Source organism: Hydra vulgaris, chromosome 15 (genome assembly GCF_038396675.1).
Source record: "Hydra vulgaris chromosome 15, alternate assembly HydraT2T_AEP".
In the NCBI taxonomy this organism is placed as follows: Eukaryota; Metazoa; Cnidaria; class Hydrozoa; order Anthoathecata; family Hydridae; genus Hydra; species Hydra vulgaris.
This window is the reverse complement of record NC_088934.1, coordinates 55,174,181-55,246,269: the sequence shown is the minus strand read 5'-3', so window position 1 is coordinate 55,246,269 and position 72,089 is coordinate 55,174,181. Positions and strand designations below refer to the sequence as shown.

The 72,089-nt window shown below is 26.9% G+C and overlaps 5 protein-coding genes and 1 long non-coding RNA gene across 6 annotated transcripts; 3 read left to right on the top strand and 3 right to left on the bottom strand.

Moving 5' to 3' along the window:
* Positions 1–14,588: 14,588 nt before the first annotated feature.
* On the bottom strand, positions 14,589–15,077 carry LOC136092087 (zinc finger MYM-type protein 5-like). Its single transcript, XM_065819807.1, has one exon. It carries the CDS (start codon positions 15,075–15,077, stop codon positions 14,589–14,591), a length of 489 nt encoding a protein of 162 aa, XP_065675879.1.
* A 1,301-nt stretch (positions 15,078–16,378) lies between these two features.
* On the top strand, positions 16,379–24,675 carry LOC124813997 (uncharacterized). Its single transcript, XR_010644385.1, has 2 exons — positions 16,379–16,495; positions 24,426–24,675. It is a non-coding gene; the product is annotated as an uncharacterized LOC124813997 (long non-coding RNA).
* Positions 24,676–25,016: 341 nt separating this feature from the next.
* On the top strand, positions 25,017–26,075 carry LOC136092086 (general transcription factor II-I repeat domain-containing protein 2A-like). The gene has a single exon (XM_065819806.1). The coding sequence runs from the start codon at positions 25,017–25,019 to the stop codon at positions 26,073–26,075; it is 1,059 nt and encodes a 352-aa protein (XP_065675878.1).
* Positions 26,076–26,146: 71 nt separating this feature from the next.
* Positions 26,147–26,788, top strand: LOC136092085 (general transcription factor II-I repeat domain-containing protein 2-like). Its single transcript, XM_065819805.1, has one exon. It carries the CDS (start codon positions 26,147–26,149, stop codon positions 26,786–26,788), a length of 642 nt encoding a protein of 213 aa, XP_065675877.1.
* Positions 26,789–30,346: 3,558 nt separating this feature from the next.
* On the bottom strand, positions 30,347–60,364 carry LOC101234667 (cytoplasmic dynein 1 light intermediate chain 1). Its single transcript, XM_065820476.1, has 12 exons — positions 60,211–60,364; positions 55,012–55,085; positions 44,191–44,313; positions 36,394–36,624; positions 33,897–34,048; positions 33,200–33,287; positions 32,235–32,370; positions 31,933–32,044; positions 31,343–31,405; positions 30,976–31,041; positions 30,793–30,879; positions 30,347–30,716 (listed from the first exon to the last, which is right to left on the bottom strand). The coding sequence occupies exons 1-12, from the start codon at positions 60,261–60,263 to the stop codon at positions 30,513–30,515; spliced, it is 1,389 nt and encodes a 462-aa protein (XP_065676548.1). The 5' UTR covers positions 60,264–60,364; the 3' UTR covers positions 30,347–30,512.
* Positions 60,365–69,881: 9,517 nt separating this feature from the next.
* LOC136092084 (zinc finger MYM-type protein 1-like) lies at positions 69,882–71,102 on the bottom strand. Its single transcript, XM_065819804.1, has one exon. It carries the CDS (start codon positions 71,100–71,102, stop codon positions 69,882–69,884), a length of 1,221 nt encoding a protein of 406 aa, XP_065675876.1.
* Positions 71,103–72,089: the final 987 nt, after the last annotated feature.

The window sequence follows — 72,089 nt, the reverse complement described above, 5'->3', positions numbered from 1 at the left end:
TTCTATAGAGAACAAACAAACAAACACACACACAAATACACATTGCCCTTTATATATATTATTAAGAAGATTGAAATAAGATAAGAGGATAAGATAGCTGAAGTTACCCGGCGTTGCCCAGGCCAATATTTAAACTGCTTACCTGATATCTGTACACAAAAATGGGCCCAAAAATGGGCCCAAAAAATGGTCCCCCCTGACCCCGGGGTCAGGGGGGCCCATTTTTGGGCCCCCTTGACCCCGGGGGTCGGGGTACGGGGTCAAAACCCAGCTAAGAACCTTCTGCCCCTCGAGGACTACCCCCATGCCAAATTTCATCGAGATCGGTCCGGCGGTTCGGATTTCTATAGAGAACAAACAAACAAACACACACACATTGCCCTTTATATATATTAAGATATGGTGATTCTTAATAATACTAAGATTAAATTTGATCATTTATTTTAATAATTTGCTTATTTTAGATTTTATGCATTTTTTATAAATTGTTGTTTTAGTAAAAAATTATTTTCCCTTTAATTCCTAAGGGAGTTACATTACTTAAATACATTTATAAATAAAATATACTTAAATACAAATAAAATATACTTAAATACATTTCATTAAAGTTGATAAAAGTCATCAAAAAACAAGTTGATAACAAATTATTAAAGTTATATGTTAGATTGTTAACAAAACAATTTTGTGCAAGTTTTAGAGCGTGTTTTAAAAAACAATAGCTTTTTAGTTTTCGAATTTCAATTTCGGACTTTTTTGTTATGTCGTAGTTACTTAGTAAGATAATTTTATATAATTGCGTATCGTTTTTATGAAAAATCGTAAACTTTGTATTTTTGCATCATGAATCCGCCATGCATTAAAATTTTTTTTTTGTGTGTAGTAAATATTAAACCACTTAAAGACATTTTGATTTTGAGGTCAAGTATATAAATACAGCTATGTTGTAATTATTTGATTATAAATAAAGTATATAAATACAGCAATGTTGTATTTAGACACATCTATCTAAATATAATACCCTATCTAATTAAACATGTTTTATTTTGAAAAAGAACGTGTTACTAATCAACATAAAGTAACATTTTGAAAGTTTGTAGCTTTAAGTTAAAATCATAATAACTATATTAGGTACTAACATTTATTGCTTATGTAGTTGCAGGCCCCAGACCATTTGAACTTAGTGACCCAAATAAAAAAATAAAAAATATATTACTAGCTAAGCGCAAAATGACGCATCAAGAAAAAAAAAAGACTCTAAAGGGTTTGCTGGGAGGAGCCTCGGGCTCCCTTGCTTCACCAAAGACAAAAACTTGTGGTTGAAAAAAAATTTGAAACAAAAAATTATTAGTTTAATTGTGATTCTTATCACATTTTATGGGTCCGAGTTTTCGGGTGTCCGAGATTTCGCGGAAATCGAATTTTTTACACGGGCAAATTTAACGTTCACGCAAATTTCGCAAAAAGTTCAACAAAAATCAACTTTTCGTTATTTAATGGCAGTAAAGTTTTGAATTAATTATTAGTTATGCTAAGACTAGACTAAATCTTGTTTGATAGATATGATTGCAAGACTGTTTAAGCGTTCTTGTGTCATCGTTGTTCTTAATTTTAACTTGAAAAAACTTCTTTTACCCGATGCAACAGTGACAGGAATCGTTAAAGCAAAGCAACAGTGATCAGATTCGATAAATCTATTCCAGTGAAAAAAAAATTATTTTAACCCATGGGTTCCATGTGGGTTTCGTGTGCGATACATGGGAGTCCACATGGAACCAAAGGGTATCAAGATTTTTTTTTTACTGAAATATAAAAGCTAGAGCTTTTTAAACAAAAGTATTCATTAAAACAATGGAATAATTTTATAAATTTTGAACATTAGTTTTGAAAAACAGCATCAACGAACAGGTTAATTGCCTCATTTTGAATAGTTTTTTCCAAGTTATTATCATGAGTTTCTTTTTTTTTATACCCCTTAAATGATCTTCTAGGCATGAACTGTACTTCTCTAACAATTCAAGAAATCCTAAAAAATTTCCATTGTTTGGGTAAAGCAATTGATCCACAGTGTCATGAAGTGCTAAAAACAATTGACCCACAGTGTCATGAAGTGCTAAATTTTTAAGTTCTGCAAGAAACAGAACCATTAAAGTAATTTTTTTAAAAATATTGTTCCAGTGCTGAGTCTCTTTTTAGACTAATTTTGATGTTTCCTTGTCAAATGTATCTTTTTCCTTCAACCAATTTTTCAGCTCAAACCAATCGTTGGCAGCACGAGTGTGCTTATAGACAATTCATGACAAGCTAGAACACTAGACATGTTTTTCCGATTGCTATTCTTTCAATTATTAGCTTGATTTTTAGATCCGAGAACAATCGACAGCAAAAACAAAATACAGTATTTTTTTATTATTATTCTTGAGTAGACCAGCCAACGCCGACCTTAGCATTCATCAAAACTTCCTAAAAACTTCCCACAGAAAAATGCCGCTTTCTATAATTCTTTTTGGACTTGGAATAACCAAATTTGCAGTGATGGAAAGCGGCATTTCTCTGTAGGAAGTTTTTGCGAAGTTTTGAATTGATGATTGCTAAGGTCGGCGTTGGCTGGTCTACTCAAGAATAATAATAAAAAAATACTGCATTTTGTTTTTGCTCATAATTGAAATCAGGCTCATAATTGAATTATTCAGCATGCGAATACTTTGTTCCTAAATCATGTAACGGTTTTTTTTCGACCAAGTAAACATGTTCTTTATTGCTAAATGAAGAAAATTGAAGGAAATTGCGTTAAAAAATTTTATTTTGTAAGCAAACTTCAGAAAATCTTTAAAACTTCTTAACACACTTGCGTATCTGATAGGCCAGTACCAATCTAGACCCCAAGCCTATGCGGCTGCCTAGTTTGCCTAGGCCTAAGGCTGGCCCTGTAAGATTACACACCAGTTAATATCAACTATTACAAGTTTACTAATAAAAAAGATGTCGATAAAAAGTTTTGAGCATACTTTCTAACCAATCGCTATAGTGATAATTTAACATTTAGTTGACAAATATATTCATTTTATTATTTTCAGTTCAATTCAAATTTGTTTTAATTTAATTCGAGAGCAGCGCGCTGCACTTGTAAAGGTTAAGGGATTGTCCATAAATTACGTCACGCCCTAGGAGAGGAGGGGAGAGAGGTTTGTGTTTTGTGATGACTCATACGGAACTTGTTACTAAAGTTGTGACGAGGAGAGGGGATGGGGGTGAAAAACTGTCAAAAATTGCGTGACGTTATTTATGGACGACGCCTAAAGATAATAATTATGCTTCGTTTTTTAAATCTAATTCAAAAACAGTTAAAGCAAAAAATGTTAAATCAATATGCAAAGTTCAAGCTTAAAACAAAATTCTAAATATTTTCAAATTAAAAAGTTCTAGACATTTACAACTTCAAAAGTATTTAACTTTTATTATAACTTTATGATATTTGTAAAATTTAATTAAAACAAAACATTTTTGCGTTAATTATCTTTCAACAGCTTCATGTTATTATTATACAGCATGTGTAATTAAATAGATAATTAACATAAAAGTGTTTTACCGTATAGCCTAAATACGCTTCCGTTAAAAAAAGATTTATAAAAAATAATGTCAACTTTATATTCATTAAATATATTTTCAATACTATATACATTTTTATATATAAATTTATATATATAAATAACATCAATATTATATTCATATATAAATATTGTAAAACAGTGTAATCAAATAATCCTTAATAGTTCTTAAACTTTATTTTTTTTTACAAATCAAATGAAATATATTCTGGCAAAGTTGTTACATCAAGGATGATTACAAATAGTAATAAGTAACTAACATGAAGTAAACACCTGTAATGTTTAATAATGATAAAAACAGTGATAGTATTAACTATTAATAATTAACACAATTAGGAATAAATGTAGTATAACTAAAAAAACATTTGTAATACTATTGTTTATACTATTTATACTACTGTAATGATAATATTAAAAATATAACAAAAATGATAATATAACAATAACCGTAATATAACAACAACAATAATAAAACAATAAGAATAATATTGTTTATTATTATAAAAACAACTGCATATATCTATTTATAATAAAAATAATAATAAAAATAATTAAATATAAATTTTCGTGAAAAAAAAAGGGTTAAGAAGTATTAAGGGTCATTTGATTATAATGTAAGAAATTTGATAAAGTAGGTCATGTGGTTAAGGAAAACTTAAGGAAGAGTTAACAAAAATTTTTAACAAAATAGAAATAAGCGTTTTTCTAAATCTATTTTTCTATATTGATTAATGCAGAAAGTAAGTAACAAACTTAATTAATTTGTAAATATATAAATAGTGTAACTGTTAATTTTTATTATTTATTGTTAATTTTTATCATTTGTTTTATCATTTTTATTATTTGTGTGTGGGAGCGTGAATGTTAATTTTTTTTTTTTTTGTATAAATAAAATCTTTTTATTAGATTGTTGAGTTATAAGATTAAGTTAATTTTTATCTTGTAAAGTTTGATAATACAAATTTAATAACATAATAATAATAATAATATTTTAAATAACTTATCTTGCAAACTAGAGAATTTCAATACAATTGTTTAAATTGAAAAAAAGATTTTTGAAATTTGTCTTAAAGAATTTGTAATGTCCGTAAAAGTACCGAAGGTGTATTTTAAAAAAACTTCAAAATACACCTTTGATACTACTCAATAAAAGTAAAAAACCGCAAAAGTTTTTTTTCCGTTAAGTTATGAATCTATATTAGTTTGAAAAAAGCTTGTTGTAAACTCATCTAATTTTGTACTTATAAGTACAAAATTATACCTATAGGTATAATCAATATTTTAGCGTAAGCTACGGTGATCTGTACTGCAGGCCTTAGCGTAAACGGCGTATTTGACTAAGGAGCCTTATTTATAAACAGCGAAAACTATAAAACTTGGCTTCTTAGTGGGCCATTGTTGGCATCCGCTATAAGTGACCAGCCGATAACTTTCCAACATTTGATATAGTGGCAAATCATAGGCTGATAATATAACTACAGTGGACCGCTCATATTGCTTTTAAAGATTTATTGAAAATTTACTCCGCTTTTAGGCCCCTTGTAATTAATTAAAGATTTTGTTTTTAGAGTTTCCTCCCCTTCTTCCCCCCCTGTCCCCCTATTTTCTCATCCTTTCTTAATCTAGCACTGCATAAATATAACATGTATACATACAATATTTATCAATATAAATACAATATAAACATAATATAAATAAAATATAAACTAACACAAAAAGTTATAATTAAAAACTTGCAATAAGAATACAATTACATTGTTAAAAAAAATTTTAATTATACTAAAACGATTTTATTAAAACCGTTTAAAAAGAACTTTATTCTAAAACAAATAAGATAAAATCTGCGGCAAAAATAAATAAATAATAGTAACAATAATAAAATTAAAATAAATTAAGTAAGGTCAAACCTTTCAATAAACAGACATTCCTATACTCATAAAAAATTAACTAAAGAGTATTTAATATTTGAATTAAAAATTCTTTAAATTAAAAATTACTCATTTCAGAAGCTAAACTTTATAGTATATATTATTTAACAATAAAGTAAAACAATTAATTCAAAGGTCACATTGAAATATTCAAATCTAAACCTTAATTTTCCTGATGTCATTTTTCCGTAGTTCCTGCTTTTTAAAAGCAACTCTCCTTAACGCATTTGATTTTAAATTTGTTGACTTGATTTCTATAAATGATTTCTACTTTTCCACTTGAAATGCAAAGTTGTCTGCATTGTATCGCACGTATGGTATCTTTATAGGTATGAATCAAGGATGTCTTTATGGGTATCTTCAAGGGTGTGAATATGTTCATTTAAACTAGTAATCTTCTTTTCACTAACTCTTTGATTCGAAAAGCATTTGTATATTAAACTAAAAAAGAATCCAAATTATTACTTTCTTTTTTGAATCCAAAACCTTTCTCCTCGTATAAACGTATGTTTGCACATTGTAAATAAAACTGCTGACTAAACCAACTTTATGACGCAAAAGAAAGGCACAAGTGGAGGTATTTATAACTGGTATTTTGGTCAGGTCCACATTGACCACGTTGCTTCCTTTTGGTAAATTTTTCAATAAGCCATTATTGTCGTTAATAAAGAATATACAAGATAAATGAACTTTTTTTTCCTACAAGAAAATTGTTTTGCAATTGGACTATCACTAAACATAGTGAAAAATTCAGATTTGTTTGATTATTAATATTTTGTGATTTGTTTGATTATTAATAAATTGTGATTTTCTGACAAATATAACAAAATTTTTTGTGTATACAGTGCCGCCTCAGGCATAACCGGTGGTTTTCAAACTGTTTTTATTGCATATTTATTAAAGGAAGGTTTACATTGTTCATGTTTGCTACCATTTACATGTTTTTTAGATTGTCAAATATCTCAGCGGCGAGCTGAAAAATAAGAATTTGGACATGAATGGGTTGTATCAAGATTTATCTCAACAGCTGGGTCATCAACTCATAGCAACAGTTTAGCTCTGAAAATATTCAACTTTTTAATCACTGTTGTACTGTTATAAAATGCGCACTTCCTGAACTTTGGTGCAATTTGCTAAATTCTTTTTCCAATGGATTAGTAGAAAACTTACTAAGAATGACATACTGATGTGATCTATCCAAAATTAATCTACATAATTCAACAACATTAATTTATGCGTTATAAATTGACTGTCACAAGCAGAGTATGTGAGCTGAGCGGGAAGAATTTGTGCTTAACGTTCCAAGCAACATTTTTACAAGCATAATAACTTTGCTCAATCTCCGCTCTGTGTGGAAAATTCTTCACTTCCTCCCTATTCTGTCTATAAAATGGCTAGCTCCGGTTTTTTTTTTTTTTTGATTAGCATATAGTGTAAAAGGAGTACACAGTACTAAGAGAGGAACATATACTTTATTGGAATTTTGAACTCTTAACAGTTGCAAACAAATAGCTTTTTTTTTCCCTAAAACGTGATTTTTAAGATTCCACAAATAATTTTTGACGTTGTAATCGCCTCTCCTCTATGATATATATATATATATATATATATATATATATATATATATATATATATATATATATATATATATATATATATATATATATATATATATATATATATATATATATATACTTTTTATGTATTTGTAGTTAAATAAACAATTATTTACTTACAAGAATGAAGTTTTAAACTTTTGATTTTTTTTTAGCTATATTATTAATAGACTTTTTTAATTATATTATAAAAAAACTTTTAATAAAATTAAAAATATATTTTTATAGGGAATGAGAGTGATTTAGGTGCTTCCTTTGTATGTTTTATGCTTAATAACACTATTCATGTGCAATTACATATATATATATATATACATATATATATATATATATATATATATATATATATATATATATATATATATATATATATATATATATATATATATATATAATATATGTAAATTATGTTAGTATATTTTACAAATAGAGTGCTCAATGTTCTTAAAGAACAGAGCAATAATAAATTAGTAAAAAACACTTATCTAACTTTTTTCTTCTACTTTAAGTTTCACCATGCTGGATCATCAGGAAGAATTCCGCAGTAGTACTCTTCCTGATGATCCAGCAATGGTGAAACTTAAAGTAGAAGAAAAAAGTTAGATAAGTGTTTTTTACTAATTTGTATATATATATATATATATATATATATATATATATATATATATATATATATATATATATATATATATATATATATATATATATATATATATATATATATATATATATATATATATATATTCACATCACAAGTCACTCACGTTCAATTCAAAATTATGGCATGCACATAAAAAAAAAAAAAGCGTTCAAGAAAAGCTTTAAGATTTTGTACCTGTAAATTTGCATAGACACCAGAAATTTACCAATATTTACCACGATTTAGCACGATTATAACATTCTAGTCCTCTAGTTTTAGCTATGAATAATCCAGCATTTAAGTTCATCCAAATAAGCTTTAAATAGTCCACGACCGGTAGTGTTATCAACTTTGAGAAATGTGATAAATGATTCTTGAACCATTATCTGTTCTGAATAACTAATAAAAAAACAATTTACGTTCTGACGTAAATTATTCCTCGACTTTGTTTTTTAATATGCCTCTCTAATAAAATGATTTTAAAATCAGGGAGATACTCATTAACAACAACAATAAAACAGAAAAAATCTACAAAGTTTCTTGGCATTCAAAAAAAAACGCCACTGAATTCCTTTTTAGACAACGAAATCTTTTTAGATTTCGTTATCGAAACCAAAAAATAAAAGACTTAAATGGAATGTCATCGTTTTAACGACAAGCAAAATTGCAAATTCTTAGTTTGTAAAAAGTAATTGCAATAAATAAAAAAATAAAAAATTAACAACATTAAAAAAAAAAAAATATTGCAAAAAAAAAAGAATATATTTAAAAAAAAAACACACATTAATAACAGTAGAATTTTTTTTATTTTTTTTATTTACATGTTTATTTTACAACTGCAAAGTGTTTAGAAGTAACCAATCACAGATTGGACGTATAGACAAAAATAAATATCATAAACATAAAGTTCAAATATACTTAGTAAATAAAAATATAGTTACATATATACATATACGTGGTATATATGCATGTGTTACATAGGGTAAACTAAGGTAATATGACCACCTTGGTAATATGAGCATACCTAAAGATTTCTTAGATCTAAGCAGTGAAGTTAAAGTTGCTTTGTAATTTTTAAATCGACCTTATGTGGTGATAAAGGGAATTAGTAAAATTAGCGTAAATTTATATGCAGTAATTAGCGGCTATCATCTTGTTAAAACGCTGTCAAATTTTTTGCGTTGTTAAATAATATCATCACGCTTGAATAAATCTGTGGCGCAAAATTTTGTGCTAAAATAATAAAATTAATTTTTTCATAAAGAAAAAATTAATTTTTGTTATTTTTATATTTAAATTTTTTATAAGAATTTAAAAAAGTTCCTTTAGTTGCTTAATTCGATTATTGTAGGTTTTAGCTTTATTTTCAGAGAGTATTCGCTGTTTAAATTTTTTAGTGATTTGTTTCTGGAAATTATTTTGTTAAATAAATAGGGACCACGAAATGTAATGGAGAATTTAGAGAGTCTTGTTGTTTCAAATGGTATCTTCCTGTAGCCTGTTGCTCTTGTATTGTATTTATTTACGTTGTTTTTAAAAAAGTGTGCTGTAAAATGTTCTGGAACCTTTTATATATAAACATGAAAAAAATAACTAGATAAATATTTATTTGAAATATATTTAGTGCGTTCATTTGTTCCAGTAAAGGTTGAGTATGAGTAAATTTGTTTTTGTTGTATACTAGTCTTGAAGCGTGTTTTTGACGTAAGTAAAGTGGTTCTAATTTAGATTTGTGGGTCCTGCCACATGCTATATTGGCATACATAAAGCATTAGCATTATTAAATTAACTGTTTACATAGACATTGATATATGTCAATTGGTACTATTTAGGAAATTTAACCCAATCTTACATCAACAGTTTAAATCCCAAAAAAAGTTATTTAAACATTAATATACTCTTACTGCTCAATAAACTGTGTCAGTTGTGTCATGTGTCAGTTGTGTCATGTGTCAGTTGTGTCGTGTGTCAGTAGATGTTTTTGTGAACGCAGTCATGTGTCAGTAGATGTTTTCGTGAACGTAATCTTATTTTCCAAATACTTAGTTTATCACTTATACAAGTATTGTATAGATTAACATAAATTTAGACTTCACTCATTAAACAGCTACAGTTTAATCTCAATCTTTCCTGTATTCTCTAAATTTCTTTAAAAATTTTTTTGGAAATATGTCTACTTCAGAGATGTAAATATTTAAAATACTTATACTTTCATAAATGAAAGTCAACATGAAATCCAAAAAGCTCAATAGATCATGTAAAATTTAACACAGATAAAGGGTTATTCTTCATACAGATAAAAAAATATGTAAATTATTAATCTCAGAAATTAGAATAACCCTGTTTTAATTAAATGGATGATAAAGTTACAAGAAAGTTTACAAGTGCAACTTTCTAAAATGAATTTCTGCAGATAATTGGTTTTACCATACCCCGAAGCATCAAACCAAATACGGTGTTCCACTCACCACAGTGAATTGTTATAGATAGAAGCAACAACTCAAATTATTAAAAAAAAGATTTAATGAACCCTTAGATTCTGCTCTTGCTTCCCTTTTGTTTCTACCAAAGATTTTTTTAATTTCCCATGCAGTCTTAAAGCTTCAGCCCTCGGAATTAGAAAAAATGAGGTCGGAATTTATTGCCAATCTTAAAATACTTTTAGTTGGCATTGGTTCAGCACAAAACTTTTAACTCAAAGCTTTTATCATAACAACATAGAAAAGAGGTAAACAAAAAATTTCCGACCTCAGACACTTTCAGGTCAATAGTTATGCTGACGCAAATTTTAAGGCTTGCAGGTGATACAAAAGTATATTTCTCCTTAAAGAGAATCAAAGACCACTACAAAAAACAAATATTAAAATAACTCGAAAAATAAATAAATAAATAATATATTTTAAAACTATCACTATATATAAAAAGAACTGAAAAATTTCAGTCAAAAGAAAAATATAATACAACTAGCTCCATCAATAATTAATATAATTGACATGATTAATTTAATTGACATAATTAATGTAATTGACATAATTAATATAGTTGAAATAATTAATATAATTGACATAATTACTATTACTGACATAATAAATATAATTATCATAATTATAACAACATTTAAACTGATGAAAACATTTCTTGGAAACTCTACATTGACTATATAATCAAAAATATATAAAAGAATATAGGTCTATTCAACAATGCATGATCGTTATGGTCACAAAATATTTTAAAACTTCTGCTAAATTATGCTAATCTATGCTATCTGTATGCTAGTTTATGCTATTTATCTATAAAAAAAATCAAAATAATCTTAACACAGCCAATGTGTAATAAGCATGCTTTTTGGCTTATATATCCCTATATAGCATGTGTTGTACACCTTGCATAAGCAAGGGTTTCTCAAACGGGATCCCGGGATCCCGATTTCTCGGGATCCAGGGAATAAAAGTGGAAATGGGATTTCCCGGGATATCACTCTTATATCCCGGAGCATCTTAAACTATCTAACTCAAGGAATGCATTGCAATTTGCAACGCGATGTTTTCTTTTTTCTCGTTATTATAAAATACGATTAAAAAATAAAAAAAGATTTCTTGCGACGAAAACAGTAAGTTTGATTTTTAAACTGTATTGAACTATTGAAATATTTAATAATTTTTGTATTTAAAAAACGGCAAACAAAGACATGTAAAGTTGTACGTAAGATAACATACATAAGTAAAAAATATTTGTAGCTTTATCTTGAGTTGTTTTACGATTGAATTTAGTTGTACCATGTCAATTGTAAATGGATCGAAAGCATGGCAGTATTTTTGTAAAAATAAATCTGGTGAATCTGTAATTTGCAAAAAGTGCAATGCAAAGATAATGTGCAGTGGATTTTCGACTAGTGGGCTCCTTTGTCATTTAAAAAACGCACATAAAGATTTGGATTTAAATATGAAGCGTCTACATGAAGATACTAGTTCGGAAATTAAAACTGTGCAAAAGAAAATCATATTGTTTATTAAACAGCAGACCATCGAGGAAATTGTGTCAAAGCTAGCAACGGTGGATGGCTTCTCAATAAATGCCATAAAAAAAAGTGAATTCATTAGAAAATCATTGTCTGAAAAAGGCATGTTATTACCAAAAAATCCATCCCATGTTATGGATATGATAAAAAAACAATATGATTTAGCTAAATAAACTTTAGTTTTAGAGATAACAAAAGAAATATCTAGCGGGTCGCGATTTTCTTTATCGTTAGACGAATATACTTCTTTAAAAAATCGACGTTATTTAAATGTAAGTTTACACTTATTAATAAAGTTTTGGAACCTGGGATTGACTCTGATAGCTGAATCACTTCCTGCAGAAAAAATTATTGATCTGGTTGAAAATAAACTGTCAGATTTTAATTTCTTAATTAAAAAGCATATCATAGCTAGTGTCACTGACGGAGCATCCATAATATATATATATATATATATATATATATATATATATATATATATATATATATATATATATATATATATATATATATATATATATATATATATACGGAAAAACAGGGCTAAAAGGCGAATGGGACAAAATAGTTTTTCATATAACAACTCAATCAAAGTTTCAAAAATTGATAGAAACGAAACTGAAATATCTTGTATCTTAAAACTTGGTTTTATAACTATTGTTAACGTAATTTAATACGCTTAAAGAAGTAATTTAATTAATACGTAATATATATATATATATATATATATATATATATATATATATATATATATATATATATATATATATATATATATATATATATATATATACACAGGGCCGTACCGAGCCAATTTTGCGCTTCGGGCAAGAAAAGAAAATTGCGTCCCCTCTTCCCCTCCCTTCCCCCACCCCCACCATAAAAAAAAAAAAGAATAAAAATAAAAGAAAAAAAATATTTATTGATCACAAAATTTATCACATCAAGTTATAAGTAAAATTTGTCATTAAGGTTGCACAAACTTTAGTTCAATGCCACTTTTCTGGCTTTTCTTGAGGCAAATTCACTAATGACATCATCAAAATCAATGTTGTTTGCCACTTCATTTTCAATTGAAATTATAGTCAAACTAGACAAACGTTCTTGGCCAATTGTTGACCTCATATAGTGTTTTATGAGCTTAAGTTTACTGAAACTTCTCTCACACGTAGCAACTGTGACTGGTATGGTGAGGAAGATGCGAATAGCAATTGTTGTGTTGGGATAAGCATCGGTCAAAGAATATTTATGAATGAGCTGCAAAATGTCGATCGGGATAGATTTTTCAAAGTTGTCCATCATTGCGGCAGCTTGATTGATTAAAGCTTGCCATTTCTGACTGGAAATCGGAAGAATCTAAATCTGCCTTGTCAATTTGAGATAAATTTGCAGCTTTTTTCTTGAGTTCATCCACTGAACTTTTAGAGAGTGAATGCCCACTGAGGTAGCCAAAATCAGAGGATACAGCAGACATCAGCCTCAAACCGCCACTCTATTTGTGTAATAATGCTGTCAAACACAAGGTTGCACTGAGATCCGAATTCTGTTTCTGCTGTGAGAAGGTGAGAGTCATCTTCAGCTTCATAAAGTGCTATTCGCTTCACTTTGCGCTTCCTCTTAATTGGAAAGCCACCATCAATTCCGCTCTGGTTAGCTTTTTCTGTGGCATCTTTGATAATATTGTCCACCCCAACATCTTAAAAATTCTGAATGAAAGCCTTCAACCATTTCATTTTTTTTACGCCAATGTCAATTGAAATGGTTTTTGACTGAAGCAGTTTGTTTTCCCGGTCAAATAGAGAAGGAATTTGACACCAGAAATCCAACAAACACAAAAAACTGAAATCAATATGAATGAGAAGTTCTTTTGCACTGCTAACTGTGACAGCATTTGTCATGGGATTGTGGATAATGGATTCCAAAACTTGAAGAACATTTTTGATTTGTCTGTGCAATGGTGTAATTGCTTCTTTTTTGGTAGACCATCTTGTGTCACTATTTCCCTTTAATGAGATGGTCAACGTTTTCATCAGTTTTTCCCATCTTGACGTAAAGCTTGAAAAAAAGTTAAAGATGGCTTGAACCTTTCCAAAAAACGTAATCATGAGTGGGGAAACCTCAGCAGCATGAACACCGACAAGATTTAAAGTGTGAGCTGCGCATGGAACAAATCTTGCTGACTCATTAAGAGAATGGATGTGAGCTTTGACGCCATTGTTTTTTTCAGACATATTGGCTCCATTGTCATAGCCTTGGCCCCAGCAATCGGAAATGCTTAGACCATCCTTCTCCAATTTTTCACTTATCTCTGTTGCAAGACCTTTTCCGGTTTTTTGGTGAGATTCAATGAAGTCCACAAAGCTTTCCTTAATTGTGCAGGTTTCATCACTGATGCGGACATACCTGATGATCTGAGTCATCTGCTCTTTGTGGGAGGTATCTGGAGTGCAGTCAAACAGAACAGAGTAGTATTTAGCTTCTTTGATGTTTGACAAAATTTCTGACTTTCTGCCCAAGTAACTCAATCAGCTCATTTTGAATTCAAGGAGAAAAGTAGGATGTTGTGGTTTTTTTTGCTTTAAAGGACGCTATGTGTTTAGCCACTAAAGGATAATAATGGCTAATCAACTCAATTAAGCTCAGAAAAATGCCACTGTTTTGTTGACCGATGTCTTCTGTTGTTCCCCGAAGGGCAAGATTGTTCTAGGCACAGAAAAAAATTGCATCAACAATTACTTTTAAGATATCTCTCCGCTTTTTCATCTCTCCACTAATAACTCTTTACAGATCAGAATTCAGGGTCTTTCCTTCCTTGAGGTTTTTTTCAAGAGTTTTCCGATCAGAATAGCATCTTTGGTGTTCATTGTTGTTTTCATGCTCAGGAATTCTTGGGTTTAGTTTTTTCCAGTCACAAAACCCTTTAGATATTTCTGAGAAATTGTTGGTTTTTGATGTTAAAAACAACAAACAGCAAAAACAAAATAAAGAATCTTTTTTACTGCTGTACTGCAGCCAAGTGCGAACAAATTTTTTACCATTGGGATGAATTTTTTCATACCATTTTGAGCTGAAGTGTCGCATTCTGTTGTCAAAATCACACAGCGTGTTTGGGAAAAATTCTCTTCTGTCTTGCTCTGGCCTATGCTCAATCAGAAAGCATCTTGTTTTGTCCGTTATTTTAGGCCATGTTGCTGGATCCCTATGTTGAAAATTTTCTTCCGAGGCCACTGGAATTTCTGAGATTTCTGAATGAAGTTCATCCTCGTCCATTTCAGCTGGGCCTGAAAGCTAGGCATTTTCATCTTCCCTGGTTGGTTCTGAATCAGTTGTGCAAAATTCTTCTTGACTTTGGCTAATGAAAATCTCCTCTTCAATTAATTCCAAATGATGATCTGAACTCAATTAAAGTCAATTATAGGATCTGTTGAATTGTCATTAATTTCAATACAAATATCCTCTGAAACAATTTGTTTCTCCACTGAGTTTGTTACCAACCACTTTTTGAAACAGTTTTGTAGTTTCTCGTACTTTCTTGGCGCTGTTTTCTTTTCTTCTTAAATTCAGCACTAGATAACTTTTGGGTTTGACTCATAATAGAATTATAATGCTCAAAAGTTATCAAAGGTATATTAGTGTTATAGGGCGCTTTTTTATTCTGTATATGAGCTTTAATATTTAAGAGTTTGTGTCAAGAGGCGGAATTTTAATTAATTTTCTTACCAACAGCAGCGACGCCGTAAAAATTAGTTTCATAAACTGATTATTGTTTTTTTAATTTATTAAAGTTTGCGCCCTCCCAATTTTGGCGCCTCAGGCCCGGGCGGCCCCGCCCTTGGTACGGCTCTGTATATACGTATACATAATTATATATTATTTTAAAGTTATGAGATACGTTTATGGATATTTATTAAACGGTAGTTGTTGAGGAGATACGATTTTGTGTTACCTATAGAATAGGCAATGGTGAGTATTTCTGCATACCTAACTAAAAAACGAACTTTTTGTAGTTACGTTTTTGTGTTACTATATAAATATATATATATATATATATATATTTATATATATATATCTTTTATTTTTAAGATATAAATATATATATATTTTTTATATTTATATCTTTTATTACAAAGTTGTAAGGCTCCTTTATAAAAAAAAACTCTTGTTTTTGTAATGAATTTCTAAATTTTTCCTTTCTAGCTTTTAGATTTTATTATTTTGTGACAAAAAAAAAAAAAAAAAAAAAAATTAATGACAAAGCCTCTTTGCATTTATTGAAACAGCTTTCATTAAAAAAACAGGTGAGTTTGTTATGTATCTTCATATTATCATTTATGTATCTTTTCATTAAATTGTGAAAAAAAGATTAATTCGATTTTATAAAAGTTCATTACTTGTTTGTTATTTATTTATGTTCGTTACTTGTGTTTTAGTTGTTCTTTATTTATTCACATTCATTACTTATTTTTCATTTACTTGATTTTGTTAGTTTTATTGCAAGTTTTTTACTTATTTTTATATTTGTTTATGTTATGTTTATATTTATATGTTTATGTTACTTACAAATTTTATATAAACGTTTAGCATTTAAAAAAATGAAAGTAATTGTGGTTTTTTTGATTTTTTCATTGGTTTGTAACGCACAAGGGTTAGCCAGTGCACTTTGGCCAATTACAGCAACTAAAAAAAAGGTAACTGTTAGATTTCTATGTGTTTAAATTGCTTAACTTAACTCAACTATTTCTGATGAAATTTTTTTATTTTTTTATTTTTTAAATTGCATTTTATTTCTTTTAAAAAGATATGTTGATTTCATCTTGATTTTCTTTATAAAGAAAACCTAAAATCTCTATCGATTTTATCGTTTTAAACTTTACGCAAAAAACCTATAATCTCTCTCGCTTATTTCGTACCAGCAGGGCCGACGACATTGAGGGGAAGGGGGAGGGGGAGGGGGCGGACGTCCTCCCCTCCCCCACTTTTTTTCTAAAGAACCCTTTTTTTTTTTAGAAAATTCTAGATATAGAAGACTTTTTTTAAGAATTACAATATATATTTTTTACAAAATTTTTTCTAAGAGGATAAAGTATAAACTATGAAATAAGATAGATGTTTACAAAAATATTAGCATTAAAATATGATGGTCTTAATTAATAAGCAATACCATATATAAATTAGATGAAACAAAAAACAAACATATAAACAAACAAAACAAAAATGCGATTAATGATAATGATTAATGTCAGTAATTATTTAATGTAATTTTTGAACTTACAGGGCAGTGCTGACACGCGGGTTTTGAAGGAAAGGGGGGGGGGGCGCAATCGTTAATTTTTAAAAAAAGTTAGGGGTAAACAGGTTCTATTTGTTTACCAGACTTGCACCTCTACTTCATCTATTAGGCTGACAAAGATGTATTTTTAACTCAATAGGGTTTATTAATTGTAATGAGGCAATTGCTTGGGTTATTAAACAACTTCTTCAATAAATTTAAAAATGAATAAATTACCAAAAACTATAAAACACAAAAAACCATCATCATCACCAAGTTCTCTAAACCTATCATTCACTGATATTTGTGGTCTTCGAAGTAACTTTTCTTCTGTTGAGTTTTATTTCTTGCAAAGTTCACTAGACCTACTTGCTCTTTGTGAGACTAATTTGAGTTCAGCTGTCTCATCTTGCGAACTTAGTGTTGATGGTTATCTTCCTTTAATAAAGACTCCAATAGTTACATGCTTGGCCGGTGGCATTTACATTCGTAAGAGTTCACCAATTTGTCTTGAAACTAGGTTTGAATCCATAAACTATTCTTTCATGTGTTTTCGTTTAGCACCACTTCACTTTATCGCTTTCCTCTTTGTTCTATATCGCTGTCCTTCATCTCAAGACTGCACTCTTCTTGATGTTATTTCTGATTATATTGACCAAGCACTCTCTCTTTATCCATCCACCTATATAGTTGTTGTCGGTGACTTCAATGCGCATCACACTGAATGGCTTGGCTCTAGTGTCAGTGATTCTGCAGGCATTAAAACCCACAACTTTTGTCTTTCTCAATCCCTAACTCAAGTTAACTTTCCAACTCGCTTTCCAGACAACGCGAATCATTTACCTTCTCTACTCGACTAATGTCGTGTTTCTGATCCTAATCAGTGCTCAGCTTCTCCACATTCAGCCTTAGGTGCTTCTGATCTCTCTAAAACTAATATCTCATTCTTCTTCATCACCTGAGTCCCCTCAATCTCTTACAACTACCTTAAAGCTGACTGGGATTCTTTCCGTAATTTTCTTCGTGATGGCCCTTAGGTAGAAATCTTTTGTCTTCCTGTCGACAAATGCGCATCTTACATAATTTCGTGGATTCAGGCTGGCATGGAATCTTTTGCTCCCTCTTGACGATTCTAGGTCAAGTCTCACTCTCATCCATGGTTTTCCTCACACTGTGCTGCTGCGATTGCCAATCGAAACCATTACTTCCATATCTATGAGTAAAACAATTCTCCAGAAAACAGACGTCTTTTTATCACTGTTAGAAACCATTGTAAAAAGGTTTTGTCAAAAGCCAAAGCCCACTATTCTCAGGTCATGAAATCTCGTATCTCATCTCAAAAATTAGGCTCTCGTGACTTTTGGAGAATCTTTAATAATAAGGGCAAATCTTTAATTCCACCTCTCTTGTATGGTTCAGACTTTGTCACCTCAGCTAAAGACAAAGCCGAATTGTTTGCTAAAAACTTTTCATCAATATCATCTCTTGATTCCACTAGTTGTGTTCTACCTGATATTGCCAACAAACAGGTTGATCCATTGCTTGACATTACTCCAGCTTCTGTATCTAAAGTGATTTCCTGCTTAGACTCTTCTGCAGCTTGTGGCCCGGACAACATATCTGTTATTGTCTTGCAGAAGTGTTCTCCGGAGCTGTCATCTATACTCTCAAAACTATTTAACAAGTGCTTATCAGAGTGCTTATCCGTTGTCCCTATCTTCAAAAATTCTGGAGAGCGATCTGATTCGCCTAACTACCGTCTAATTTGTCTTCTTTCTATCATAAGCAAGGTTTTTGAATCTTTAATTAACTAACACTTAACTTCTCATCTTGAATCTAAAAACTTACTTTCTGACCATCAATATGGATTTCGATCTTCTTGTTCTACAGCTGATTTGCTAACAGTAATAACAGATAGGTTTTATCGTGCATTAGATAAAAGTGAAGAGGTTAAGGCCATCGCTCTTGACACTTCAAAAGCTTTTGATAAAGTTTGGCATACTGGTCTTCTTCATAAGCTTTCTTCTTACGGTGTATCTGGCAACATCTTTAAGATTATTAAATCCTTTCTTCCCAATCGTAGTATAAAAGTTGTTCTCGACGGACAGCACTCTTCTTCTTATTCTGTAACTTCAGGGGTTCCTCAAGGTTCTATCTTTGACCCTATACTCTTTTTAATTTACATAAACGATCTTCCAGATATTCTCACATCTAAGGTGGCATCGTTTTCTAATGATACTACCATTTATTCTTGTCGCGATAAAAAGCAACATCTCTGATGACTTAGAGAGGGGATCTGAGCTTGAAAAGGATTACTTCTAGTACAGCTTGGGTTCTCAGTGGCTGGTGAACTACAATATTGATAAAACTCAATCTTTTTTAGCCAATCGTTATCGCAATAATTTAGATCTTCCTATATTTATGAACGGTGATGTACTCGATGAGTTATCTACTATTCATCTTTTAGGATTAACTCTTACTTCTGATTTTTCTCGGAAACCATATATTAAATCTGTTGCAAAATTAGCATCTGCTAAGGTTGCATCTCTTTATCGAGCTCGACACTTTCTTACTTCGGATTCTATTCTCTATCTCTATAAATCTCAAATCTGGCCTTGTATGGAATAATGTTGCCATACCTGGGGCGGATCTTCTGATGATGTCCTTTCTCATTTAGACAAGGTGCAAAAACGTATTGTAAGCATAGTTGACTAATTATGCTTACAATGCGTTTTCAATGAGCCATTTTTGTGGAAATAACTTTTCCACAAAAATGACTCGCTATTCTGAATTGAATGAGAACTCAGTTTTGTATAAGATTTCGATACAACAAAGTTGTTTATGGAAAAACTTGTAGAATACTTGCGGTGTATTTCTTCAAAACAAGTTTTTGAAGACAGTTTAAATTTTGTTTTAATCATGAACTGCAAAACTAGATGGATTTGTTTGCTGTACAATTTTCTTAACTTAGTGTGGTTAGTACTCCCCCATCCGTTATGCTGTAATTAAATGACTATGCATAAAAACAATGGAATTTAACAATGACTATGCATAAAAGAATAATATAAACATTGTTTTTGCTCTTAATTATGCCAATTTTGAAATTTTTTTTTTCAAACGAGTTTATATTTTTTATTTCCATGATAGACTTTCATCAAAATTCACTCCTAAAAAAATAACGGAAGTTTGCCTTTTAATGTCAGTTTTATTAATTTGGTGATTGGGTAGAATGAGTGGTATTTCTTTTGACTTGCTTAATTTGTGGAAAAAAGAAAATTTCGTTTTTTGAACATTCAAAGACATGTAAACCAATCATTTGTTGTTATAACCAATCATTTGTTGTTATAAAATATATATATATGTTGCATATAAACCAATCATTTATTTTATTTAGTTCTTCATCGACTACTTTAAAAAGTGTTTCAATATAAGAATAAAAAAGATTCGAGCCTCTGCAAATAAAATAAAATTTAAGATCAATCATTAATGTAAAGTAAGAAAAGTAAAGGTCCTAATATAGAACCTTGTGAAACTCCACAAGCATTTTTTATTTTTTCTATATTACCACATTGTACGCATTGTTTTCTGTTCAACAAATAATCTTCAAATCAGTGTAAGTTTGAATCTTTTATTCCGTAATGTTCCATTTTTTTAATTGGAATGTAATGATTTACGGTGTCAAATGCTTTGGACAGATCAATGAAAACTCCTAATGTAAAACAGTCTTCTTTAAAAGCATTAGATAAATGGTTAACTAATTCTACTATTGCGTGATCAATTAAATGTTGTTTTTTTAAAGCCAAATTGCTTACTGAGCAATATATCATAATCAATTAAATAGTTATACAGTTTGTTGTACATTATACGTTCAAGCAATTTAGAAAAACACGATAAGACAGAATTAGGCCTGTAATTTATGTAATTTACTCATCTACAGCCTTAAAAATTGGAGTGACTCGTGCGATTTTTAAATTATCCGGAACTATATTCGATTTAAAAGATAGATTAAAAATATGAAATAAGGATGGTTCAATTATATCATAGACTAATTTTAATACATTGGCACTAACATGATCTGATCTTGCACTTTTGTTATTTTTTTAACTCAATTATATCAAGCTTTGATTCTTTCATTTGTTTTATTATAAGTTGTTAGATAGGAATCAAATGTTAGTGAATTTGGAGAAACATTTCGTGCCAAATTAGAGCTAACATTAAAAAAAAAGGTTTTTCAATTTTTCAGCTATTCGTACTCTATCGCAAATTAAATTACTGTCATTTTCAAATACAATCAAATAAAAGTTTGCAAAAGCATTTGTAAATGATTTTAAAATTTAAAACTTGAATTTAGTGAATTAGTTTAAACAATAATAGATGACATCATAGACTTTCGATGTAAAAAACTGGTTATACGTTGGCAACGAAAGCAACGTAAGGTTGCTTAAACAGGGTATTTTTAGCCGGATAAGTAGTTTTTTACATTATTAAAAAAAAGTATAACATTTAAGTATAAGAAGTACTTGTGTCATTTAGGAAGCTGTACTTGTGTCATTTAGAAAGCTGTACTTGTGTCATTTAGAAAGCTGTACTTGCGTCATTTAGAAAGCTGTACTTGTGTCATTTAGAAAATTGTACTTGTGTCATTTAGAAAGCTGCACTTGTGTCATTTAGAAAGCTGTACTTGTGCTTTCTGTTTAGTAACTACTTGAAAATAATTTCAATCTTTTAAACAACAAATTTAATATTTTATGAATCATTTATACACGACGTAAAATTTTATAGTTTTTTCTATAATTTTGAAACTAGTTCTATTGGATATAATTATATTCTTATTTACCCTTATACCCTTATTTACATAAGAAAAGTGTAATAATATAGGCGGTCTTTTATTTTCAAAATCTGTTGAAACGTTCTCAGTTATACAGTTAAGTCTCCGAGTGCTTTCGGGCCAATTTAACATAAAGTTATTACAAATGTTTTAAAAAGTATGACAAAAATTTCAAAGTTTTTAGCATTCTCATTTTACATCAGAAGTGTTTATTGATCGATCAATGGCTTTTAACTCTGTCAATCATAAAATATCATTAAAGAAACTAGTCTTTTCGCGTATAAAAGATAAAATCTTTTGTTGGTTCAAAATCTGTTTAACTAATTGCAAATAGTATGTTTACAATGACGTCTCCGCCTCTCATTTACTAATAAACAAAACATGTAGTGTTTCATTTCTTTTCACAATATAGATTAAAACATGTGGTGTTTCACTTCTTTTCACAACATTAATGATCGTTGTATAATTTCAAACTTAACAACCGTAATTTTTGCAGATGGCGCAAACTTATTTTGATATCATGAAAGATGGCGCAAACTTGTTTTAATATCGTAAAAGATGGCGCAAACTTGTTTTGATATCATGAAAATATAATTATACTTTACAATAAAATGACAATCGAGCTTTAAAATGTTTTTTTATTGGTCGAAAGAAAATGTTCTATCTCTTAACATTCTTAAAACTAAATGGGCACTTTTTATTAGTTTTCAAAAAAACGTAGATTGTTTACTCTAATGCGAATCTATTTATTATCATCAAAAACACGCAGATTGCGCAATACAGTAGTGTACTATCGTTGTACACACTCTCTAAGCCACTTATTAAGTAACTTTAAAGTTGCTTAAAACAGAAATAAATAAAAATTACTTATTTATTTCTAATTGAAGAACTTAGTGCTAAAAGTACTGAAGTCACAAAAAAAGTGTTATGGGAAAATCTACTTTGATATTAAAATGACGATTTAAAATGGCTGATTAAAGTAGATTTTCTCAAAATATTTTTTTGTGACTTATGTACTTTTAGCACTAAGCTCTTCAATTACTATTGATCTTATGCAGGACCGTCCCAGAGAGAATTTTAAGGAGGATGAGGATAAGGGAAGGAGGGGGGGGGGCGGAAAGACATGAAAAAAGGGCTTTGTTTAAAGGAGTCTTTAGCTTCTTTTCTTGTTATTGTTATTGTTTAAGTAAAATAACAACAACGCGTACAAAACTGAGTTCCAATTTTGTTAAATTATGTTGTTACTTAGTTACTGAGTTTCATACGAGTTATGTATAAATATGAAACATGTTTAACTTGTTCAGTAAATGTTTTATATCAAATAAATGTTTTAATTTGTTTTTAAAAGGTTGCTTTCTGCAAATCTACATTTGTTTTCTGAAATATTATGTTTATTAAAAACATGTCACAATGTTGTTGCAGTCTCTTTTAACAATGCTGTTGCAGTCTCTTTTCACAAAGCTGTTGTTAATTATGCAATTAAAAATGCATACGTCAAAATTTTCTTTCGAATTTCTAGATTCAGCATCTAATTGGCGCTCTTTCCTTTTTGCTTTCTGAATTTGAGGAAGTTTAATTCTGATCATTTTTTGCCACTTATTAGTTCCCAGTACATTTTTCTAGTTAATCTTTGACCCAGTACCTTTAACCTATTGATCATATCTACTTTCCTTGAGGCAACAGATCGAATTTGATCAATTTGATTTTTTTTTGAAGTGTAACAGAGCTTAACCATTTTTAATTCGAAGTCTTTGCTAATACTGAAGGTAAAGCTTTGTTTAATTTTATTTAATAAACTTTATTTAATATGCAATAGAGCTTATTATAGATGGCTTTACCTTCATCCACTACAAAATAAGCAATAGTTAAGATTTTGAATGTGCAGTGTCTCAAAAGGAATTATTGTTAGGATTAAAAGACTGTTTCAAGAAAATCACTAAATTTGATCATTTGCTTCACAAGTGGGTGACAAACTGGCGAACAGTTACTTTTTTACCCTAGGAACATTTTAAAACACTGCAGAATTTTCTAGAACCTTCAAAACTGGTATTCTAGGTTGAAGAACTTTCAGAATCTGTCCAGAACTTTCCATTTTCTTCCAGAACATTATAGTATTTACCATGACATTCAAAAATATTTTTGAGTTTAAAAATGTTTGAAAGTTCTCGGATGTTCTAGAAAGTTTTTGAATGTTATGTTAGACTTTAAAATGTTCTAGAGTTTCACGCCATGCTCTTAAAAAAGCCTGAATATTCTAGACCTTCCTTAAATAAAATGGAGCATTTTACAATCTTATGCAATGTTAAGGAATATTCTAGAGTATTTTGGAAACTTGTTTAGAACCTTACAGAAAGTTCTGAATATTTTAATTTTTATTTTTTGAAGCTTTCCAAATTTTATCAAATAAACCTTTATGTTATATGATGTTTTTAACTTAATGTTGTTATAACTCAGTTTTTGTTATGTGATGTTGTTAACTCGATGTTGCTATAACTCTATCGATTCTATCGTTTCTACATAGGAAATCGTTAACGATTTGCAATTTAAAAACAAGGAGCAAGGTGCACCAATTAAAGTCACAAACAAAATAGATGAAAACAAAATAAAAGCAATCAAAGACATGAAGAATGACCATGAAGGAAATAACGAGGCTGTTAATGAAGTTAAAAAATTGCTTCATAAACTCCAAAAGTAAAATTTGGTTAAAATACGATTTATAAATAAAGTGTAATGACAAAGTATTAAAATAAATAAGCTATATTTTTTTTGCACATAGTGTTTTTATGTTTTCCTATTATTTTTTATTATTTTACGTGGAAACACCATTATCTACATCAGGGTTGTCCAACGCGTGGCCCGCGGGCCAGAAGGTGGCCCTCGTCAACCTATGGCATGGCCCGCATATCACGGTCCATTAATTTTGAATTTTTATTTTAATAAAAATTTCAAATAACAATAATAAAATAAGTTCTACAGCAACAGCATATTATTTATATATTTATAATTCGAATTATACATTCGATTTCGATTATACTTTCACTATATAAATCCGCATTTGAAATAATAAAACACGCGCTAACCAAAAAACATTATTTTTATATATTTAATAAAGATGGCTTCAGCTAAAAGACGTAGAAGTGATACAGAAAGCGGTCATGGGGGTCGTGTATTTAATCCTTCTTGGACAACTGACTATTTTGTACATGAACAAAGTAATTCTATTATATGTCTAATTTGTTTGGAGAAAATTGCCGTGTGTAAAAGTTATAATGTGAACAGGCACTACACTACAAAACATGCTGTAAGTTATGACAAATTTAAAGGCCAATTTCGAATTGATAAGATTGAATTGTTGAAGAAAACTTTTCTTGCACAACAATCAGTGATGAAAACTAAAGTGATTAGCTCTTACAGTGCTACCAAAATAAGTTTTTTAATGGCAGAAGCTATTGCAAAAAGTGGTAAACCTTTTTGTACTGGAGATTTATTAAAAAACTGTTTAAAAATATTTTGTAAAGAGATATGTCCTGAAAAAACACCTACTGTTAAAGATCTTAGCCTCTCACACCAGACTATTGCTAGAAGAGTTAAAGATCTATCAAAAAATATTGAATTATCATTAAAAGAAAAATTAAATAAATGTGAAGCCTATAGTCTGGCACTGGATGAATCAACAGACAGAGGTGATACTGCTCAGCTAGCCATTTTTATTAGAGGTATAACTAGTAACTTTGAAGTAATTGAAGAACTGTTAGATATTAATCATATGAAGGACACAACAAGAGGAGAAGATATTCTCTCTGAAGTGAAAAAAACATTGGTGAAATTTGAATTACCAGAAAAGAAACTCGGTGGTGTCACTACAGATGGAGCAAGTGCACTAACAGGAAAAAATATTGGATTTATTGCATTACTTAAGAAATCCATTAATCATGAAATTCTTTCATATCACTGCATTATACACCAAGAGCAGTTATGTGCAAAAGTATTGGAGATGAAGAATGTTATGGAACTTGTTATTCATACTGTTAACTTTATAATAAGTCGTGGCCTTAATCACAGACAGTTCAAACAATTACTTGAAGGTTGTGGTAGTGAGGCTGAAGATGTAATTTATTTCAGCCAGGTTAGATGGCTTAGTCGAGCTGCTACTCTGAAAAGATTTTTCTAAAAATTAAAGGGAAAGACACAAGCTTGCTTGAAAATATTGACTGTCTGAATGATTTGGCACTTTTGATTGACATGACTCAGATGTTAATGGAATTAAATCTTAAGTTGCAGGGTAAAGATCAACTTATTAGTAAATTGTTTGAAAATGTAGAAACATTTGTTTTAAAATTAAAACTTCTGAAACAACAATTAAGTTCTAAAGTACTTGTCCATTTCAAGGCATTATCAGAAAGAAATATTAATACAATTGACTCTGAAAGATATTGTACTCTTATTTTAAAATTAATTGATGAATTTGACACAAGATTCTGTGATTTTAAAAAGGAAAAAAATGAGTTAGACTTATTTGCGCATCCATTTTCCATCAAAGCTGAGACAGTTAGAAATAAATTTCAAATGAAATTAATAGAATTGCAAAACAATAAAGATCTTAAAGAAGCCTACAAAGAAGTAGAATTGTTAGAATTTTATAAAAAATACATGAGCATTGAAGTTTTTCCTCATTTGTGCAGACATGCTATTAAATATTTTTCACTTTTTGGAAGCACATACAACTGTGAACAGTTATTCTCAAAAATGAAGCATGTAAAAACAGAACAGAGAAATAGATTGACAGATGAACACCTTACTAATACCTTTCGAATTGAATCATCAAATATAAAAGCAGACATAGATCATTTATGCAAAAAAAAACAGTGTCAAGTTTCACATTGATCGAACTTTTGTATAACTTCACATTGAACCTTAACTATGAGTGTAACTGTTTATTTAAATTTAAATAAAAACTTCAAATTTAATAATTTTTATTTTGGGTATTTTATGTTTGTGGCCCTCAAGTTGATTTTGAAACAAATTAATGGCCCTTACTGTAAAAAGGTTGAACATCCCTGATCTACATCAAGTGGTGGCGGTATTGCAGTCAAACTCTTGATTCGTATGATGGACCACGTCCCCTACATGTAACGAGCTCAACCTAATTCTCTGTGGAGCGGTCTTGTTTATCCAAGTTCGTATTTTGAAATCAAGGGTTTAAAGAGGGGTGTAAAGATAATTAAGAGTAGAATATATATATATATATATATATATATATATATATATATATATATATATATATATATATATATATATATATATATATATATATACATATATATATATATATATATATATATATATATATATATATATAATATATATATATATATATATATATATATATATATATATGTATAAAAGAGTATATGTTATATTGGTAAGAAAATTTATTATTAGAAATTTTCGCTGAATTATGGTTACCAGCATCATCAGGGGCCGTATTCTCATCTCTCCGTTAAGCTTAACGGAGCGTTAGTCAATAATTTCTTTTAAATAACATTAATAAAAAATTTATTTAAAATTATAATTTTTTAAACATAAATGTTTTATTTTGGTATAAGTTTTATTTTAAAAAATTTATATAAATTTTCGTAATTTCTTTACTTAGAAATATTGTAATAAAATTTCAGACAAAAGCTCCGTTAAGCTTAACGGAGAGATGAGAATATGGCCCCAGCTCGTAAAAATTATACAAAAATTTTTTTTGTAACGTTAGAAACAGTTTAAAATTAACTGACGTCAGCAGTTGAATGGCTTCTTTCTGGCTTACGTAAAAATGTAAAAAACGGAGTCCAAAATTTAGTTTTCACAAACTGCCCCTTATCTAAATTAATTCCGTCATGTAAAGCTGAACATTGGAACCTCTGTATTTCAAGAGCTTTGCGCACTTTTCGATCAAATTTTTTCGTTTCAACTTTAATTATTTTTACATTTTCCCACTTTATTTCTTGTGAGCAAAATTTATTATGGATGGGTATTTCAGACTGATAATGTTTCCCCTCGTACTCAACAACATCTAAACTTTTTAGATGTTGTTGAGTACGAGTCCTAAGTTGAAGTTTAGCTTCGCCTATATTCTCTTAGAGCATTTGCATTCAATCAAATAAGTTCCGGATTGACTATTATGTGGCACTTTAGTTTTGTTTTTTGACGTTAGTAATGTTCTTAAATTTAGATTTGATTTGAAGACTACTCTATAGCCAGCTTTCCGAAATATTTTTCTTAGTTTAGGGGATAGTGATGGTATCCACGGTAACGATACAGTAGGAAGGTTAACAGAGTCTGATTGAATTTTGTTGATTTTTAGGGACCGATTATTTCCAATTAAGTTTGCAATCCGTTTAAGTTGGCATAAGTTGTACCCATTTTTGTTAAACATTTGAATAAGGAAATTTATCTCACCTTATAAATATAAATTATTGCCTATAGAATAAGCCCTGTGAACATAACCTTTAAATATTGCGTTTAGAGTCTTAGGGTCATGATTCGAATGAGATTTAATTTGGATATTAGTAATGGCTTCCTTTCTGTAAACTTTAAACTCGTATTTTCCTTTGTTGTTATTTATTATGGTTAAATCGAGGAAGTTTAGAGTTCTATTTTCGCTTTCATTTTCGATCGTATATTGTATCGCAGGGTGTTGTTTGTTTAAGATAATTAGGAATTGTTCTGCTTCTTGAGTATTGGAAAATCTAGCGTGACAATTGTTGACTTATCTTAGGATTTTAGGTCAAGAGGAGGATTTACTGCCATTACAATTTTAAAAGCGTTTTGTTCATGATGTCGTAAAAATGATTCTGCAAGTACGACCATTAATAAAAGACTTATTGGACCAGAATTCTCAATTTCATGGATGTAGTTGTTCCACAGGAAATAACAACGGCATAAACAAAGTTCTATGAGTTGTCTTGTTTTAAATATAGTAAGTTTGGTGGAATATTTGAAAGAATCATCTTTATTTAATCGGTCTATAAGAATTAAAGTGGCTTCCTTAAGTAGTATTGATGGATACAAGGAGTGCCGATAGTTGATATAACTAATCTCGTAGGATTTTTTAGGTTTGTGAGCTTTAATTAGACTATACATACGAGGCAGGATGGGATCACTTGGATATATACTATCATATTTCGTTTTTGAAAATCACTGTTTTTTTTATTAAGTTGTGAGAAATAAGTCCTAATTTTAATAGCATAACTAGATATTAGATTGGTAGTTAGCAAGAATTTGATGAGAATAAATCCTAATAACATTGTTTTATTTCATTTGATCAAAAACAATGTTTTATTTCATTTTTATACATTTATACATTTTTTTCTGAATTAGTATTAAGTTTCTTCTCAATTTGAGTTGTTTGTCCGCATTTCGATACCAGAAAGGTATCGATACCTTGCAAATGTTTGTTAAATCTATTCTTAGAACCGCAACGGTACCCTATTGAGTAACAATATCCCTAGCGGGCACATACGTCCGTAAGATGTCTATACGACGCCACAAGTGCGTAGGACGTCTTAAGTCTAACGAACATCGGGTCTCTTTATATAAAACACAGATATAAAGAAATTGTATAATTTATAGTAGTAATTATTTTTTATTAATAAGCTATTCAAATTTTATAAAAAATACTAATCATAAAGATAACGTGGTTTTTGTTAAAAAGTATATATTTTTCAAAATTATAGTTATAAAATAATTGAAAATGACGAAATGAAAGTTTAATAAGAATGCAATAAACATTATAGTATCAGCTTAAAATTCTATTAACGAGTGTTTTTAATAGATTTTGTCGCGCATCGAAATATAGTTTTTTTTGTTTGTGAAATATGATTTATTTAACAATTTTTTTTTAAACAAACATTAAATAAAAATTCATTTTTAAATACTTTAAACAAAAAAACATTTTTTCGGCTTACGCTCATCCTTTTTATTATGGAAACAAAAAAGTTAATTTATAAAATAGTCACGACAACAGGTAATCAAAGAGAATATTTTCAATGAAAAATAAATAGTTCGTTTATTTTTTTAACCGTACAAAACCTAATAAATTATAATAAAATAACCTAAAAATTTAGAATTTAGAATCTGATCTTTTTCATTATTTTGTTTTAACTTGACTTAAAAAAAAAAAAAAAAAAAGCAAAAAGTAATCGATTCTTAGTCATTAATTCGAGTTTATAGTGGTCAGTAAATTATTATATCCACATACAAACAACATATATTTATATATATACACGAGCAGCAAGTTAAATTATATCAACTCGAGATTAATGCAAAGATACTAACTGGTTTACGAGATACTTTAAACAAATATATATATATATATATATATATATATATATATATATATATATATATATATATATATATATATATACATATAGAATAAAAAGTGCCATCACGAAAACCACTTTCAACGACCTTCATTGTATCGATTCTTCTAATAACTCTACAAATTTATTATTCTACAAGCCAGTCATATTTAATCGAGCTTTTTAAAATCCGAACAGCTTGTTGTGCCGTTTTTTACCCCAAACAGCAATTAATTCATAACAAAGCATAAATTTTACTACGCATCACTCTCTTTTTCGACTGCCGTTGATTTCGACATTCTTTCAAGTTCTGCTTGAACATCGCTTCTGCTAGTTCCCAATGCCGGATTAGCAGATTTAAGTGTTTTTCCTGTTGTGTTTTTGTTTAATAAACTGTTAAAAAAGTTCGCAAGGACTGTTTCCGATGAGTTCGGAGCAGACGCTCCTTTAGTTGGATCTATCTATAACGTCATGAAAAAAAATGCGTTTAGAAAAATATATTATTAAATAAAAAAAAAAGATTTTTTTTTTTACAACCTTAGTTTTAGTGTTTGGCATTCCAGGTCTTGGACCTTTATGCTGACCAGGCGAGAGTGAAGTCGGAATACGAGGGTTGCGAGGGTCCTATTCAAAATGCAAATTTTTTGCGTTGAATATTAAATATTTACATTTAAAAAAAAAAAAAAAAAAGAGACGTAAACTTTGACATATTTTTCTTACCGCAGGTATTTGAGGTCGTTGGGATACTGCTGTTGATGCCGCCGGAATAGCATTGTTTAAAGCAACCTGTAACAAAAATTGTTCAAAGAAAATATTCGATAAAGCTATTGTTTAAAGCAAGCTATATAAGCTTTGTTGACATTTTTAAACTATATGAAAATAACTTAAAACAAATTGTGTAAAAAATCATTGTGTGAAACAACCAGTAGAAAATAGCTTAAATTATTTTTTTAAAGTAATCTATAGAAAAACTAATATATAAAGCAATATTTACAAACAGGTTAAAAAATACAAATGTTATGCAACATACATATTATTGAAATACAAGCAATAAATTTAAATAAAGAAAATAAACAACAAGAATTACCAGTTGAGCTTCTAAAAACGACTGTTCATCTTCAGCTATAATTTCTTTATCTTGGGTCGTAGTCTTTAAATAAAAAATTATAAAAAAGAATTTTCATCATTAATGTTTCTCTCATTTATAATAGTTTTTAATAATTTTACAATACACTTTATAGTTAGTAATTTTATAATTTAGTAATTAATAGTAATTTTTCAAAAAATGTTTTGGTCACAAAAAATCAAAGAACCATTGTTGAAATGAAAACATTTTTGAGGTGAAATCATATTTTCTAAAATTAGATAAACTTCTCTTGAAAATACAACGAAAACTCAACTTTTATTTTGTTTCGAAAAACGTCACAATTTTAAATTTTTCTTGAGGTTCAAAACATGTTTTCTAAAAATAATAAAGGCAACTGGTTGCTTTCACTAGAGAAACTTTGTCGCCCTAATTTTTAGCAAAGATCTCTATTTGAAACTAGTCATCTTTACTAAAAAATTTTAATAAAATCCTTGATATCAAGCTTGTTACAAAGTTATGAATAAAACCTATACAAAATATTTAGTACAAAAAAAACAAACTATAATAGTTAACTATGATTAAAATGATACCTTTCGAGATGGTGGCTTCTTAATATGATCTTTGAAAGAATCATTTGAATTAAATGTTTTAATGTGTTCATTAAGAATTGAAATTTTATTTATGTTATCCCAACCCATTGGTCTAAAATACAAGATAAAAATGTTAGTATTTATAATATAAAAAAAATATCATACATATATTATGTAAAATATATACATATAATATGTAAAATATATAATATTAAAAATAAATAGTATATACAATATTAAACAAGTAACAGTAATAAACTTGCAAAACAAATGATATTTACAAAACAAAAGAAAAAATATACATAAATATAGCATCTTTATCTATTATTTGTGGAGGTACACGAAGCGGGAACCCATAAAGCCTATGAAGGATGTATTTATACAAGGTAGATATGTTGCACGACTCTTTTGAGGATGTGTAAAGTAATGCAGCACCACCTGTCATTATTAGTTAAAGATTGTAAAAATTTCAATAAGTTATGAGAAAAAAAGAAAACTTGCTTAATACTACTACTAAGATAGTACTATTATTAAGAAAACAAACTAGATACTCCATTAATCAAACAATTTTATTTTCTCTCTAAGGACGAGAGACTAATAACACAGAGCAAGCATGGAACAATAACATTCTTTTTATTTACAACTTTTATTTCTCGTTTTCTTATTTCTTAAACAAAAATAATCAAAAATATATTGACAAGCAAAATTAAACAAAAAAAATATGAAACCGTTTTTCATATTTTATTTGTTTTCTGAAAAACTGTCTATATTTAAAACTTAAAGTGTGCAATGTAGATTAGGAAACCTAAATACACAGAAATAACAATATACATATGCTACATATTTATAATCAATTAGAATTTGATCAAATCTTAAAAAAAAACTTTTTTTCAAATTATTAAAAACTTCATTAATATATTAATTTTTATCAGCTAAACTTTATAAATTATAAAAAACCAAATAAAAATTAAAGTACTAAAAGATATTCACTTTAATTACAAAAAATATTAAATTTTACATAAAAATAATCTTTATTATTGTATGTGAGCACAATTATTGTATGCAAGTACAGTTATTATATGTAAGCACAGTTATTGTATGTAAGCACAATTATTTTACATAAGCAAACACAATTGTGATTGAGGAAGTGGGTAGAAATGTAAGTGAACACTTACAACTAAATTTATTTAGAATGATCAAAAATATGTGTGCACAGTTATGGTAGATCAAACATAATTGAAAAAAATACTTAAGTATTAAAGGATACATTTTAGACAAAATTCTCGAATATTTTTTTGTATGAAGTCAAAATGCTCATCTCTATAATCTTTTTCCAGGGTTGTCATGTGATCGCTCTAAAGAAATATATTTTCATGTCATCACTCTAAAGAAATGAATTGTCATGTGATCACTCTAAAGAAATAAATTGTCATATGATCACTGTAAAGAAATAGATTGTCATGTGATCACTTTAAAGAAATAAATTAGAACACACAATACACAAAGAATACAATAAAAATTAAATTAAGAATAAAATAAAAAGTCATTTGATATTACTTATTTACTTAATATTTAAAAATCATTATTTTTTTTTTAAATATTGTTAACTTGGTGACTCTTAATAATATTTGTGCTAAAATTTATCACTTTATTCAATACTTTACTTGTTTTAAATTTCAACAGTATGCACAATTTCAAAACTCTTGTTTTGCAAACGAATTATATAAGCAGATTTCAAATAAACACCATTTTATAAAAACGAATCAAAAATACTTATTTAATTTTTTTTTCGACAACTTGTTTCACTATCAGTAGGTTTATCAGGAAGCACCATCAGTAGCTTCCTGATGAACCTACTGATGGCGAAACAAGTTGTCAAAGAAAAAATTAGATAAGTGTTTTTACTTATTTTAAAAATATATACATTTTTTTTTATAAGAAAAAATTATTTAAACACTATTTACCTTTGTTACAATCACAATAATGGGTATGCCTAAATTACTTGTTAAAACCTTATCTCCTAGAGGTGTGTTTAATTCGTCTGATTCAGAAGAATTTTTTTTAATTTTCTCTTCATCAATTTCAACATCTCTATATGCTTGAAAGTCATTTGAAACTAAAAAAAATAGCTAAATATTATTATATGAAACAATAACTATGTTAACTATTAAATGCTTTAATAACAAAAATCTCTCTCTCTCTCTCTCTCTCTCTCTTTATATATATATATATATATATATATATATATATATATATATATATATATATATATATATATATATATATATATATATATATATATATAGATCTATAGTTTGTTGTCTTTGGGAAGAGCGGAAGGAAAAAAGTGATTCTTACGCCAACACATACGTCACTTTTAATTACTTTTGACTTTCGTCCAACATTTGCGTGTTGGACGAAAGTAAAAACCATTAATTTAATTACAAATAAATCGTTTTTAAAAAAAACCACAAAAACGCAAATTTGATTGACCAGAATGTTTTAAAAACATTCTGAATGTTTTTAACAATATAAACAATGTTTTTAGTTTTATTTTTTTTAATAAAATGTTTTTATTTTTAATTTTTTTAATAAAATGTTTTTATTTTTATTTTTTTTTACTATAAATCATGCGCGGAGTGTTGCTACATCGACTATCTTATAGCCTGACTCGCAAGGGAAATATGCTGCTACATCGACTGAAAAATAGCCTGACCTGCAAAGGAGTGCTGCTACATCTACTATCTTTTAGCCTGACCCGCAAGGGAGTGTTGCTACATCGACTGAGGGTTTGGTTGGGGCAGGCAGTCTATCAATTAATAAAAAAAAATAATTCCGGTCTTGCATTTTAATTTTTACTTTTTGTCAACAAAATATGGAAAAAACTTTCGGACAACATCTACGGGTTGTATATATATATGTATATGTAACTTTTTGTATCATATCATCAAATACATAAGAAAAACAATCATAAGCAACAGCTGTTTTTCTAATATTTATTCAAGCATCTTAATATTGTTCAAAAAACTTTTTAAAAAGACCGTTGCATTTGACCAGGTTTTTTAAACTCTACTTTAATAAAGTTAAAAAAATTTATTAGAAAATATTAAATTGCTTTTTTATTGCTACGTTATTATTTACAATATTTTGTGTTGCTTTTCTACTTAATTTCATATTTAAAAAGTTTCTTTGTTACTCTTCTGCTTTGTGAAACAATTTTACTAATTTGAAATATTTAAAATTCCCACTGAAATAACTCCATGCAAGAAAGCAAGTAATTGTAAGTAAAGACTTTTGTTTAAAACTTGAATGAATGAGTTTTTAAAAATTCTTTTTATGTTATGTAATTCAAACTTAAATGAACAAATTTTTATTACTGTTTATTAAAAAAGATTTAAGTTTTAATTAAACGCTTATCTATTATTTTAACTTTGATTAATTAGTATTTTGGATTAAAAAGTATTTTGGATGCTCCAAGTTAAAAATGCAACCATAAAAATAACAATTATTGAAAAATTATTTTATTTTTAAAAAGTTTTTAATTAAAAATTTAAATAGTATATTTGAATAAATTTAAAAAACTACTAAAGTCGTTAAGTGATTCGTTGTTGTTGTTTTTTTTTACATTTTTTTAATGTTTTTAAATGAAATTAAAAATTATTTAAAAGCAACTATGTAAAAACATTTACAAATGTTTATCCTGTAATTTTTTGTAAAGATGTAAAAAAAATTTAATGCGCTAGATGCTTTATCATTTTAAATGCCCTAGATGTTTTTACTGTTTTTGGTTATGTAAGTAAAATACAACTCAACCTAAAAAACTTTAAATTTTGCTGTTAAAAAAAAATTGTAAAAAAGGTGTCAAAATATAATTAACAGGATTGCTTTTAGTTTAAACTTCAACCAATAAACTTCTTGATATAAGTCTTGATATAAGATATAAATCTTGATATAAGATATAAATAGAGCTATGAAGTCGATAACCATAAAGCCCTATTTACTCAATAGAGACATGCCTCACTTAAAATATTTTTTACAATTTTTTTCTTTCTTCAATAATAGGAAAATACCAGGTATGATTCCGGGTACCCGGAATCATACCTGGTATTTTCTTCTGGGTACCCGGAATTAGAGACTTTGGCATAATTTGGTTCCGACACATCTCTGATATATATATATATATATAAAATTGCTCTGTTCTTTTAAGAACATTGAGCACTCTATTGTGTAGAATACTTTTTAAAGTTGTTTAAATATATATATATATATATATATATATATATATATATATATATATATATATATATATATATATATATATATATATATATATATATATATATGTATATATATATATATATATATATATATATATATATATATATATATATATACTTATTAATAGATAAATTAGAAATGTATTATATCAAAAATCAAATTACTATTAAAAAAAAACAATACGTTTAGCTTCCATTGCATTGAGCTCTTTAGCTGGTAAGTGCAAAGAATGCAAATGTTCATGTAAAATACGATTCCATTTTTCTAAACTATCAATAATTCTCCAAGGTTTGCACATATCTACACATATTGCTATCATTAAGTCCTTTACTGATTCACTTGTAAATACAAATTTTAATAAATTATTAAAATGTGAAGAACCATCTTGAATCCAAACATTTAATCGTGTGTGTTCTAGAAAATAAAATCTAAATTAGACACCATACACCACACCACATAGAAGAAGTCATAGGTTTTAATGGTTAAAAGTGAGATCATATTCATGTTTAAAATTTTAAACAAGAAAATATAAGAAATATTTTTCTAATGTAACTACCTAATTAATGTAATAAACTAATAAATTAAAACTACGTGAAATTAAAAATACATATTTAATTTAGTAAAATATTTGTAAGCGATTATGTTGTAAATATTTATATAACAAATAGTAACTAACTATTAATAATGAGTGTAGTTCTGTATAATAAATTTTAATTTTTTATTTTTGAAAGATTATCTATTCAAACTTATTGTTTGAAACCTTATCTTTTGAAAAAACAATAGATATTATTGATGACAAAAGAAGCTAAGTTTATTATCAACCAAATAAGAATTCTGTTTTATGTTTTTTTCAATGTTTAATTTAGAGAATTTCATTTTGACAGTTGAAGTAACAATTTATAAAATTTTATGAAATATCAAGTGAAACAAAATATTAGAAAAATTTATAAAATGCAAAATAAAAAAGTTATTGACAACAAAAATGTAAAAATAAAAAAGCCATTTGGATAATGCAAAATTAAAAAATATATACTTAAATGCCAATATACAATGTTATTTTTGAAATATGGTATTTTAAACTATGGCATTTAATATTTTGTATTTCAAAATAATGTAACAGGCTGCTTTGAGTTTGGCTTCTGAGAAATTCCACATGAAATTACCCATAGTTCATTAAACCATGCACCTTTCTTTTTGTTTTTAGGATTCCAATTTATGAAAAAAACAAAATTTCAGACAAAACATTGTAAGCAAAATTTCAGACAAAAGTGTTGATATAGTTAATATTCTGAGATCACAATTTTAATTTGGTCATGAAAACGAAAGCCGAAATATGCTTAAAAATTAAGATAACAACTAATTGTTATCTTAATTTTTAAAAACAGAAAACATTTTCAATTTATTAAACTTAATAAAATATTTTCAATTTATTAAACAGATAATATTTTCAAATATTTTATTGTTGGCATCAAACTTGTGAAACAGAAAATATTTTTAATATTTTTGTATTTGCATGAAACTTGTGAAACTGAAAATATTTTCAATATTTTTGTGTTTTGTAGTAAATATGTGGTTGTCTTTAAGGTCAGTATGAAATGAGCCTTTTGGGTTTTTTTTGGAACCTTTCATATGAAAATGAACCTTTTGGGTGGAAGAACTTAACTTCAACACTTCTAGGTTAATTTTAGTTACAATGCAAGTCCGTCAATTGTCATAGACTATCGCTACATAATCTCCTAAAGAATCAGCACAGCCATCAGTTAACAAATAAAGAATCAGCACAGCCATCAGTTAACAAATACATTTTGAAAAAATTGAAAATTTTACTTCTAATGCCATTATGATTAATTGAAATATATTGTATACTAAGGTTACAATGTGTGTAATGTTTGATAAAGTAGTGTGAAATAAGTTTTAGTATACCTATCTTATCTTCATAGTATATCACTAATGAATGTAAAGAAAATTATTGGGTGTTCCAGTGTAGCTCTCTTTCCCATTACAAAACCATAATTAATTGCAAAGTCACTTATAATAATTACCCTTGATTAAGGTAGTGTGATTTAGAGTAGGAAATAAAAAAAATGAGTTCGCAACTTTTTAAGGCAGGAAAAGTTTAATGAAAGACTGAACATCTGCTTTCAAATTCAATAGGATTGCTGTCAAACTCAAGTGTTGCAAGAGCTATAGTTTCTCAAAATTATCTTATTCTTCAATAATCTCATACAAGTATGTAATAATTGTAAGAGATAAATATATATAGGAGCAGTTTATTACCAGGACAGCCATCATACTGTATAAGCATAGGGTTGCCAGAAGTTAAGTTTTTACGAAGGAGAACACAATAAAAAATTTATTTTTACAGGTTTGGCGCTGTATTCTCCTAAGTAAAAACCAGGTGCCTGGTAACACTATATAAGAATGGATTCTTTTCATTTCCCATTTTATATATTTCACCAATATTTAATAAATACATTAATAATTTAGAATTTGGGTGATAAAAACAAACACAAAAACAAAACCTGTACACCTGGCAAAATGCACCACTTTGATCTAAATGAAGCAAATTTTGAGTAGTTTGTTTGAATTTCTTGATTGTTGTCTTTGTATGACACATATATTACATAAAAGTAGTTTTTTTTTGGTTTATAGATGTTCTTTTTAATGCTTAACTTTTACTCTAGGTTTTGTTGGATAATGTTTTTGAACAATAAAAACTCAAGTCATCAAATATTTTAACAGAACTTTTCATTAAAAAACAGTCTAGCTTTCTTTGCCTGGTATTCTGTAAATGCAAAGTTATTTTAATACTACTAATATCAATATACAATGAATATGGGGATACAAGTGTGAGAAATTGAACAACCATAGTCATTTTGTTAGGACACAGATTTTTTTTTATCAACCCTATAAATTCAAATTTTTTAGCTTTCACTTTGATACTATTTATTTCATCAAATTTTTTCTGAATAAACATTGAAATGACATTTTAATTTTTCTAGTTATGCTCTTGACCATTTCATTGATGCATGCAACCTTTCACTCATCTTGTTCAATCCTTATTTTGTTCACTGACTTTATTCCTTATCTTTAAGATTTTCTTTTCTAACAATCTTTTGTTTACAACATTTGGAGAGTTTCTTCCCAGATGCAAAATTCAAACTACTTCTAATCATGGCTTGCAGGGATGTGAAGCCCTTTTGATTTTTAGGGAGTCAAGCAATATGGTATTTTTAGATTCCAGACACCAAATTTTTTTTTTTTTAAATAACTTTTTTGAGTCAATTAACTGGTGTTTTTAGGAATGAAATCTTTTTTTTTTAGTCTCTGAAATGCTTGAGTAAACTATATGAAGTTTGAATTATGCTGCAAAAAATTATTAAAATTAATTTGTTAACATGAATTTAGTTAAAATCTTTTGAAAAAGTGCTTTATTTTACTACAGATCCTAGTTCTAATTGGTTCTGACGTATATTAACTATATATAGTTATCAAAATACAATATTTCTATCAATTTTCACAAAAAATACTAGACCAAGAAAGAGCTTATAATAAAGAAAAGCGCCAATAAACGATCAGAACAGATCATATTATTAAACTATGTTCATTTTACCTAAAAATTTATACTTTATGATACCCCAAAATTTATCATTTTAATTTTTTTCGTCTTTTCATAATTCACAGAACTGATCATTTAACGGAAATATGTTGTAGTCAACAAAATATCATACAGACGCTATAATATTTTAAAATTGCCTTAACTGCACCAAGTGTAAACGTAGTTGGACCCACTCTTCTTGATCTGCCAAGCTGGAGCCATCAAAAATAAAATTATTGAAATTATTATCATTTGGATCAAGAAAGTTTAACAAAAAATCTGAATTAATTTCTAAATGCAGACATGAAAATAAGTACCTTTTAAAAATTATAAAATCTAATGATTAGATTAAAATTATCCTAATTCTAAAGAGTTACTTTCATGATTAATTTTTTAATTTTAATGTAGTTGATGCAAATTCCTGGTTGCAAAGAACTACAGTTATTACATAATTATAACAATTTCCTGTGAAATATAATTTGAACTTTTTGATATTTAGACATTCTTCCTGATGAACCTACTGATGTAGAAACAAGTTATATAATATATATATATATATATATATATATATATATATATATATATATATATATATATATATATATATATATACATATATATATATATATATATATATATATATATATATATATATATATATATATATGTATATATATATATATATATATATATATATCAATATATATAAATATATATAAATATATATATATATATATATATATATATATATATATATATATATATATATATATATATATATATATATATATGCAGTGCAAATAAGTATTCTAAAGTGAAATCATGTATAAATATTTTCAATTTAAAATTTGATTGTCTGTGCCTGTATTCCCATACTGTTGACATGGCTGAAAACAATAACTGTTCGTTAATATCAAAAGATCCATTTAATCTACTGTTTTATTTACTTTTGCAACGAATAGACCTGTATTTTCATTAAAATTTGTGTGCAAATAGGGCTGCTAGTTCGAACATGTTCGAGTTTGAAAGTTCGAACATTCCACCAAAATTTCAGTGTTCAGGTTCAAACTTATTTTCCTGAAAGTTTGAACTTTGAAAGTATTTTTAAAACATCTTTCTAGATTATCTTTTTGGTCTACTTGTGTTTTGTTTGGCTGGAAACTCAGAGTTTTATTTCGATACTTATATATAATCAACACTATATATAAATATTGACTCAAAATTAAAAATTTCTACTTTTAAGGATGTTAGCACATCTAAAAGGTCTGAGGTTTGGAATTATTTTAAATTTTTTCAAAAGCTGCAACAATCAATCAATTAACAAGCTGCAACAAGTGTAAAATTTGCAAAGTTGTACTAAAAACACCTAGCTCAACTACATGCACCATAACAAGACACCTTAAAACAAAACATAAAATTAACATTATAAAATGCAATGTCTCAGCCAAAACTAGTCCTATTTATAAAATACCAAGAAATGAAAACTTCTTTAGTTCTGGGCTTAAAACTTTACCTGAAATTTTGAGCAGATTGACTGCACATGATGGATTAAATTTTCCAACAACTGCTAATAGTCAAATTTTATGATCAGCGTTTCGTGCTCAAGGATATGACATCCCAAAGTCACCAAACTTTATGTGATTTAGTTATAAAACAAAGAAAGTAATAAGTCAAGAAATAAGTAATTGGTTCATTGAAACAATTCATTCTAAATAATGGCAAATTTAGCCTTACATTTGACGAATACACATCAGTTAAAAACAGGAGATACATGAACTTGAATATTCATTACAACGGAGGATTTCAATCTCTTGGAATGTTAAGGGTGCATGGCACAATGCCAGCACCTAAAGCCATTGAACTAATTAGTCAAACACTTTGTTCATTTAATTTAGAATTAGACAAAGATATTGTTGCCTCTTTTACTGATGGAGCCAATCTAATGAAATAAATTGGCTATGGTTAAACCTGAACATCAAATGCGTTACAATCATGCAATACATCTATGTGTAATTGATGTGCTTTTCAAAAAAAACCATGCTACATTACCACACAATGTTTTTAATCTACCTGTAGATACCAATGAAACTGTTATTCATGATGATGTTGATGATGACGATGACAGTAAGGAAGAAGATGAAAGTCCAATCCAATGTGCTCAAAATATTTAAATATCAAATGAAGGTTTGGACAACTACCATTGTCAATTGAATTTCAAAAACCTGCGGCCAAAATAAGAAAAATAGTTAAATTGTTTCATAGATCACCTGCAAGCAACGATGATGATCTTCAGCCAAATATTGTTAAAACATTTAGAAAAGAAAAGGCTTTAATTTGTGACTCAAGGACTAGGTGGAGCAGCACCATTGCCATGTTAAAATGTTTTTTGGAAGTTCAAAAGGAAATAAAAATAGCTTTGATAGGCAAAAACATTGACTTTCCCCTTTCCAAAGATGAACTTGACAAAGTTAATAGCCTTTGTGTTGCCCTAAAACTAGCAATTGAAGCACTTTCCAAACGAGATGCCAATTTGTTGTCTTCAGAAATTGTAATCTAATTTATAAGAAAAAAGTTATTAGAAGCAAACACACCAATTAGTCAACTTGTAAAACAGCAATTTAAAAAAAGAATTATAGAAAGGCGTAACATTAATTTAATGCACCTAATGAAGTATTTGTTAAATACAGATGTTTTAAATCAAGATGATCAATTTGGAAATAAAATAAAAAAAAACAATAAAGTAAATCTTGCCACCAATCTAATTCAGAGGTTATTTCAGTCTAGTCAAGAAGATTCAAATGTTGATAAAGAACTCCTTAGTTGTGATATGTCTGGTGAAATCAAAAATAAAAGCAATAAATTGACTTTAGCTCAAGAACTGAAATGTTTGATTGAAAAATCTGATTTGGAAATTACAATCAACAAAAATGAAACTGAAGCAAACCTAATTCAAAAAGAAATGGCTCTTGATAATGCAAGCAAATCAAGACCCAAAAATTTGGATATGCTTTTTAGTGCTCTCAAAACTATTCCACCAATATCTCTGGAGGCTGAAAGGGCTTTTTCTAGCCTAGGATTATTTGCAACAAAAAAAGAAGCTCGTTACAAGAGGATACCTTAGATGCATTAACTTTTTTTAAACAAACAATTAAAAATTTTGAGTGATGATGTATATTATTTTTGTCAAGTAAAAAGATTTTTTTCAAATTAAATTAGTGTTGAGAAAGAAAATAGGTTACTATAAATAAATAAACAGTTTACTACTTGTTTCTTGTAGAACTTGCACCCTTTTATTTTGCATTTTTTATTTAAAAAAAAGGATAAAAAAAGTTCAAACTTTTTTCCAAAATAGCTCGAAACTGTTCAGGTTCGACTTTACAAAAAAGTTCATATTGGCAGCTTTATGCGCAAAAAAATGTTCAAACTGGTTTTAAACTGACTGGTTTTACAAATCCTTAACTGCTAAATATTAGCATTATTATTAATATTACATTATTAATACCTATTATACCAGTGTGTTAGCCAGGAATATATTTATTGGGAATATATTTATTGTTATTATTCTACAAAACATTGGGAATTTAATTGATTGTAAGTATAACTCACATTGTTTGTAAGTATAACTCATTATTTGTAAATATCCTTGAAATGTAAGGACAACTATTTAAAATTATATTAATTTTATAGTTTTCAGTATTTTTACTGTTATATAAATATATCAGCCAATTACCAAAAATGAGGTATTACCAAAAATGAGGTCATCATTTTTTTGACGACCTTGAACTATTAGAGGTCGGCAAAAGGTCAGGGAAAAAAATTTGACACAAAGGTTTTTTTGCAGACCTCAAATACTTTTAGGTCCGCAGTGAGAATGCAGACCTTAATTCCTTGGGCTGATTATAAATTTATAAATATATATATATATATATATATATATATATATATATATAAATATATATATAAATTTGTAATTGCTCTGTTCTTTTAAAAACATTGAACACTCTATTTTATAGAATACATTTAAAAAAGTATATATATATATGCAGCCCTCAGAATTAGGGTCAACATTTGGAAATGCCGACCTAGAAGTGCTTAAGGTCAGCAATTTTTTGCCAACTTTGCTTCTTTGTTTATGATGAAACCTTTGTATCAAATTTTTTTTGACGACCTCTAATAGATTAAGGTTGACAAGTTTTTGCCAACCTTAATTATGAGGTCTGAATATGTGTGTGTGTATAATGGATTTACAAAAAAAGGAATTTATAACTTAATACACCTACATCTTAAAGAACAGATGCATATATAAGTTATCTTTAAATATACATACACACATACACACATATATATGTTAAGTGATATATTTTGATGATATATATATGTACCATCACGTTCTTCGTCATGTACGTCTAAGTATGTATATTTTAATCCCGCTCCTTTTTTGTAATTATCATCGCCAGGTGTTCGAAGTTTGGAAATCAAACTTGTCTTTCCAGAATAGCTGTCACCTGAAAGACCAAAAAAAAAAACTTTTAATGTTCCATAAAAAATATAAGATAGTACTTTTTATATAAGATATAAAAATCAAAAGTATATATAAGATATAATAATCAAAAGTATATATATAAAGCAATAACAGTGTGAGATCAAAAATTATAAAACAACAGTTGGTGTAAAGTAAGGTAGGCCTCTATCTCCCTTATTATCTCTCTATCTCCTTTATTATTATCTCTCTATCTATGTTATTATTTTCAATTTATACAGAAGATCTATTTAAAGTTATTCAGAAAAAAGAAAAAGGAATCCAATTTAGAAAAAGAAATGTTGAGTTTATAACGTATGCAGACTATATTGTAGTTCTATCAAACAGTTATATGGACATAAACCAAATAATTGTAATATATGATAAATATGGATAACTAGCAAATTGCTTGGATCCAACAAAAACTTGATTTATAAACTTTGGAATAAACAGTAAAACGTTAAAAAATAAAAAGATAATGTATAATAAAGAAAATATGCCAATTGATGAAGTGGAACATTTAACATATTTAGAAATTGAATTAAATAATAACTTAAAGAATGATATTCACCTGAAAATAAGAAAAAAGAATTTCAGAAAAGCAATTTATGCTGAAAGAAATATCTGTTCATGTAAATTACATCTAAAAACGTAAATTCAAATATACAAGATATACTGTTGACCATTTTTATACTATGGAACTGAATGGAACTTTATATAATAAAGGAATAAAAAATATATCATTAAAAATATTAAAAATTATTATTATAATATTGAATACTAATAGCAAAAAGTATTAATATATTCTTCTATTTTACATATATTAAATATACATAGATATAAATTACAAGTAAAATAGAAGAAAAATAGAAATAGAAGCAGAAAAATTGAAATTACAAAAGATTATTTAAGAGTGATATAACAAAAGAAATTTTTATTGAAATCAGTTATAACATAAAAAAAAAAGAAAAAAATAAGAAAATGGAAAATGGTCAACCATCATCACTGAAACATATAACATATGCAATGTATATATATAAATATTTGGATCAACAAAAATAAATTTAATATTATTAAATGCACAAAGTTATTTTCAAATAATACTTGAACAAATGCCAAAAAATAAACAAAATAATTAAAATCAGGAATAGCATAGACTATCAGCTATTTAATTGAACAAAAAGATAACTAACAGTTTTTTCTAAAAGTGAAAATTCAATGAAGCTATTAGACTAAGTCAAACTTTTTAATTTAGTATTACAAACATATTTTGACAAGTAGTATTGTTGTAAATTTGTTAACATTGCCTACGACGTCATTAATTGATACTTGATATAAGTAAATAATTATAATGATTTATTGGGTTTTTTGGTATGTAACCACTGTATTTTTTTAACTATTTTTTTTCACTGAATTTTTTTGGTAAGGCAAAAAACTTCTAGCATGAATACACGTCTGGTGGAAAACACCTTTTGCTGATATAATAACAAAGACTAATGATATACTTTTCACTGATGATGATAGATAACAAATGACTTTTCACTGATGATGATAGATGATAGTCTTTTTGATTGATCCACATATTTCCATTGTAGTCATATAGATTCAATAACAAAATAAAATAAATGACATATGGTTACTATTGTATATTCATAAATTGTAACTATGCAGCAAATTTAGATAAAGTTCAAAACGTGGAAAAATTAGATAAAATGCATAGTTGGTGGCAAAAAAAAACAACAAAAAAATTATTTATTATCAAAATTCAACTCTAAAATAAACTATGTATTTAACAATAATTAATAACATCAAAAACTTATTAATTATATATTAATTAGTGGTATTATGTTTTTAGTAATATACTCTTTATGCTAAACTGAATTAATGCTGAACTATAACTGAATATTTCTTTTAGTAGTGCCCACTCATACATGTTTGACATGAAACTCTTTGCAGCCATTGCAACCAAGATAATGTCATCTTTGCAATGACATCGCAAATGGAGGAAGTGTTTTAAAAAATAAGTGTATAAACAAGAATAAAGGATTTAAATATATAAAAATAAAAACAAGAAAAAAAAACCCCAAAACAAATGAAGCAAAGTTAAAAGAAAAAAGTCTTTGAAAATGGAAAATAATAAAAAAGAACTAAAATTTTTTCCACCACCAAAATTTTATGGAAAGAAAAGAAAAAAAAAATTTTAATTAATTTTAAACATTGTTTATGTCGTATATTTATGTATATAAAAAATGCTGAATGTATTTTTTTTTTTGCATTTTTCTCTGTCAGTTGTTGTTGCTTTTTCTATAACTTGATATTTACTTTTGTTTAATTAATCAATGTAATGCGCAATTTAGGCTTTAATATTGTATGTATTAATGTATGTGTACATTTTTAGTATTTAAGTTTGCCTTTATTTTGCTTTTTTTATATTTTTCTACAATAATTTTTTTCTCTCACTCTATCCTTCTAAACTTATGTCATGCTCTCTTTTTTTTTTCATTTTTATTAGCCTTACTTCTTTAATATTATTGTTCTAATTCCAATTTTTTAATATTATTGTTCCTATCACTTCTTTTTTTATTACTTGTATTAATGTAGTTTACTTTCTTTATTATTTCTTTGTCTTAATATTTTTTTATTTTATTTGTTTATTTTATTAAGGTGTCACTCATTTGACTAGTTTTTAACTACATGAGTGACACCGAACCTAACTTTGTAAATTATAATTAAATTTGTAATTTTTGATTTTATGGTTAAAAAAATGGATAAACAATGGTGAGAAAGAGTTGTAACACTTTTAAACATATATCAAGGTTTACAGTGTAACTTTAACTTAAAAAGTGCATTGTGACAAAATCTTCTTAATGCTAATTTTTTATTTATTTTTTAAATATAAAATAAATACAAAATAAACATTTGAACCAAGTTTTTTAGATTAAAAATAAACAATGATTGCATAATGAGAAAAACTAATCTTGTTGTTTTAGCCAAAGCTTACCTTCTCCATATTACTCAAAAACTCAGAGTCTTTAAATTATACGTCGCTATCTACAGGCTTCGACGATTCCTTCAAAGCGCCTTTAATTCATATAAGTTTTAGTATTTGACGTCATGGTAGACTTTTGACAAATGTAAAATGTAATTCAACGAAGCTACATTTCCCTACTTTAATTCAATAAGTATGTTGTACTTATTGAATTAAAGGAGCAACTTATTTTTTACAGATATCTTAATAATTTTTAAATTTATATATCTTACTTATATTTCTTTTGTTTTTAAATTAAAACAAATATTAAAGCTTTACTTACCAATCTTATGATTTTCATATGAGTATTTTACATTATGTAGAATGTTATATATATGGTCTCTCATTTTTGTGCAAGATGCGCTCTCTTGCACAAAAACGAGAGACCATATATATAACGTTCTATTATTTTACATATTCTGAATCTTACTTATTTTCATTTAAACAATGGGAACTATTTTCTAACTTCTCTGGTTATTTTTATGTTTTCATGTCGAAAAAAAGTATTAACAATTACTTTAGCTGACAGTTAAATTTGAGTATTTAATTAAATTTGAGTAAGTAATTATAATAAAGAATTAATTAGAGATATTTGATGAACGGTTGAACTTTTATATTATAAAAATTTTTTGATTATGCTGATTTAATTTAAATTTCTAAATTTGCTAAATTGGATATGGATAAAAAGGAAATATTATATTTGCATTTGATTTTTGATAACAAAACTTTTAAAATGTCGGCAACTCCATACCAATTAGAACCTGTTAAGGTTATGAAAAAAAAGTACAAGATAACACTAAGCAATACAGTTAACAGTAGTATTAGATATGAAAATTTGTGAAAGGCTATGTGAGATATGTTTTTGTATTACAAGTACAACCAATAACAGCACAAGTCGGCATTATAAATATTGATTATAAGGTTTCTGTTCAATATCTTATAACCATCAAATTAAAAACATGAAGTACATATATTTTTGCCCGTTTTAAATAATTAACATTTAACAAAAATACAGACAAATTATTATTAATGCAATAATTAACACATTAATTAATTCAAGATAGATGGTAATTTAAATTGTCAAAATGTCATAACACACGTTAAAAACATATTATATTTGGTATTTCCCAAATTATGTGTTGTATTTGGCATTTGTCTCTTAACTTGGAAAATTAAAAAACTAACAAAATTGACAAATACAAGTTTTCAAGCAATTTTCTTTTCCAATTCCCATTTATTCAAAGAAAAGTTACAATTAAACTTTTATTTCTCTCATTTAAAAAAAGAACGAGTGATGCAAAAAAAAAAAAAAATTCTATGCAACTCTTATTCATTCAAAGTTTAACTACGTGAACTTTTCGTTTTTGTTCTTCTCTTTTATAAAAGAACGCGGGACGAAATAAAAACTTTTCTTTCTTAACAGATAAAATTAAATTATAAATAAATCAACAATGAGCAAAGCAACTAACAGTCCAGTCTGGGACTATTTTGATGTTGATAAAAATAATCAACATAAACAACATAAACAACTACAATAATCAAATAAACAACACAATATCGCATAATTTTAGGGGCTTTTTATTTATTGCTTAGTCGTTCTAAATAATAAGTAAATTTAGTTCAAGTTAATATCTTAATATTTACAGTTGCAATATAATAAAAAAAGATGTTTTCAAGGGTTGAATTAAGCGATTGCAAAACGCAAAATCTGAAATATCTGGTCTTTAAAATTTTAGTTAATGCAAAACCGTGTTCTTCGTTTTCAAGGGGCGAATCAACTTAAATTCGTTATATAGTCTCTAACTACATTATAAAAGTAATAACACTATAATAGTGTTATTACTTTTATAACGCACTTATAACTATTTTAATTCATTCTTTGTTCAAGCAACATAAGTAATCCCAAACTTTATTTAATAATAAACATTTACAAAAAAATAGAGTGGATATTCAAATAATATTAAAAGCTTTAGGAACTTTAACAACTTAATAAAAACATACTTTATGAAAAATTTAGCATTATGAAAAACAATACTAATTAGTCTGTAAAAACGATCGTTAATTTTAAAATCAACCGATAAAAAATTTTTATTGGTTGATTTTAAAATTAATGCGGATTTTTACGGACTATTAGTAACGTTTTTCATAATGCTAAACTTTTCATAAAGTTTGTTTTTATAAAGTTGTTAAAGTATATTTAAGTATATTTGCAAAAATCCCTGAAGTTTTTAATAATATTTGAATATTCCTTTTATTTTTTTAAATGCCTTTCTACTTTAATTACAGTTTGGAATTACTAATATTATTAGAACAAAGAATGAACTTTAAAAGTTATAAGTGCTTTGTAAAAGTAATAACACTATTATAGTTTTATATTATAATATTTTTGTAATGCAGTTAGTGACTAGAGTGTTATTACTTTTGTAGTCATAAGTTTATTGTTTTATTTTTTATAACTTTTTCGCTACAAATTTAAGTTGATTCACCCCTTGAAAACAAAGAACATGGTTTTGCATAAACTAAATTTTTAAGACCAGATATTTTTCCAGATTTTGTGTTTCGCGATCGCTTAATTCAACCCTTGGTTTAATGTTGAACTTTTCATTTAGAAATTTATTTTTTACCTACATTTGTTATAAAAAGACTTTAGTACCCCCGTCATTAAAATCATATGTTTTAAATATATTGCGACATGATTATTCAAACTAAGTTTTTTTTTAGACTTCGCGAACTTCATGCAAAGCAAATCCAGACGAAATATTGTCTAACCAAATAAAAATGCTATTACTAATTTTATACGGGTAATTAATATAAAACAATTTTTTATCAGAATATTGATTGAGATAATAAATATTAATCATTTATTAACATTAAATATAGCGCAATAACAATTTATAGCAACGAGCCAGCATAAAATATTTAAGGTTTTTAAATCTGTTTAAAAGTAGAAAATTAGAAAATAAATAACTAAACAAATAATGAAAAAATTTACGAATAAAAAATAAATAAAAATTTTTTCAGAGTTTCGTTTGTCTAAAGTCTACTGTGATGACAAATACTAAAATTTTGATGAATTAAACGCGCTTTAAAGGAATTGCCGAAGTCGGTAGATTGCGATGTATAATTTAAAGACTACGAGTTTTTGAGTAAAATGGAAATGGGGAGCTTTGGCTAAAACAACAAGATTAGTTTTTCTCGGTATGCATTTATTATTTATTTTTAATCAAAAAAACTTGGTTCAAACCTTCTTTTTTAACATTATCTTAAATATGAACACAACATGTGTTGGGAGTTTAGGATCCCTTTAAAACTTTCATTAGTCTGTATGCGATCTGAAAAAATTATGTTCTAAAACCTAATAAAGAAAAAAATTACAAAGTTTGTCCTGCTACTCCAAAAAGTACTGCTGTAGAATTAAAAAAAAAAGCCTGTAGCTAGCAAAAAACTTAAAACTTTATTTTAACAATAAAAAGTATTTTTTGCTATATATATATATATATATATATATATATATATATATATATATATATATATATATATATATATATATATATATATATATATATATATATATATATATATATATATATATATATATATTGTTAAGTGATTTTCTACTAATTATTTATAATTGCTATATAATTGCTCTGTTCTTTTAAGAACATTGAGTCCTCTATTTTGTAGAATACATTTTAAATTTGTTTAAATATATATATATATATATATATATATATATATATATATATATATATATATATATATACACATATTTTCAATTAACAAAAAAATTTAACTTTGCTTTAAATTAGCTGTTTATTGGCAATTCTTGCACATACCATCGACCAAAGTAGAACTACAAGATCCAATCGTCACAGGATTCACACACATACATAATTTTTGTTGAGCTGTAATTTTATCTCTAAAAAATATGTCACAAGCTTAACAGTTTTTGAATTAGCTTTCTGTTTTGTTTCTCGTATTCTTGTATTTTGTTCTTTTTATTTTATGACATTATTTGCATTTTGTGCGATTATTTGCTTGTTTGTAAGTTCTATCAAAACTTCTTCAGTCATAATGTAACTTTTCATGACAGTGTGTTATTATAACGAACATTTAACTTTGACTCTGATACAGAAGCTTTAGGCATCCCAGCACGTAAAGCATTTAAAATTGATGCCTTTAAATAAAGCAGTGCACCAAGTGGCTGTAGCATGTGAGCTGTATAGGCATGGGCGTCTAGAAAAAGGACTTTAGAATCTTCAAGCTTGTAGCAGTGTGAAACAAATGTCTTTTTAAACCATCCAACAAAAAAGATCCTTCATCACAATGACATCTAATAAATGAGTAATACCAGGCAAGTGTAACATCACCTCCATCAAAACACATTTGATTTGACTTTACCAAGTAGTTATTAACAACACACACTATTTCAAGTCAAGTCAAACTAAAACCAATATCACACATAAATATTAAAATTTTTACTAAAATGTCCTCAATGTTGTCGCTCAACTTGGTTTGCCGTTTTTTTCTAGTATGCTTTCCATTACTTCTGTAGATAAAACTTGACCTTTTTTGAGCTAAATGTAATAGCTGCTATCCTCTTACTCATACCTTTGTCCACAGCCTTTAAACCACAAGCCATCTGTGCTTTCTCACATAAATCCATAGATGACATAGATATATTAACTTGCAAAGAAATATTTCAGTGCGTTGCAATATATATTATTGTCTGCAATTAGTACATATAAGTGATATAAATTTACCAGTAAACTTTATTTAAAAACAGATTAGTTTTGAAATTCTTTATTCAAATAAAATACCATAGCGAGTATCCATAATTAAAATGTCAAAATTTACTGGTAAATTAACAGGTAAAATTACCGGTAAATCGTTTATTTGCAACACTATATTCCTATTTACCAAGTCACATTTTTCAGATATCAATGTTTTCACAACATTCCTGCTAATTGTCTCCTTCGTTGTTTATCCATGAATGAACGAAGTTAGAGTATTTCAAAATTTCACTAATTTTCAAAAAAAAGTATGTAATATTCAAAAATTAATAATTTTTTGTAAATATAATTAATATGGTTATTCTTAATAATACTAAAATTAAATTTGATCATTTATTTTAATAATTTGCTTATTTTAGATTTTAATAGTTACTTAAGCGATTTTAAGGTATATATTTTTTTAATTAACAATTAAAACAATAAATCAAATTGTAAAAAAAAACATTTAATTTTTAAATTTTAATCAAAAAAATTATGAAAAATTTAAACTTTTTGACTTTTTTGATTTCTACTGAACTTTTTGAAAGATTATGAAAGGTTTTCAAAATAAATATTACGAAAGGTCTTTAAAATTAATATTATGAAGGCTCTTTTAAAAAAATCTTTATATTATTTATTACCTGGAGAATTGTTTTCCTGTAATTAGTTTGAAACAAAAAAAAAAAAAAAAATAACAATAATAAAAATAGTTAAACCAACAAAAACCCAGGATCAGATGATTAAAGTAACTAACAGAACTTCTCGGGAAGCGCATGCCGTTGCACGCCTCACTTGTCCATGTTTAAAGCAATTTTTTCAGACAAACTGATCACGGCAGTTCATATCATTTAACTTATAAAGCGTTTCAATAATTCGCGGCAAAAAGCTAAACTTATCTATTGAGGAAAAAAAAAAAAAATCTTAAAAAAAGGAAACAAAATTGTAAGGAAATATCAAGTTTAATTAAATAAACTAGAAAATTCAATAATTAAATAAAGTAAATAAACATTTTTTTTTCTTTCATAAAATTGTTATACAACTTTTGTATTCCTTTATTAAGAGTTTGTTGTTGAAAAAAACATCTATTATAACGATTTAACAACAATTGAAAGTTTTGATAAGCAATTTATTAACGATTTTTATCAGTTCATATAATTAAGAAACTAATTTGCTATGTACGCTAGAACTATAAGAAATCAAAAATTTTTTTTTCTTCATTTATTACATTTATTAGATTATTTGTTTTTACGCCTTTTCGCGTAAAAACAAATAATCTAAATAACCAAATAGATTATTTGGTAACCAAATAATCTATTTGGTAACCAAATAATCTATTTGGTAACCAAATAATCTATTTGGTAACCAAATAATCTATTTGGTAACCAAATAATCTATTTGGTAACCAAATAATCTATTTGGTAACCAAATAATCTATTTGGTAACCAAATAATCTATTTGGTAACCAAATAATCTATTTGGTAACCAAATAATCTATTTGGTAACCAAATAATCTATTTGGTAACCAAATAATCTATTTGGTAACCAAATAATCTATTTGGTAACCAAATAATCTATTTGGTAACCAAATAATCTATTTGGTAACCAAATAATCTATTTGGTAACCAAATAATCTATTTGGTAACCAAATAATCTATTTGGTAACCAAATAGATTATTTGGTAACCAAATAATCTATTTGGTAACCAAATAATCTATTTGGTAACCAAATAATCTATTTGGTAACCAAATAATCTATTTGGTAACCAAATAATCTATTTGGTAACCAAATAATCTATTTGGTAACCAAATAATCTATTTGGTAACCAAATAATCTATTTGGTAACCAAATAATCTATTTGGTTAATAAATTTTGTCAATACGGAATAAGTTAAATGAAAGAATAACATTGTTTCTTTAATAAATGTATTTACCACATTTGATGCATGTCTGAAATTGTTTCTTTTATATTGCCCAATTTCCAATGTTAATACGAATTACTAGAGACAATGAACATAACGATTGCTCTGTTTAAAAAAATATATTTAAAAACTTAAAAAAAAGTTTTAAATAGTCTCCTAAAAATTAAGAAAGTTCAGTAAATTAAAAATGCACTCCGTGCAAAATTTTGCAGCATCATTTAATTTTTATACATGAAAAACTTGTTTAAAAAAATTAATTTTTTTATAAATAAATAGCAATTAGTTGTGCATTGATAAAAACAGTAATGTTTAGAAAAGACATTTAAAAAGCAAATTTAAAAATTGTCCGTGTTTCTAGCACAATTTGTAAAGTATCTCCTTTACATACTGACTAAAAAAAGTCGCGGAAAAAATTTTATATCAGAAAATCTTTTTATTTTCCCTATATTCTTATCTACTTTCTGGGTGTGGAAAAAAACAAGCGCCCCAAAATGAGAAAACAAAAAGAGTAAAATATTTATATATATATATATATATTATTATGTATTTTTATATATTATATATTATTTTTTTGACAACAATTTTCTCTTTTTATTATTGAATTTATTTTAGCTTATTTTATTTAGATTTTCTATTTTGTCTCAGGTACTTTTCTTTGAGTATTGCTGTTTTATTCTCTAGTTTCTTATAGCTTTATTTTGCCGTGAATTCTTAAAACGCTTACTATATAAAAATGTGGTCAATTTGTCTAAAAAAATTACTTAAAGCATGGACCTACAAGGTGTACAACGGCTCGCACTTCCCAGAAAAGCTTGGAACATGTACAAATAATATTAAAAAGAAACACAATAAGAAAGATTACATTATCAGAACACACACACAAATATATGATACAAGCAAAAATAGTATTAATACTTTATTTATACAATTTATATTTTAAATAAATATTTAATTTTATTGACTCACCAACAACTAATAACCTTTTGTTTGTTGGAAGTCTACGAGTGGCTTGAGCTGCAACTTCATTTAAAATCTGCTTCCTATCAATAATTAAAAGACAGTAACTTAACAACAATTTTAAAATTATAATAGAATATATTATAAAGAATATAAAAGAAAAATTGTGCACAAAATATTGTATAATAATTGTAAAAAAATATATTCAAGGCATAGTAAATTAATGAGATGAAGGTTTTAAGAGTAAAATATATATATAACTTATTGCATATATATATATATATATACAGGCCTTAGGAGGATTTAAATGTTTTTTTTTTTTAAAGATATAAGTATTTTTTATATAATTTTTTCTAATAATTTTTTACTAAATCACAAAAAAATATTTGTGATTTAGTAATTTTTTTTTTTTTACTTGCTTTATTATTACTTTGTTTTAGAAGCCAGCCTAAATCATGACACAGTTATAGATATTTTGTGATTATTAGTACGCAGACAGAGAAAAAATAAAGGCAGTATGATGCGGTTTCTCCTTTTATATTTAGTTCATATGGTTTATTAGAGTTGTTTGTTTTATGTTTAATTTACATTTAGTTATGGTTTAACTCTTTCACTGCTGCAAGTCTCTAGTAGCGGCTTTCAAGAATGCTTCACAATTTATCTTGTTTTGTACATAAATTTCCATTCTAGACACATAATTTGTTTGTTCTAAAGGTTTAATTAATTCTCTACGTAATCAAGAAAAAATAAGAGCTATATTGTGTAATTATAAAAAGTTATCACGTGACAAAGTTAAAAAATCTTGAATAATCTTCATAAAAAAAAATTCTTTAAATTTAGTTATAAAATAAAACAGCGTTAACACTGTAAAATTTATCTTGAAAAAGTGTTAAGTTTTTATTTAAGTAATTACTGAAGTCTTTTGAAGAAAAAAATATTGTTTTTATTCATTAAAAGAGTTTTGTTTCGGACTTAATGTTTTAGTTACTATTTATAAAAACAATGGTTTTAAGCACTTTGCATTTCTTATTGTTTAATGATGCGTGTTAAAAACTTATTTAATTAAAAAGTACATTTGTTTAGTTTTCCATTAATATATAATTTGTTATGCTTTTAAAGAGATTAACTATTCGAATTTTTATTAATTGTCAATGTTATGCCATTCAAATTTTATTCAAAAAAATATGCAATACAAAAAGATTTTTGTTCAGCTGGTAGCGAATGAGTTAATGCGACTTTTCGTTTTTATACTTATATTTTAACTATTTTTTGTTTATTTTAGTACAAATATTTGTTTTAACTTTAATTTAGTTTGATTTGTATGGTTATTAGTAAAATAATTTGTTTAATATTTATTTTCTACTTAGTTCAGTTTATATGTTTTATTCAAGTCACTCGTTTTTTATTCAGTTTATACTTTAAATTAATTTATTTACTTTTGTAAAATTATTTATATTAATTTAATTTATTTAATTAACTTTAAATTAATTTATACGCTTTAGTAAAATTATTCTTTTAGTATCTAGTTTATATTTAGTTTAAACCAGTGCGTTTTACTGCATATATTCGTTATATATTAAATTTTTAATTTTTTTTTTTTTTTTTTTTTTTAGTTTTTAATTGTATCACAATATTTAGTTTTTAATTGTATCACAAACTTTTTTTTTGGGATTTAGTAAAAAGTTATACAATTAACATGATTTGGTGATTGTGGCAAAAAAATAATACAATATCTTGAAAGTAAAAATTTTTAAGATGACTACATAGACAGAGACTGTTATGAATTAAACACGCATGAAATAAATTATCAAGTCTGCAGATTGCAGCTAACATTACACAGACTCCGAGAAACAAAAAAAAATGGAGACGGTGAGCTTTGACTAAAATGTGAACTTTAAAATTAATGGTGTGCATTCATTATTTAGTTTTAATCAAAAAAATTCAACCCAAACATTTTTTTTTACATTTTCTTTAATATGAACACAACTTGTCTTGGCACATAAGGATCCCTTTAAAAAACTAAGTTTAACAAAAATTTTTCTTCATCATTAATATTTTTGGTTGATCATAGAATGAACGATTAATGATTGAATGACAATTAGAAATAATTAAGTAGGTTATGAGTAATAGATGAAGATTTTGTTAAACTCATAATGTTAAAATATTTTGATCACGATTTGAATGCGGTTTAGTTTGAATGTTAGTGATTGTCTCTTTTCGATATACTTTGTACTCATATTTTGTTATTTATGATGGTTATATCAAGAAAGTAAAGCGTTTTTTTGTCTCGTTTTCAACTTCAATTATGTATTGTATTGCAAAATGTTGTTGATTTAAAATATCTTGGAATTGTTTTGCTTGTTTGATGTTATGAAATCTTGCATGACTATAGTCAACGTATTGTTGACGATAAAAAAAAAAGATTTTAGATTAAGTTTATTACTGCAATTGTAATAATGATATTGAATGATTACTTAGATTTCAGTTTTTAAAATATAAAAATATATATTTATTTTCTCAACATTTGACACATATTTTGTCTTAATGACTAAACTAACTGAATACAAAAGAATTTTTTGAATATGTATAAACAGTTTTGCAAATAACAATTAATTTTTATTTTTAAAAAATCAGCAAGTAATAAACTAAAAACTTTAAATATTACAATAAAAATAAAAACAGAAATAAAAAAAGACCAGTCAAACTTTTTTACCAGAAATTTTTATGCAAAAATTTTTTTTTTTTTACAAAATAATTGATATAGACTTGTGTTAAATTTAAATAATTAAATTATAAAAACAATTAATAAAAATTAAAAAATGTCATTAACACTTGTGTTATTTAAACAACTTTAATATATTCTTTGTACATCTTTTTATTGTTTACAAGAAATTTCACTTCTAGCAAAATAAAAAAGTGGAATATTATATAGGTTTATTTAATATATAGGTGAAAAAATAAAATTTGCTTATTAGACAATATATTAATCAGGTTAAACCTAAGCATTTCATGGTTAAACATGAGAAATATATTTTGAATATATTCATTAAAAGCATATAAGCATATATGCTTTTAATGAACACTGTTTGTTTTAAAGTTTTTAAGAGTCAGGCTATGTCAGTTAAAAATAAAGTTTTTTAAAGTAATGTTTCATTGCTGGTTATTGCAGCATTCTAATACCTGAACAAATATAACTTTTAAAACTAACATTGTCTAAATAAATATTCAAATGGAAATTTATTTAGAATAATTTTGATTAATTTTATTTAATTTCGAAAATTCACATCTTACTATAAAAATAGACAAGTTTTTCTTCTGTAGCTATATAATTTAATTATTTTAATGTTTTGATAAAAAAATTAGTTTTATAAAAAATTTAACTTTGTTTACTTTTTTAATTTATCTAAATTTATTATATTTGTAAATAACAAGAATATTTTATGTATTTCCAATTTAAACTTTTGTCACAACAGTGTGCAATTTTATAAAACTGGAAAATCCTTAAAATAAAAGTTAAATACTTCATTAAACTACCATTTAAAAATATCTATAGAGTTATTTAAAAATTACAAAACAAAAAAGTTTTTAGTATATATATATATATATATATATATATATATATATATATATATATATATATATATATATATATATATATATATATATATATATATATATATTTATATATATATTTATATATATATATATATATATATATATATATATATATATATATATATATATATATATATATATATATATATATATATATATGCCCACTATACATATATAATCTTTTTGTATGCGTTATCGCAATCTAATTTTTTTATTTAAATATGACATAAAGCAGAATTTACTAATCAGATACCCTTATTGGAGTAAACCTGTTTCGCAGATTAGTACTGGGTATTTTTATTCAGATAACACTGCAACATTTTTAATTGCGCGCATGTCTAATTTAATTCAAATGGGCTACTTTTTATAATGTTCTTTAAAATTATATATTGCAAAAAGTGTACAACTACTTTAAATGCTTTATAAAGATTTCTTTAAATCAATCACAATTAATAAAATTTTCATAAAACTTTAATAATTGCATATATATACAATAGTGAGGAGCAATTACAAACAGTTAAAAACTGATGAGGCATAAGGACCTGTCATAGTATATAACAATAATTATAAATTAATATTAATAATAAAATTAATAATAATAATACAGTAATAATAATAACAAGAACACTAATACTAGCAGAAATAAGTAATACTAAGAACACTAAACTAGCAGTAATTAATAGTAATTAGCAGTAATTAATAGTAAGTAACAATAATAAATATAATAATAACAGTATTTGTTAACAACAATAACACTAATAAAAATAATAATGTAAATTATAAAGATAATAATACATAAACAAAAACAAAAAGGGCTTAGGTGTGGTATTATAGGGGAGTAGTATCTATACTAATTTATATCTACTTATTTATATGTTTTTATATTACATATATGTGTGTGTGTATGTGTGTGTGTATATGTATATGTGCGTGTCTTTGTTTATATATACATATTCTTATACACACAGACATATATGCACAATGCATACATGCATATAAATATACAAACATATGAGTCAAAATATAGTTTTATTATTAAACATGCTTTTGCAAGTAAAAAAAAAAAAAAAAAAAATATATATATAGATATACATATATATATATAAATTATATATATATATATATATATATATATATATATATATATATATATATATATATATATATATATATATATATATATATATATAACATAATAGATGATTATAATTCCTTTTTTTTTTTTACAGTTAGAAAAGATTCGACAAAAAAAAAAAAAAATAACAACAATAAAAACAATATTGACAATAATTCCAATAACAAAGCGAAATTAGTAACAGATAAATAAATAATAATAAAAAAAATAATTAAAAAAATTAAATAGATAATATGAGATTCAAAACTTAAAATTTTTAATGAGAAAATTATCTTATAAAAAATAATTTTATAATAATAATAAAAATAAACGAAAAGAATAATTTTTTAAATGTAAGTAATATAAATTATGGATACCAATTCTCTATAAAAAATGAAACTGAAACTTATTATTTAATATGTAAAAATGAAATCAATTTTGTCCAATTAATAATATGTAAGAGCAATGTATATCCATACCAAAAATTTCCTTTTTCATGACGGATCGGGACTCCATCAACATTATCCGCCATTTTGATTCCGTTTATCTCCGGTTTTTTAAAATAAATAATACTCAAACATGTCGTACACACCCCAAATAAATTGAAAACTATTTATTAGGATTGTTTTAAAGAAATACACTTTTATTTATAAAAATATCAGATAAAAAATATAAATTTTTTACTTACCGTTTTTTAAAAATACCGGTTTGAAAATTTGGGTTTTTTAACCTTCTTGTAATAGATTTAAAAATTTTTTTGATAACTGGATAATTCTGATTGGGTAAAAAACTAATTGCTTGGGTAAAGAGGCCTCCTCCACTTCGAAACCTGTGTCGTCGGCCATGAAATAAAACTTTTCATATTCTATAGTAATACCTATCTTTTACTAACTTTCTTCTTGGGTTTAGTTTTGTTGTTTGCCTTTTATATTTTTAATTGTCTTATAATAAGTTGTACATTTTTAATTGCGTCATAAGGAAAGTGTGGTGTGTTTTGTACTAATGTTCTAGTAGATTTTGAGTAGATCCAGAAACTGGAGCTCGTAGCAAAACTTCAAAAAGTTGGTGATTTACATTTCTTTGTTTATGTAGGGCAGGGTATTGGTTGTTTATCATGTCTAAGCGAGGATGTTAAAGAAGATTACGATGGCGTAAAAACTGCGCTGACAATTGCTTTCTCTGCTTCTCCGCTAACAGTAAACGAAGAGTTTGTAAGTCGTTGTCTCAGAGAAAAGGACTCTATTTATGTCTATCTAGCAGGCGTAACAAGGCTGAGTAAGCTGATATTATCTCATGTAAGTGATTTGGACGCTATTTTCATATTTGGACGCTATTTCTCTTTTTGATGCTGACCTTTGACCTGCTTTAGGCAGAGACTTAATACTCTCAGGTGTTATGATTGAATTTTTAAAAACTCATGGTGTTATTGGGTCACGATCAGAGGTTTTATTTGATACAAATGGATTTTTTATACTTCTGCTTAGCTGGTTAGGGGGTATCTAAATCTTTAAACTTTTATTTGGTGGTTTTAGTTAAACGGTTGGCAGATTTCTTTATTTGAATCAGCATGTGAAGAAAATGGATTTGGGCGATCAGTTACATAATTAGTAAAATAGTCAGCATCAGTAAAATCAGGATAAATACCTACTGCAGCAAAACACTCAAAGTAATCAGATAATTATAGATACAGCCTGTGATGCAGCCTATGATGCAGCTTGTAATGTTGTACTTTTGAATAACATTATATAACGCTAACCTAGATAACAAATATGCGCTTTAAAAAAACAACACGCGCAGTAGAGACAAACGTGACAACCATTTATTTATTTTGTGACAAGTAACCTCTTCTATGTTATAAAAAAGACACCTGTAAACTTAACCAAAAGCGTGTGAATTTAATGAAAAATTTTTATAGATTGCGTTTCTCAAATGAATAAAAAACTTGATAAATTTACATTCAAAACACAATAGAATTTTTGTTTAAAAAAGAAAAATTCTAAGTATGTGAAATTCAGTTTTTATATCAAAAACTCATATAAACAACATTTTTTTTCTACACGCTAAAAAAAGATGAAAATAACAGTAAAAATGTCTTTTTTAAATCATATTTCTGTTGCACAATTTAAAAATTCTGAATCCTCTAAAGATTTTTAGTAATAAACTTTGTGAAAACCAACCCACGTGACAATCAATTTCGCTCTTCCCAACGTCATGCGGAAAATTAAAGAAAATAAGAAACGGTAAACAAAGTTAGTTTTTGTAAAACAGGTTTAATATAGTATGAAACCTTTATAAAACATTATCGCAAACTCAAAGTAACTGTAACTGCGGAGCCAGTTATTGTTGGAAACTTAGAAATGCATATATAACATTTAAATTGCTTTAAATAATGCAAACATTATTTTTAAAACAAACCAGCAACCACTCTTATGCAAACTCATATATAAATAGTATCTGATAATATATAATTTTAAATACTAAATTGTTAAGAGATTTTTCTAAGCCTAAAAGCGACTTGAAATAAACTACAAAACAAAGAAACATGAAAGAAATATACAAATTATTAAAAAAAAACCGTTTTACAAAAACATGAGTTCAAAACAATGTTGAAATTTTATTTCATTTTATATTTCGCTGTTAAAATAAATCTTGAGGCTGAATAAACGCGAATTGGCATAAGTGTGAAGCGTTGCAAAAACTGGCATAGGTGCGAACTGGCGTATGTGCGAAACGGCATAAGTGCGCCAAACAACTTTGCAAATATTGGCATAAGTGTGAATTGGCATAAGTGCGAACTGGTATAAGTGCGAAGCAGTAACAAAAACTGGCATAAGTGCAAACTAGCATAAGTGCAAATTGGCAGATGTGCGCCGAATAAAATTAAAAGTATTGGCATAAGTGCAAATTGGTATTTCGCACTTATGATAGTTTGCATATATGCAAATGTTTGCAAATATATTCAGCGCATTTTTTGCGCTGAATAAATTTTCAGCCAGTTTTTGCAACTGCTTCGCACCTATGCCAGTTCGCACTTATGCCTATGTTTGCAAATTATTTTGGTGCACTTATGCCAATTCGTACTTGAGCCAGTTTGCATTTGTGCCAGTTTTTGTAACTGCTTCGCACTTATGCCTGTTCGCACTTATGCCAATTTGCACTTATGCCAGTTCGCACTTACGCTATTCGCATTTATGCTAGTTCGCACTTATGAAATTTGCGCGGAGGGGGGGGGGGTTAGTGCTGGATTAAGGGGCCCCGAAATAGTTTTAAGGACCTTTTTTTCTTATTTTTAGTCATTTTTTCAGTCAATTTTTCAAAATTGATTATTTGAATATTTTATTTATTGGTATTTGCCTGCACAATATAAATAAATAAAATATTTTAAAAACAGACGGGGACTCAAAGAAGATATTAATGATGCAATATCACCTTAATCTTTTCAATGGTTTTACAAACTTTTGATTGTAAATATTTAATATGGGGAAGCCAAGATAAATTATCAACAAGTATTCCTAAAAACTTTATATAGTCTTGCTTTTTTGTTCGCCTTAAACCAGTCATTTATCTTATTTAATTCAAAGTTCATGCCTGCATAAAGTTGTTTAGTACTTGTATTGGATAGAAATAGGTTTGTATCATCTGTAAACATAATTGGGTTTAACTTTACTGATGCATTGTTTATTTAAGAGAGGATCAAGTGTCAATCCTTGCGGTACCCACGGGGTTTTAATTATTTCGTATAGTTGATTTAGAGCATATTGTTTTCTATCCGTTAGGTCACTTTTAGTACAATAGTAGACCTTATTAGTTACTCCATAATGCTTTAACTTTTCTAACAAAATACAATGTACAACAGTGCAATAAGCTTTTGAGAGATCAATATATATACTTAAAGTAAATTTGTTTTCGTTAAAGCCATTATTTATTTGATCAACTAATTCAATACAAGCATGTTCAGTTGAATGATTTTTCTGAAATCCAAATTGTTTTGAATAAAATGAATTGTTTTTAGTAAAATGATCAAAGATTCCATTGTAAATTACACGTTCGAATATTTTCGAAAACACAGAAAGCACTGATATAGGCCTGTAGTTAGAACGTTAGAATAATCATCATTTTTATTGGAAATACTTTTGCTAATTTTAATACATCAGGAAATACCCCTTGATCTAAAGAAATTTTTACTATATATAACAACGGTTTACTGATACTTTGTTTATTTGCAATAAGAACATTACTGGGTATATCATCAAATCCCGGTGATTTATTCTTATTTAAAGAGGAAAAAACCGTTTCAAATTCCTTTAATATTATGTCAAAATCATGCAATTTTTGTCGTTTGATGGTTTTAGAGTTTTTAAAAGAATTATAGGTTGGTATAATTTTGTTAGAAAGATCAAGTCCTACATTTGTAAAATATTTATTAAACTCCTCAGATATTTGTTTAGGGCATAATATATCAGTTTTTTTGTTATTGATTCTTTTTGGTAGCAAAGAAGTTTTAGTTTTATTTTTCCCTATTAAATCATTTATTACCACCATGTTTTTTTAGTATTTAACTTACAATTAGTAATTTGTTTGCTTTAATATATTTTTTTAGTTTTTTTAGAAAATTGGTATAAAAGTATTTGTATATTTTATAATTTTTTTTATTAACTGTGTTTTTATTTTTTAGAAATTTATTGTCTAATTTTTGTTTGGTTTTAGAGCATTTTATAAATGTTTTTTCCATTCATGGATTAGTGTTTTTGTTTTTATTTTTATTACTTCATTTGGACACGCTTCATTGAAAATCTCTTGAAATTTATTTAAAAATTAATTACACGCTTTATTTGCATTTTGATTTTTATAAACGTCAATTTTCTCTATATAATTTGTGAGATAAATAGTTGAAAGGTTTTTTTGATCCTCAGAAATAGCTGTAACATTTTTCATGTTAATATATATCAGGAAATGATCACTTATATCAATCTTAAGTATACCTGCCTCAAATGACGTTTCTAAGTAATTGTTAATAAAAATATTATCGATGGCAGTTGCAGAAGTTCTATTTACAATAGACAAGGCGTTTTGTCAAAAAGTCATTAGTTTTTTAGCATAAAAAATGCAATAACTTTGGATCCAATTAACTTCTAAAGTTAAAAGACCTCTAATTTTAAGTTTTTTAAAGCTCTATACAACTATGTTAATCATATATAAAAAGATTGACAAAAAAAAAATCGTCTGGAATGACTACTTTAGATACGAAAATATTTATTTAATAACAACTATATATTTATAATTTTAGGTATTAATAAATATCTAAATTATTATTAGAATTAACCAGTTTATTGATAATAAAATGAATATAATAGGAAGGAAAACGTCTATTTAGAAATTTAGAAAAAAAATTTAGAAAAAAAATTTAGAAACAAATTAAAAACATATTATTATAAAAATAAAAAATAAAAATTTTAAGTATCAACGCTCAGAAATTCATTAAAAAAATTTCTGAGCGTTGATACTTAAAATCTTTATTTTTTATTTTTAGATTAATATGTTTTTAATTTGTCTCTTTTTTCTGCTTGTTTCAATTTTTTTAAAATGTCAATCTATGACTCTACTAACACTTGTTTTTAAAACCTTAGTTCTTAGTTCCAGTGTCCTTAGTTCTTACTTTTATGTTTAACATGTATATGTAATTACTGCATACACATATAATATAGAAGAGTATTTAGTATTTAGAGTATTAGATAGATAGAGTATTATTTAGAGTATTAGATAGATAGAGTATTATTTAGAGTATAGAGTATTTAGAGTATTATTTAGAGTATTAGAGTATTTAGTATGTCATTTTATATTGAATAGTTTGTATAAATTTATGATATAAATTTTAACATTTAAGGTGGTTAAATGGTAAAAAATTTTTTTTTTGATGTCTAACTTTTTCTACATACCAAAATTAGTAGCAAAGCTAAATAATGTCTAATTTAACTTGAAATGCTGAAATGAAAATTTATTTACCTTTTTTTATGCTGATTCAGCATTAAATGCAGAAAATTCAACAAAAAAGAAAACTACATTTTCTCAGCTTTTTTATGACATTACAAGCTAAAACCGCACTGATGGATTATAGTGTAATAAACAAAACCTTACTAGCAAAACTTAAATTAATAACTATTTTTAAAATGGCACCACTTTTAATTTTAAAGGATATTTTCGATGCAAAAACCTTCGGTAAAATATAAATATATTTAAATAGAAACAAGTTTAAGGTTAGTTCTAGTAAGGTATTGCAGTTCTATTTATAAAGAAACAACTTTGATTTTTAAGTAGTTTACAGGCCCGTAGGATCAAAAATTATATTGGAGAGGCAGTACTGGATTAAGGGCCTCTTTTTTTTTTATAGTTATTTTTTCTCAAAAAAAAAAAACAGCCCCAGGCGCCGAGAAATGTCTTAATCCGCCACTGTGGGGAGATACTTTAATTAAACTTTAATTTTTTTAAATAGAAATCGCTAAGTTTTTACCATATAACCACTTTAAACAACAATATAGATGTAATTTCGATAATCTTCTTTACATGTTTTATTTTATCCTCCAATGGTAATGTTTTCGAGCTTAAAAAATCATTATTGTTATTGTATTTATGTATCAGGCAAATATTTTGTATAATTAGTTAGTACAACTCGTTGTACAATATGCATTTATAATAGGGAAATATATTTATATATATACATATATAAGTATTTATTATGTATATACACGGCCCAAAATTTCAATATTTCATATATATATACAACCCTCGGAGTTAGGGTCGGCATTGTTTTATGGTAACCCCTTTGTGTCCAATTTTTTCTGTCGACTTCTAACAGTTTGAGGTCGGCTTAAATTTATTACCGACTTCATTTTTCCTAATTCCAAGGTTGTATATGTATATATATATATACATACATATATATATATATATATATATATATATATATATATATATATATATATATATATATATATATATATATATATATATATATATATATATATATATATATATATATATATATATATATATATATATATATATATATATATATATATATATATATATATATATATATATATATATATATATATATATATATATATATATATATATATATATATATATATATATATATATATATATATATATATTTGTTTCGGAGTTATAGAGTTGAGAGAGGGTTATAACCACAATTAAGTAGCCTCCTCGTCTGTAATGGCCTTCTGGAATATATATATATATATATATATATATATATATATATATATATATATATATATATATATATATATATATATATATATATATATATATATATATATATATATATATATATATATATATATATATATATATATATTTGTTTCGGAGTTATAGAGTTGAGAGAGGGTTATAACCACAATTAAGTAGCCTCCTCATCTGTAATGGCCTTCTGGGAGGTGAATTAACAAAAAAAAAGAAAGTATATATATATATGTTTTTTTAATAGTTAAAGAATATAAAAATCTAATAATATGCAGCTGTATTGCATATTGTTAGATTGTAATTTATATTAATAGATTTTATTGTAGTCATTCCATAAACAGTATTCACCTTGAAGTCTACTAAAAATACTGTATAAGCAATGCTAATATATTTTATAAATCATTTTGAATTCAAAATCTTCTGAATCTTGTATAATACTATTATATTTTACTTCATTACGTATTATGATAACAGTTAAACAATGGTCATTCTCCTTGTATTAGCCATGGTATATCAAAGGAAGCTATCCAGCGATTTTATTTGACATGAAATGATTAGAGAGTGTCCATAGATATGATAACAAATTTGATGTACAAAACTGTTGCGATAAATGTTAGAATCAATAACATTTTCTGTCCTTGTTTCAAAAATAAAAGAAGATATATTCTCGGCAGTTAAAAGCATTTATTTGTGAGCAGCAAAGTGACCCGAAAAATGACGTCAAGCAAAAAAGAACGAATTATTAATTAATGGTTTTTAGATAGAAAGTTGAATTTTTTTATTTCACTCAACTTACACAAAATTATTAACTTAAATATTTTTTCACTTAATTAGATTGTAGTAGATGCTGATTATTAAAAGACTGGAAAACTGGAGACTAGAAAAGAAATTTTAACTATAATTTGATTTCAATTTTAACTTTTTTGTTTATTGCCTGTATATCATGTAAAGTATTATTCTTAAATTATTAGGTTAATAAGTAGCTATTTAGAAAAATAAAGAAAATTTTGTTGACTTACTACTAAATATCGTCGTGCCCTAGGTTAGGTTCCCATTAATTTAGAAATAATTTTAACTTGTAAAAGCCTGTAATATCGAGTTATAAATAGCCTACGACCCATTTGCTACCACAGTGACTAAAAAAATCAGAAAGTAACAAATAAGAATTTGAGAGATTACAACATATACAACTTATTAATAAAAAGAAAGATACACCTAAGATGGAAATCCCTAAAGATATATGAAAATATATGAAAAATTTAAAAAGAGTTTTTTTTTAAGCAAAGTTTATCATTGATACACAATTTTAAAACTGAATTTAAACTTAATTTTACTATAGATCTTATAGAAATATAATTTATTGAAACATAAACACTGATTTTTATAGAGATTTTCAAGGATATACAAAAATACTTTATTTAAAGCAAATTGAAGTTATTCTTATAATAAAGTTAACAAAAACATAAAAAGTTTATTTTTGGAAAACAATAGAATTATCAGATAAAACAGCTAAGGTCAGCTCAAACAATTAACAAGAAGACTCTCAAAACTATAAACACATTATATAAAAGAATTTTTTACTGTGATTATATAATTTTTATATTGAGATAATTTCATACAAATTTCAGTATAAAAAAAACAGCTGGAGAAAGTCGACGACGTTAAAGAAAAAACAGCTGGAGAAAGTCGACGACGTTAAAGAAAAAACAGCTGGAGAAAGTCGACGACGTTAAAGAAAAAACAGCTGGAGAAAGTCGACGACGTTAAAGAAAAAACAGCTGGAGAAAGTCGACGACGTTAAAGAAAAAACAGCTGGAGAAAGTCGACGACGTTAAAGAAAAAACAGCTGGAGAAAGTCGACGACGTTAAAGAAAAAACAGCTGGAGAAAGTCGACGACGTTAAAGAAAAAACAGCTGGAGAAAGTCGACGACGTTAAAGAAAAAACAGCTGGAGAAAGTCGACGACGTTAAAGAAAAAACAGCTGGAGAAAGTCGACGACGTTAAAGAAAAAACAGCTGGAGAAAGTCGACGACGTTAAAGAAAAAACAGCTGGAGAAAGTCGACGACGTTAAAGAAAAAACAGCTGGAGAAAGTCGACGACGTTAAAGAAAAAACAGCTGGAGAAAGTCGACGACGTTAAAGAAAAAACAGCTGGAGAAAGTCGACGACGTTAAAGAAAAAACAGCTGGAGAAAGTCGACGACGTTAAAGAAAAAACAAATAAGTAGTTGCTAGTGTAAATTTTTTTTATTTATTCAATTATAAAATGACTAAGTTTTATATATCTATTGCAATATTAGTGTTTTTAAATCAAGTAAATAGTTAATCTTGCTATATTACTTAAACGACTATGGACCATTGTTGATCGGTGCATGTTCTTAACTCTTTTAAGAGTAGAGAATGATCTCTCAGCCTCGCAATTTGTTATGGGAATAGTTAGAAACAAGCGGTATGCTATATAAACATTTGGAAATACATCAATAATATCGGTTTCAACAATCCAATTTAAAACATGCAGAGGAATCAATGTGTTTTCTGTCTCAGATTTATCTTTTTTATGCTTCGATAGAAATCCAAATAACTTATTTACGTGGTTGTAACCATCACTTCTTATAGTTAATTGTGTCACAAGTTTGTCAATAAAGACAAAAAATGTATTCACTCGAAACTTGTTGGATACGTTTAAAGAATCAACTTGGTTTTATCCGTGGCTCAATTTTTTAATTCCTTTTCTTTTGTTCTTATCCGAATAGTCTTTTTCAATAAACGAGCTAAGTTTTTTTGATTCATTCTCAAATCTCGTAAAGTCGTTTCGTAAGTTTTTTACAAAGTCAATTAGTGAAAGTAACGTACTGCTTGCTGTATGCAAATCTAATTCAACTTTTTAAAGAAGTTTGCTAACTGCATTAAACCTCTTAAGTATGTGATGCCAAAGTACAGCCATGAATGCAAAATCTAGCTTAGTGATCTTATTTAATAAACACAAAGCTTCATGACGAGTATCAGATTTTTCTTCTGCATCCTCAGCTATATGACATAGCGCTGCATGAATCTCATCAAAATTTTCTACTAAACTTTTTGAAGCATCTGACCTACATGACCATCGTGTATCTGATAGGTGCTTGAGTGTAGCATGATTTCCTTTCAATAAATCCCATCTATGTGTTGAAGCTACAAAAAAAGAATACAAACTCTGGAGAACGCCAAAATAGTTGATAGAATTGATACACTCACTGACACTGCACTGCCCTACTAAATTTAAAGAATGTCCAGCGCAGGGGATATAAAAAGCTAATTCACTCCGCTCTTTTAAACGTGCTTGTAATCCAGAATATTTACCAGACATATTGCTTGCATTATCGTATGCCTGTCCCCGACAATTGGTTATATCATTACCATATCTTTCCAGTAGATTTAAAATGTGAGTAATCAAAGATTTACCGTCGTGGCTTTTAATTTGTAGAAAACAAAAAAATTGTTCATACACGTGGCCATTTAGATAATAACGAAATATCACAGAAAGTTGATCCACGTGAGAAATATCAGGAGTCGAATCTACGATAATTCCCCAGTATTTTGCTTTTTTTATTTCGGTAATAATGTGCGTTAAAACCTTTTGAGACATAATATCAATTAGCTCTTCACAAATAGTTTTAGACAAATAATTTACATTACCTTTGCCTTTATTTGCAAAAGTGCCAGTGTGTTGCTTTAAAACTGGATCAAATTGAGTCAACAGTTCTAACATGCCTAAGTAATTTCCGTTATTTGACGATCCTATAACTTCATTATGGCCTCGAAATGCTAAACCTCTTCCGGCTAAAAAACGAATAATCGCTACTATTCTATTTAAGATTGCAGACCAATAATTAAATTCCCTTTTAATCTGGCTTACCATATATTCATCGACATGAGTATTTTGTTTTATGAATTCTATCCACTTAATCATACATTGAATATGTTCCTTGCTGTTTTCGTGGCCGAAAATAGTTTGTTTAGCTTTTTTCCAATTGTAAAAGCCACTTTTGACAAATACGTTGTCGTAATCGGGTGAAAACAACTTGCAAACATAACAAAACACACATCCAGTGGATTCAGAAAACATTAATCATTTTCGGTCACACTTTTCGCCATTATTCATCACTTTTTGAAAATATTTAACCGAATAATATCTGAACTGGTTTTTGAACATCCGTTTCGACGATTCGAAATTAGAGTCTTTATTTTGAAAAAAAGCATACCTCTTGTTTAAATACTTCATACGTTCATTTTCCTTTAATTGTAATGGCCATAAAGCCATTACAATTAAAGGAAAATGAACGTATATATAGAATAAAAATATTAACTGCCTAAAAAGTAAATTGTTTGTTTAGCAGATGTTAGAGGTGTCATTAAAGATAGTAAAAATTGGAGTACCTGAGTCAAGCTCATTATTATGCATTGTAGATTCAACACTTTCAACTTCTTGAATTTCATTTGAAGGACCTTGGCAGGCTACCTCATTTTCCGTGTTATTGTTTTCATCTTTTTTCATTGTTTTTATTATTATCTACAGTTTGTGGAAATTGCATATTAGTTTGGTTTGATGAAAAAAAATTTTTCATTTTCGGAAGTTTAGCTACCATTTCCTCTCTCTCTTTCTTCAATCTTCTTTTAGAAGCTCCACGTTCATATTTTCTTAGCATTTTAATTATAACTGTATAACCTGAAAAGTGTTAAACTGTTCTTTTTTTCTCTTTCATGAATTTTGCGCTTCAGCTATTAAATGCATTCACACAATAACTCTTTTGTGCGGGATTACAAAAGAATTGTAGAATTGCAATCGTTAATGCATTTTCAATAACAATATAATTATTCAAGTCATTAATAATTTTCCGAAGGAAATTGTTTTTGTAGCAATTTGTACAAATGTTACATTCAATTATTGCTATAAGGCGCTGCTACCAATCTAGTAATTTTTTTTTTTTTGTAGAAGTAGTTGCGCTCCTTCGTTGTCAAAGACCGGAAAAAATATATAATGCAGCGTTTTTGTTGACGGTTATTTTATTTTTGTGCTTTTGTTTTCAGTTCAATTTATTAAACTTAACTTTGG

Coding starts and splice junctions, on each gene's coding strand:
- LOC136092085 (XM_065819805.1), top strand. CDS start 26,147: ATGACTCAGATGTTAATGGAATTAAATCTTAAGTTGCAGGGTAAAGAT.
- LOC136092086 (XM_065819806.1), top strand. CDS start 25,017: ATGGCTTCAGCTAAAAGACGTAGAAGTGATACAGAAAGCGGTCATGGG.
- LOC136092087 (XM_065819807.1), bottom strand. CDS start 15,077: ATGGACGAGGATGAACTTCATTCAGAAATCTCAGAAATTCCAGTGGCC.
- LOC101234667 (XM_065820476.1), bottom strand. CDS start 60,263: ATGGCGGATAATGTTGATGGAGTCCCGATCCGTCATGAAAAAGGAAAT. Junction 34,049..36,393: donor CAATGCAATGGAAGCTAAAC/GTATTGTTTTTT, acceptor TATTTTTTTTAG/TTTCAAATGACTTTCAAGCA. Junction 30,717..30,792: donor TGCCAAACACTAAAACTAAG/GTTGTAAAAAAA, acceptor ATGACGTTATAG/ATAGATCCAACTAAAGGAGC.
- LOC136092084 (XM_065819804.1), bottom strand. CDS start 71,102: ATGTTTTCTGAATCCACTGGATGTGTGTTTTGTTATGTTTGCAAGTTG.